The following is a 71,490-nucleotide window of genomic DNA, read 5'->3' as shown; positions in this document are numbered from 1 at the left end:
CTGGACTACTGCCTGTGCCACGCTCTAGTCAGTTTAAGAGAAGGAAGATTTAGCAGACGAATGGATGTTTGAGGTGGAAGGCGAGGGTGGGGAGGCATCAGATATATGGATCTTTGGGATCTCTTCCGGGGAAAGTACGATCTATACAGGGATTTGACTAACTTGACAGGGTGATTGGACCAGGAAAAAACGTCTGAGAAGGAACCTGCTGGTATACGAGCAGAGGCAATATGTTGTGAGACTAATCGGGAAGGACAATGCAGATGATTCGGCAAAACTGCAGTCAGTGAGATGAGTTGTAGCAGTTTAGGGGGACACGATCGTAAAGGATGACGAATCCAGGACTGAATGAGTTATATGTGAATGCATGCACTATACGGAATAAGGTAAATGATCTTGTAGCGCAGTTAGAGTTTGGCAGGTATGACGTTCTGGGCATCATTGAGCCGTAGCTGAAACAAGGTTAAACTTGGGAGCTCAAAATCCAAGCGTATAAATTGTATCTAAAGGACAAGCAGGGAGGCAGAGGGGATGGCATTGTTCTGTCGGGGAAAAAAAGTGAAATCAATCTTCAGAAGGACGTTAATTGTTAGAGTTAAGGAACTGCAAGGGTAAAAAAACTTCTGATGGGAATCACGTAGAGGCCTCTGAACAACAGCCCGGATGTGGGCTACAAATTACAACGGGAGATAGAAAAGGCACGTCCGAAGTGTGGGAATATTGGAAAAATCAGACTGGTTTAGTTTTGCATTCTGAGAGAAAGAATTTGTCGAATGCCTGCGAGATGGCTTTTTAGAATAGCTTCCGGTTGCACCAACTAGGATATCAGCCACTTTCGATTGAATATTGTGTACTGAACTGGATTTGAATAGGGAGCTTTAAGTAAGGGAACTGTTAGGAGTCAGTGGTTATAATGTAATAGAATTCACCCCGCAGTTTGAAAGGGAGAAGCAAAAGTCAAAGTTATCAGTACTACTGCGGACTAAATGAGATTTCAAAGGCATTAGAGCAGCTAGCCAAGGTTGATTGGAAGGGAACGCTAACAGGGATGAACGGAAAGCAGCAATGGCTGGACTTTCTGGGAACAATTCCTGAGGCTCGGGAGTGATAATCGCGAGGAAGAAGTAGTTTTCTAAAGACAGGATGATGCAATCGTAGCTGACAAGACAAGTCAAAGGCAACGTAAAAGGAAAAGAGAAAACATAAAACTGCAAAGGTTCATGGGAAGATTGAGAATCGGGAAGTTTTTTCAAAGCAACATAAGTCAATCAAAAAAGCCATAAGGAGGGGAAATGTGAAATATGAAGTAAGCCGTCCAAGAATATCAACGAGGATACAACATGTTTCTTTTTTCAGATATATAAGGAGTAAGGAAGATGCAAGTGTAGACATCGGACCGCTGTAAAATGATGCAGTGGTATAGTACTGTGGAACAAGGAAATGGCGGACGTGTGGATAAATGTTTTGCATCACACTGAATTCTGCAAAAAACTAGCAGTATTCTGGATGTTCGAGGGTGTTGGGGGCAGAAGGTGGTGCAATTGCTATTACTAGTGAGAAGGTTCTTGCGTAGCTGAAAGGTCTGACGGTAGATATGTAACCTTGCCCAGATAGATCACACCCCAGGGTTCTGTAAGAAGTGGCTGAAGATGTTGTGGAGGCATTAATAATGATCTTTCTGGAATCACTGGATCTGGGATAGTTCGGGAGGAATGAAAAATTGAAAATGTCACTCCACTCTTTAAGGGGGAGGCAGAAGAAAGGAGATTAAAAGGTAATTAGTCTGATTTCTGTGGTTGGTAATATATTGGAGACGAATGTTAAGGATGAGATTTTTGCGTGGTTGGAAACATATGATAAAAATAGGTCAAAGTCAGAATGGTTTCCTTAAGGGAAAATGTTGCCTAAAATGTCGGTTGTCAATATTTGAGGAAATAACAAGCAGGATATACAAAGCATAATCGATGGATTTTGTGCAGTTGGTTTTTCAGAAGGCCTTTACCACATATGAGGATACTTAGCAAGGAAGATAACAGCCCATTGTATCACAGGAATAACATTAGTATGGATAGAGCATTGGTTGCTCGGCAGGAAACACAGTGGGATTAAACGGAGCTTTTTCTGGTTGGCTGAAGGTGACTACTGGTGTTCAGCAGAGGTCGGTGTTGTGACCAATTATATTAATGTGTCACAATGGGGTGCCGGAAACGGACCAAAATGCAAGAGACAGACAGTGAAGTACAAGGAACAGGACTTGACTAGAGTAAGGACGTGACAGGATTCAGGCAAGGAGCAGGGACAAGAGTGCAAACTTGGGCGAGGGAAAGCGGGACCAGGACTAGGAACCATGGACTAGGAGAGAAGGCTTGGACTCCGAGCCCGAGTCTGGACAAGGACCCAGAATCTGGGTCTTTCCTCGGGATCGGACCCCAGAACCAGGCAAGGACATGACTTGGCTGCCGGCTGGGGTCTTGGATCTTGAGCTTGGCTGCCGGCTGGGGTCTTGGGTCTTGAGCTTGGCTGCCGGCTGGGGTCTTGTTTCTTGAGGCTTGGCTTGAGGCTGGGGTATTGGGACTTGAGGCTTGGCTTGAGGCTGGGGTATTGGGACTTGAGGCTTGGCTTGAGGCTGGGGTATTGGGACTTGAGGCTGCGGGACCCTCGAAGCTAGGGTTCTTGGAGCTTGGCTGCGGAATCGTCGAGGCTAGGGTTCTTGGAGCTTGGCAGGGGGATAGTTGAGGCTATGGTTCTTGGAGCTTGGCTGCGGGATCCTCGAGGCTAGGGTTCTTGGAGCTTGGCAGGGGGATCCTCGAGGCTTGGGTTCTTGGAGCTTGGCTGCAGAATCCTCGAGGCTTGGGGTCTTCGTCCTGAAATGCAGAGGCTGATAACTCGGAGACTGGAGCTGAGAGACAGACTGGGAACTGAACATCAACATAGGAGCCGGGACTTTGACAAGCCAGGACTCATCTTTAACACAACACAAACATGAGACAGGACAGAACATAGACAGTGAGCTGGGACTTCTCCTACAATAAGCCGGGACTCACCTTCATCTCCACACCAAGGTAGACAGGTCTCTCCGTCAAGTAACGGCAGAACGGCCAGACTTACCCAACAAAGGCAAGGACAAGACAAGACAGGTCCCCCCGTAAGGCAACGGCAAAACAGCCTGGCTTACCCCACGGAAGCGAGGACAAGACAAGACAGATCCCCCTGCAGGGTAACGGCAAACGGCCTGGCTTACCCCAGAGGCAAGGACAAGAAAAGACAAACACCAAAGAACGACAGACACTTCTATCTCTGCTCCGGGGAAGACCCGGAATCCTGAGTCCACGGACCGGACCGTGAACCGGAATTCATACTTCACCGACCGGACCATGACATAATGTCACATATCAAAGCTCCTGGTGAACGCAGCAGGTCAGGCAGCATCTCTAGGAAGAGGTACAGTCGACTCTTCCTTCAGTTAGTCCTGACGAAGAGTCTCGGCCTGAAACGTCGACTGTACCTCTTCCCAGAGATGCTGCCTGGCCTGCTGCGTTCACCAGAAACTTTGATGTGTGTTCCTTGAATTTCCAACATCTGCAGAATTCCTGTAGTTTCCATGACATAATTTGTATGCCAATGATTTAGATGGCAGAATTGATGGTTTTGCGGCCACGTTTCCGGACATTACCAGGATAGGTGGAGGGGCAGGTAGTGTTGAGGAAGCAGGTAGTCTGCAAAAAGATGTGGACAGGCTGGAGAATGGACAAAGAGCTGGCAGGTGGAGTACCGTGTCAGGAAGTGTATGGCTATTAATTTTGGTAAAGAGATTAAAAGCATCGACTATTTTATAAAGGGGAAGAAATTTCAAAATTTCAGCGGTGCAGAGATACTTGGGGCTCCTCGTGCAGGCCTCACTAAAGTTAAATTGCAGGTTGAGTCGGTGGTGAGGAAAGTAAATGAAATGTTAGCAGTTGTTTCGAGAGAGAGCGAGAATAGAAGTACAAAGGAGGTAATGCTGAGGCATTCGAAACCACTGGCATGGCCTCATTTGGAGTATTGTCAGCAGTTCTGGTCCCTTATCTAAGAAATTATTGCTGATAATGGAGGGGATTCAAAGGAGGTTCACAAAAATTATTCCGGGAATGAAAGATTAATGATATAAGGAGCCATTGATGCCTTGGGCCTCTGCTCACTGGAATTTAGCAGAATGAGGCGGGGGGGGGGGGGGTCTCATAGAAACCTATCGAATTGTGAAAGACCAAGCTAGAGAGGATATGGAGAGGATGTTTCCTATAGTGGAGGAGTCTGGGATAAGAACTGGGGGACGTTATCTACTACGGACATGAGGATTTTCTTCACCCGGAGGGTGGTAAATCTGTGGAATTCATTGCCGGCTATGGATGTCAGGTTTACTCGTCCAGTAGATGGCGACTGAGATTTCCTTTTCTTCATCTCTGCCCAACAATTAGGTGCTCTCATACGTGGATTTAGAAGGCAGCGAATGGATGTCTGTAAACCCCGATTCACATCCTCGGTCTGGCCATCAGATTGGGGGTGAAAATCAGATGAGAGGCCGGCTGTAGATCACGCAAGGTAACAGAAGGGCTTCCAAGAACTTCGATTAGACGCTATGTTCTGAGGGAACCCGTGCAGACTGAACACATGATGAAGCATGACGGCTGCAGTCTCTCGAGGTTAGGAAGAGCAATGAAGTGGGCAGTGCTGAAGAATTACACCACGACCACCATGCTGATAGTGTTTCCCTCAAAGGAGAGCTGGCCAGTGATGATATCCAACGAAAAGTGAAACCGTAGGCGGCGAGGCACAAGCGGCGGACTTGACACATTCGTTTGTCGCTGCCATAATATCTTGTCTGGGCACAAAAGGGAAGAGAGAAACGAAGTCCTGGATGCTCTGGGACATTCTGGCTGGCCACCAAACTCGTCCCTTGATAACTTGCAGGGTGCATTGAATTCCTGAATGGCCAATCAGACGGGTGGAATTACCCCATTTCAACACTCTTGGGCGCACCGGAGCAAGAACGATCAGCCAATTGGGAAGTCCCTCACCTGGGCCTGGATTCGACTGTTGGGCAGCCCTCACTTCCGACTCTATGCCTCAAATTACTGGAGCAGCAATGCGCAAAACGTTGCTTTGACGTTGTTCTCAGGTACGTCAAACTGCCGGGAGAAAGGATCAGCCTTGGAATTATAGGTAAAGTTAAACCGCATGAAGAAGCCAGCCAGACGGGCTCGACAGAAGTTTCGTCTCTTAGCGACCAGCATGTAGGTGCGGTTGGTGTGATCTGCCCCATACCACAAATGGGTTTTCCATCCCCTTCAGCCAGTGTTGTCATGCTTGCAGGGACTTCTTGACAGGCAGGTTTCTCGGCTCCTAACATCGCAATTACTCTCGGCAGGAGTCAAGCTGCAAGGGTGCAGCAGGTTATCTGCAGAACAACACCGGGAGTGGACAGCTCCAAAGCCGAAATCTGATGCATCCACTTCGATGATGGAAGGACACGGTGGGTCGAGGTGTTGTAGCACCAGGGCAGTGGCGAAGTATTGTTTTATGTATACGAATGATTGGTCTGCTTTGCTGGTCCAATGGAACCTTGCAGAGATCACCTTGGTGAGTGTATTCATGGGAGCCGTGATTGAACTGAAGTATGTGATGAAGCAGCGATAAAAGTTCGCAAACTCAACGAAGCAAGGCACCTGTTTCACTGTAGATGGAATGCGCCGCGCTATGACCACCTGAAATTTAAATGCGTCAATTTCAACACTCGAAATGTTGTATGTAGTCCAAGAATGACAGCTGTTGCTTTTGAAACTCACACTTCTCAGGATTGGCCTAAATTATATTCTCGAGGAGCCGTGTGATCACCCGCTGGACATATTTAATGTGTCCGTAGCAAGAGAAGGAATAGATCAGAATGACGTCAAATTAATTCCACATGCTCCTGAGCATATCATTGACCAATTCCAAAGAAACATTTCCTATTTGGATGGCCAGACCAAATGGCCAGTGGAAGTGATGAAGACTGTCACCCACTTGTCCCCTCTCTCATACGATCCAGGTTATAAGCATCCTACAGATCTATCTTGGAGAATACGGTTGCTCCTTGAATATGTTTAAACGCACAGGCAACGAGGGGAAGAGGGTAGCAGTTCTTCACCGGGATGTTCTTGAAAGACCAATAATCAATGCAGGAACGGAGCTTGCGACATTCTGGTTCAAAAAAAAAAGAAACCCGCTCCAGCTGGCGAGGTTGATGGACTGATAAATCTAAAGGCCAATTCATCCATCATGTGTTCTTCCATAGCCAGTGCTTCCAGACAAGATAGGGAAAAGAGCCAGCCCGGGGAAGGAATAGTACCGGGTAAGAAGTTAATGGCACAGTCATATGGCCGGTGTGGAGACAGGAAGGTGGCCGTCTTCTCAGTGAAGACCTCAAGAAAGTCAGGCTGTTTAGCCGGTACACCAGACATGTCCGACATCGCAGTTGAAACAGGTAAGGATACGCTGACAGGGGCCTGGTCTGGACCCGGACGGGTAGACAGACACGAGAAAATCTGCGGATGCCGGAAATCCAAAATACTGGAGGAACTCTGCAGGCCATGCAGCATCTATGGAAAAGAGTAAACAGACGATGTTTTGGGCCGAGGTAGACAGACATGCCGGTCCCCGCTTTAGGGATCAATCGATCCGCATGCTATGCCGAAATAACCATGGAGGGACAAGCACCGGCGGAATTCAAGCGCATCAATAAGGTAGAAGGAGAGGTGTTCCCTCGGGCTGCCTTCTAGCACGTTAAAGCGATTCTCTGAAAAGATGCTTGCAGGAAGAATCGACCCGTAAGAAGTCACCTTCCTGCTGACAGCTTTCCTTATTTACAAGGTGCTTTGGACATTATGCTCGGACGGGTAGGGAAAGGGACAGAATTGGAGGTGAAACAGAGTAGCGAAGATGCAGAAAATCAAGAAGAGGGGTTGGGCCTCCTCCCGCAGCTCCCATTTCATCTCCTGCTCCTCCATCCCTCTCTCTCTCTGTCTTTCCCCCACTCCAAATCCCTCCATGCTTCTCTCTCTTAGAGATCCTGGTGATCCATTGACCTGTGGGTCATCCTGTTTGGGTTGAAATCGGAGGTGGGGGTGGCGATGGTGAGGTAACTCTCTCCCCGGTCCCGAGACTGATGCTTTAACCCCAATGAAGGCTGGTGGAAGGACAGGGCTCGGGAACCAAGTCTGCTGTCCTCCGTTGGAGGCGGTTGGGTGGAGAGAGGGGAACAGTTCTCCCACTGCGGTGGGAAGGCTGACGCAGAGACCAGACGTGGTCATAGTAACTGAAAACCACAAATCAGCACATGAGGGCTCCTGTTGCCTCCCGCGGTTTAAGCAGGTACCGATTAGTTGGTCAATTCCTCACTGTAAATTATCCTGTAATTAGACTCGGACTAAATAGGTGAATTGCTGGGCGGTTTGGCTCGTTGTGCGGGAAGGGCCTGTTCCCCACTCTATCTCTAAATAAAATAAAAAGTGGAAAAAAAAACAAAATAAACTGGGTGATGAACGAAGTAGCTGATGGGCAAGAAGGACATTATAAACCAGGGGTTCCCAACCTGGCGCTGACCAACCCTTCGATTAATGGTAAAGGTCTATGGCATAAAAACAAAGGTTGGGAGGCTCTGTTTTAAAACCTCTGCCTCTCTCCATCTTCCAGAGAATTATCAATGTGTGGGTGGGAGCTGGAGCCTTCATCCTGGCCATCTGACTTCACTCATCCCTACCCCACTCGCCCATTACTGGCCTCTTTCTTTTCTGTCTCCTCTCTCCACTCCTCTCACACTGCAGTCATCCCACTCTCTCCCTTTACCCCTCTCTTCCCTTCACTCCCCTCTCATCAACCTTCTCTCAACGCACTCTTTCCTCCCCTTCTCTCCTCCCACATCTCTACACGCCCCGTAAACACTTGTTCCTTCGCTCTACACCCACCTTTATACCCACCCCTCCCCTTCCCCCATTTCTCCTCTCTACCTCAACTCACCCCCTCCCCTCCTTTTCTCCCATTCTCCTTCTCACGCATCTCTCCAGCCACCCCCATATGTCATCCCACACTTTCTTGCCCCATCTCCCCCTCTACAGCACAATTCACTTTATTCTGCCCCTCTCTCCCTCAATCTCGTTCTCCCCTTCTCTACCTTTCTCTCACCATCTATCTTCCTTCTTTCTTCCTCTTTCCTCATCCACGCTCTTCCCGTTCTCTTCTCCCCTTCTTTCCCTCACCACTGTCTTCTCCATCTCACTTCCGCACATTCTTCCGACCTCTCATTGACCCATCTCCTCTCCATCTCTTCACTCCCTCTGTCCCCATTTCCCACTCTCTGCCTGCTCTTTACCCTCGTCACCCTCTCTTTATCATCTCTTCCCTCTTATCTTCGTTTCTCTCTTCCTCACCCAATCCCTTGTGTTCCTCTTTACTCCCCCTCTTCCTCCTCACTTCCCTGTCTCTTCCCCCATCTCGTTCCGCCAACACACACACACACACACATTCAGTTCTTGGTGAGCGACATCAAGGGCTGGGCATAGATCATGTCGCTCAGGAAGCTGGTCAGACCCGAGTTCTACAAATAACCATAGGACAAGCAACCCCAATTATATCCCGGTGTGTAATCCACTCCCGGGGATTTGCTATTTTATATATAAACCCCCTCCTGAATCCCTCGTTTAGATTCCAGTCTGCAACCTGCGGATCAGATACTCCATATACATTCAGTGCTGACTTTGTCAGGTACATCTGTACACCTGTTTGTTGATACGGATATTTAATCAACCAGTCGTGGCCAGCAGCTTAATGCATAAAAATAATGCAGACATGGCCAAGAGGTTCAGTTGTTGTTCAAACTAAACGGCATAATGAAGAAGAAATATAATCTTGGTATCCAGTACATCTTCAAGGTGACTCAGAAAGGCAGCGTCCATTATTAAAGACCCCACCACCTCCATTACAAAAGACTTCTGATCAAGATGGCCCCCGCACACAATGCTCCTTCGGTCGACATCTCTGGCTATATCATGAATCTATATATTTCACTTTTTTTATGAATGTTACGTCTGTTTTTTTTTTGTCTTGACTGTGATGCTGTAACTTCGAGCCTTTGCTTTGCAGATTGGAGATCGCTCGGGTTGTTCCGCACTATGCAGCCACCGAGATGTTTCTGGGAGGCAGACACAACGTGCGCAAACCTCGTGGCAAAATGATTGGAGGACCAGGTGCTAGCCGATGAGAAGGGGTGCCTCTGCTCTGTCTCACAGGCATCCTCAAACTCTTCCCCCGCCCCGCACGCCCTCTCCTCACCATCAAAGTAGTGTCACCACGATCGAAGCTCACCCATGCATCTGCCTTCACCCCTCCCCATCCAACCACGCACACGCTCCTGCTCCTCGCCCACACACTGTGGCAGTGAAAAGGGTCATTCAAACGTTTGGGTGGAGCACAAGGTGCAGAGAAAGAGGGAGACAGGGAGGACTGGGGGTGCTGAATGTCGCAGGTGAGTGCTGGTGCCTCAAAAGAAAGGTTGCAGAAGGCCTGCATCCCCATCCTGACCGGATTTTGCTGTGGGATTTCAGCGGCTGTGGTGTTTTCAGAACACAGGCACCCCCACCCTCATTTTTCCTCCCCCCACAACCGCATCCCTGCCACTGTCATTCGCTGTCACCTGCCTACACCACCTTCAGACAGGTCAGATGTGGCACAGCTTCACTTATTTATACATATACACACACACGGGACACATTCATGCTCATACACACACACTCGCACGTTTACTCAGTGACACGACACTGACAGAGAAGCAAACCATACACAAAAATACACACACACACACACTCACAAGGACATGCACTCAGGGATATACACACATGCATTCATCCATTTTCTCCAATCTCACTTTAATTGACTTCTCAAGAACCATTCAACCCCTTTTACCCCTGGATTGTTCTGAGGGCTCCCTTCCCGTGCCTACACAGACGATGCTCCACCTACACAACTGTTCCTTAACCTCTATTTTACCCTCCTTTGCTTCCCACTACTTTATAACATCACCCATATGAGCACCATTTGCTGTTCTCCAAGTCTGCTGGGAATACGCAGCAGGCCTTAGGGATTCACTTTTCCTGGCCCCTACCTAACCCCTCCCAGCCGCTCATGTCTATAGGATCCCTAGCCCCGCAGCACACACACCAACCCTCAAGTTGGTACATAAGCCAGGTTGTAGAATGGACAAGTCGGCCTCTCCCCGAACCATTTACACATCAGCTTGTGATGGAGCAGAAAGATCCCGTAGGTTCCAGCCCGCTGTATCCTCTCTGGATAGGCTGTGCCAGGCTGAGCAGGAGGCCACAGCTCCAGTTGCCCGACAGAGGAATGGCCAACTAGTAGTCGAAGACCATTCCCACATCCACCCCATCTCTTCCTTTGATGAAAACCGGCACAACACTAAGTGCCGGCAAGAAACGGGACAGCCGATGGCCACCTTCCCCAACCCAGTAGAAACAGGACAGCCGATGGCCACCTTCTCCAACCCAGTAGAAACAGGACAGCCGATGGCCACCTTCCCCAACCCAGTAGAAACAGGACAGCCGATGGCCACCTTCCCCAACCCAGTAGAAACAGGACAGCCGGCTGTCACCTTCCTCAACCCACGAGATGGCAGAGGCATTGGGTAGTAGTAAAACGAGCGCCCCCAACTGAAAGGCAACGCCCTTCTACAATGCAACGGCCTCCCACGTTTCATCAGCATGAAGACATCTGTGCGTTAATAATATAGCAATGTTGTAGAGCATTGGGGCAGCCAGATCACACACCCCCATCATCTAGCCACATTGCCGTTTTGATGAATTGGCAGCTTCATAGGGCATGGACAACATCACTGCCTGCGTTCCCCTTTGAGACACACACTCTGCTCTCCCGAATTGTGCTTTGACAAATTGGGTATTGGGGCAGAATATTCGTCCGTGCCCACATCAGAGTAGCTGGTGAGGTCGCTATCACATTGACCGCCCATGACACTCGAGTTGGCATGTCACTGTGCTTTGACAAAATGCTAACATTGTTGGGCGCTGTGAATGAAACATCTGTCCCCACTCTTAACTGAAATGTCCACATGTCCATTGGATTGGCCGTGTCAGCGTGTATCAACAGCGAATGCTGACATCCCATCAAAATTGTGCCATCCGTGAATGCTGATCAAAATGGTGATGCTGCTGGGAGCTAGCAAAGTGGACATGTTACTAGGCCATGAGGAATTGGCAATGTCAATGCGCAGTGACAAAATGTACGCTCACAGTGTTCCTAACCCTTCAAATTGACTGGCCAGACCACCCACCCCCAATTTGACCATATGATTGTACGATGACATATTGGCAACGTATTAGGCATTGACAAAATGGCTACCTGCATTCCCATCAAAATGGCCACCTATGCCTTCATCAAAGTGTCCCATCACCGCATCATCAGATTGGCTGTCTTTCACCATCATTAAGGCTGCAAGTGCCCTTACTAAAATAGCCATCTATGCCTTCATCAAAACGGCTCCACCCTTCGCTGGCACTGAATTATTAAAGACTCCTGCCAAGCCATTCGCTCGAGACCCAGATTCCTGGGCTGGAGAAGGACAGAGGGAGGGAGGGGCCAAGGTGGGGTGGCTGCAGAGGGTGGATGGAGCGATTGGAGAGGGGACTCATGAAAAAGGAGCGATTGGGGAATTGAGAACGCAGCACCGGCGGCTGGAGCACAAATGAGATAACCCTTACACTTACCTGGAGAAGGAAACCAACCACCCCACCACTCTCCCAACACAGGAAAATAAACCAGTTATGTGTTAATCCGTTCACATTCTGTACCCTGACCCCTAGAGAGAAAATCAGATTCGATGACAGACATCTGCCAGTGGCTCAGTGGAGAGCCTAGCCTCTTCCCCAGACTAATTTCCCTCTCCCCACACCATCTCATCCCATCCTCTGGCCCCTCCGAATAGCCTCGCAGGCCTTCAGCAGGAGATTTCCATGGTCTGGAAGGGGCTGGAGGGAAGTTAACTCTACCCACATCGCTACCCTATGACAGTACGACAGCAGCTGCAGGACTGGTCCAAGGGCGCCAGGAGTTATGCGGGAGCGAGGAAAGTGTGTCGTCTCTACCTTGGGCACTGTGCAATGGAGGAGAGGGAGGAATGAGGGAAGGGCAGGAGGTCAGGGGCAGAAGGGAGTGAGAGGTGGTTGTGAGAGTGAGGAGGAGAAAAGGGGTAGGGAGAATGGAGGGGAAATGGAAATAGAAGCAGTGCAAACGAGGATAGGGAAGGGTAGAGGAAGAGATTGGGAAAGCAAAGGCGTAGGGGTGAGGAAGGAGGAGAGGAAAGGGAGGGGAGGGGAACAGGAAGGGTGAGAGGGGAAAGCACAGGGGAGAGGGAAGTGTGTGGGAGAGGACAAGCAGGGCATGTGAGAGTGAGACGAACAGGAGTGGGTGAGAGATAGATTATCACCCTGGAGGTCTTTCCAATAACTTAGCATCCAACTCCTGGAACTCACTATACAGAACCTCATCTCTCTTCCTACCCATGTTATCGTACTTATATGAACCAGGGCACCTGACTGTTAACCTTCTCAGTTAAGAATTCTGAGGACTCGATACAATATGTCCCAGACCCAGGCAGGTAATCATTCGGGATTCTCGTTCTCGTCCACTGAACCTCATTTCTATTCCCCTAAATAACAAATCCTTATCAACAAAGCTCACCTCTTCTCCCCATTCCTTTCTTATCCAAAAGTAGAGACTCTTCACCGTTGTGAGGTTCCTCTGCACTCTGCAATGTCATCTCACACACACACACACACACACATATCCAAAGTGCTACACCTATTGTTGAGGGGGTTAGCCACAGGGGTACTCTGCACCAGCAGTTTAACCCCTTTCACCCTCCTGTCACCTAGTTGCGTGTCCCCTGCACCTTGGGTGTAGCTATCTGTCTGTAAGTCCTGCCTACCAGCCGCCACCCCCAGGCCTTCTGAATGATTTGGAGTTCATCCAGCTCCAGCTCCAACTACTCAACGCGGTGCGTTGGAAGTTGCAGCTGGATGCACTTCTTGCAGGTGAAGCCGACAGAGGCACAGGAGATCTCCCTGCCTTCTCATATCCTGCAAGAGCAGCATTTAAGTATCCCTTCTGGCATCCCTACTGCTCTGATCATAAAGAAGGAAGCATAAATAAAGGGGAAAAAAAAATCGACCTGCAGCTTTTCACTGTGTGGAATAAATTCTTCCCCTCCCTGCGGTAGTTGGATGACCTTTTACATGATCTGTGTTTCTAGATTCTCCCAAAGATGGAAACACCTTCCCCATGCCTACTCTTTCAAGATACCTGCCCTCCTCCCTAACCGCATTCCCAAGAATGAGACATGTCTCAGTCAGGTCCCTCTCCTTTTCCAAAATGGACAGAGTCGCAACCTGTTCAACCTCTCCTCGTGAGATAACCTACTCGCCCCAGGGAACGGTCAGGTAAACCTTCTCTGAACTGCTCCTGACATGTTAACACTACACCCCTCAGTAAGCCGTCCGCCATTGCCGCTGCCTTCTCGATGGGGTGTCTCATCACCCCGAGGCACAAGCTACCACCCCTCAAATACACATAGAAGATGGAACCACACAACAGGAACAGACCCCTCAGCCCCTCGATGTTGTGCCGAACTAGTGACGCCTAATTAAACCAATCGCTCCTGACTGCGTATGGCCAATATCCTTCCATGTTTACGAGTCTAGGCATCTCTTAAGCCATTAATTGTTCTATGCGTTCCACAGCTGCTTCGGATCAAAACGATCTGACCCCCAGATGGTGTGGAGAATTCTGCAACTTCTTACTAGATAGTGAATATACTTGGGTGAACCGCATTATGAAGCATCTCGACGCAAAGCGTAGACTGTTTATGCCCCTCCATAGTTGGTGCCTGATCTGCTGAGTTCCTGCAGCAGTTTGTGTGTGTGTGTGTTACTGGTGCCAAGACTGCACGGTGTGAGGGCCCTGGTGTAGAACACAGATCCTGGGGGGCACAGGAGCCAAGGCCCCTGGAAAAGGTGACAAAGGAAGTCTGTGGATGCCACGCTCACCTTTATTGCAAAGGAGTGCGGATGCTGTAAAGCTGTATGAGATATTGGTGAGACTGCACTGAGAGTACTGTGTGCAATGACCTGGGCCACATATTGATAAATAGGAATGGTGCAGATGGACACCTTAGTCGGTGATGGATGAGCAGGGCCGAAAGGTTTGTTTCCCTGCTGTATAACCCCATCTATAAACTCGATGGCAATATTGGGCTGTGCTGTCATGCAATATCCCCTGTAGCTGCTCTGGTGCAATGCCAGGAATGATCTCCACTGGACGAGGTTATCAATTCCAGTTGTCTCTCTCCCAGGACTTCTTCCTCAACTTTGAGGAAGAAGATTCCAAACACTCACCAAGAATTCAATGTTAAATCACAGAAAGTCTTTTATCTAAACAAATAGTGTCTTCCAACCTGCCATGTAAACCAGGATCTGGGTCCCTGCACCCCCCGGGCTCCCAGAAGACGGCCACACGTACAGACTGGGACGTTCCCTTGTTGTGGAGGAGTTCCGGAGTCGCTGCAGTTGGAGGGCCAGCACCCCCTCTCCCATCAAGTCTCCGACAGGGCTGTGTCCAACATGGCTTTGAGCCCCCACTCCATCGGAGGAAGGTGAAGTTCTGAAGGTGAGCAATGGCAGTGCCTCAGGGTTCTGTCCCGGAGACACCGCTAGCGATCTGGCTCCCATCTGCTGCGGTGACCTCACTGGAGGGCGTGGGCAGGCGATCTCCCCATGAGCAGTTGCGGGCCCATCGGTAGCGATCCCTGTAGAGAAAAGGGTCAGGATGGGAGAGATTCCTACCCCCCACCACACCTCAACTGCCTGGTCCTGAAACATCTGCCCTGAGTCCCGTTGACGGTTGGAGGTTAGTTCTAATTCGGGCCTGTGTGTGTGGTGTGAAGGTGCAGGGGATAGGGAATCCGTGCCAGGGTGGGACTTTCTGTGAGAGGGAGAAGGAGAGGTGGAATGAGAGTGAAGCAGGGTGTGGGAGAGAAGGAGCAGGCAGTGTGGGAGAGAAGAGGGATTGAGATTTCTATAGCCTGCACACAGAAAGCTCCCACGAACCCATGTTTTTTTCTTGTGACGGGTGGGGTGTGGATGTGGATGCTTGAATCTTTTCCCATGTTAGTGGTGTTTATCCATCTGGGCAGAGGAGTTGCAATGTCCTGGATTTAGTGTCATCGCACCGTCTTCACCTCTGACTCCTCCCCTATTTCCTCCATCCAACCTTCCCTCTTCCATTTCACACTCATTGACCTCCCTACCCATCTTCAATCCTCCTGCCACTTCCCAGCTGTTTAATCCTCCCTCCCTCTCCTCCCCCTCCCTATTCCCCGCACATTCCCCTTCACCCTCCCGCTCACCACCCTCTTCTCCCCCATTACCTGCCACTTTTGCAGGACGTGAGCACCAAGTGCTGCAGTGTTCCATCGGGACAGCAGAGGTGGGTGTGGACGTGCCGCGGACGGCACAGGACGGGGCGGATTACCCGGGGCCAGTCTTCCCCCTCCACGCGTGCACCTCGTCTCAGCACCAGGTAAGAGAAGAGTTCCTGTTTCACACCAGGGTTCTGCGGGGCGGGGGCGGGGATGGTAGGAAGATGGGGAAGTGAAGGGGGTGAGAGAGGAAGGGAGAGTGAGAGTATGAGGGATCAGAGGGAGAGTGAGGAATGCGAGAGAGACAATGGTAAGGACACAGCTGAAGCAGAGTATTGAGATGTACAATGCTGCAGCTCATTCTCCACCCTGCCGGCATAACTAGTTTGGTTGATATCGCCCGTCACAACCACGGACTTGGCTGCACAGCAAATTTTGCAATTGTATCAGCTAATTATTACTTCATTATGGCAGTATCTCATTCCCTTCTCTTCATTGTAGCACTTGTTGAGACCAGAGCAAAGCAGAACAACGTTAGGTTGCCTGCTTACATTCGGCCTTGCCTGAGAAAGTGGAGTATCGAATCAACTGACGCTGAAGACAGGTGGCATCCGTATTATATTTAGAGTATTTAGGTATTCTTTTCAACTGCAGCGTTGGCATCTAGTTTTCCGTTTGGAAGTTTCAGTTAACGGCCCTGTTTGGCCTAACTTTGAGTGTTTTCTTTTCCCTGAAAATCCTGTTCACATTAAAGTCTGAACTATCGACCCACTTCAGTGTCTCTCTCTCTCTCCCCCTAAACTTGTGACATATTTGAACGTACTGACAGGAAGCTGACAAGCGCTACAATGAAAAGAAGGGAGTTAAATACTGCCATAATGAAATAAGAATTAGCTGACACTTGCATATTCACAAGCACAACAGCCAAGTCCATGGTTGTGACAGCCCCGGCCCACAAGCAGTAAAGGTTTGGGGAGGAGAAGCAGAGTTCCAGTCTTTAAGAACAGCTTCCCTGCCTCAGAGGAAATTTACAGGGTTAGCTAAATTCTCCTGCATACACCAGGTGTGGACTCCCCTGTGGCCTGTCTAACTGAGGAAAAGCAGCTGTTGAATTCTGCAGCAAAAGCCTTTGGGCAGCTCATGAGGAAGGGAGATGGACAGTCAGCATTTTGGATCAAGTCTGGCTGGCCCACTGTCCACTCACTGCATCCCCCTACGTCACCCACTGGCGAGTGAGCTGCACTACAAGTCACATGGCAGCACAGTGTGGTGAGAAGTCTGTACTGCAGTGGGAACGGAGACACTACTTGCTGGGAGATCCACACTCTGGAGAGAGTAACAGTGACACCAAGTGCTAGGAGGTCCACAAATTGAGGTCCAGTGATGGGAGGGCCATGTCATAAGCTCAGCAACAGCGCCTAGTGGTGGGATGCCAATACCACAGGTGACACCCATTCTTGGTTTTCTAAAGGACCTTTTGATGTGCAAATATATACTGTATATTAGTTATATATTCCTAATTACACAAAGGCAGGTGTAGCTTTACAGTGGAGCAAGGACTGAGTTCATCCCTGTGCCCCTGCAAATCCACTCAGAATTTACACCTCACACAGATATTGAACTGGGATGCATGTGCACACACTCAAAGTACCAGATGTCAGGATTGAGTCCAGATTGCTGGGTCGGCAAGGCAGCGAAACGAACCCTGCAGAGCCAGACAAATGGGTATTGCTGTGGCTCTTGGGCTTCTAGGTCCAGGTCCGAGTCGTGAGTACTCACCCAGGAGAATGGCAGTGGATGGTAAGCTTGACTGAAGTTACATGGCTGTGGGACACTGCCTGCCAGTTTGGGACATGCCAGGTCGTGGGAACACTGTGTGAGAGAGAAGAATGTGGGGAATAGGGTGGAGGGGAGAGAGAAGGTGCAAGGGATAGAGATGTAGAAGACCAAAGGGTGGGGTCAAGGAGCGGTTGGAAGTGTGGAGAGCAGGTGGTGAAATGGGAAAAGGGAGGGGGTATGAGGTGAAGGAGGGAGGAGAGCAGGAGTGGGATGAGAGGGGTATGAACAAGGGGGTCAGTGAGGGTTGTGAGAGCAAAGGGGGAGGGAGAGGGGGTAATGAGGGTGCACAGGGGTTGAGTGAGTGAGAAAGGAGGGAAGGTAGAATGAGAGTGGAGGGGGGGTTAGAGAGTCACAGAGGCAGCAGGAGATACAAGTTACAATCATTGATCCACCATGCAAAAGAAATTTATTTTTACAAACAACAGTGATGAATGTCCAAGAATTGCACCAGATACCGATCCCTACTCACCGGGGCGAAGACATGACCGAAAGGCTCTACATCTGCCTGTGGAAAGAGTATGAAAAGCGATGAATGCAGGAGTAGACAGATGTGATGCTTGTTGCTCGGGATGGTGGGGCGGGGCGGGAGAGATCATGGGGATGGGAGGTAGGAACCATGCTAGGTTGAGGCAGATTAGGGACCTGACAGAGGAGAAGGGGTGAAACGTTAGATGGGACGTTACTGAGAGGAGGATCACGATCAGCTGAGACTCACCGTCAGGACCAGGTTGCGAGCCTCCATCAGAATCTGGTGGCCATCTCGGGTCCCGTTCTCGATCAGCACCTTGAGGGTGGGGGAGGAAGGGAGGGGTGGGAAAATAAGTTCAGAGATGATATCAAGGGCCCTAGAGACCCTCCCCCCGCTGCCTTCACTAAAAAAACCCACCAACACCAAGTCCTGGTCCAGAGGTTCAGGCACCACCCACCCCAACCCACACCAGTTCTGGGCTCACCAGAAAGCCCTGCGTCTTCCTCCACAGGGTCTCGAGCACACGGCAGCGATCCGCACAGGTAGGCAGCTCAGACAGGGAGTAGGCAGACACAACCAGATCAAACTTCACCTGGGAGAGAGTTGGCCGGGTGGGGATGGAAGAGGAGGTGGGGCAGGAGAGGGACAGAAAGAGAGTGGGAGGAATTTGGAAAGAGAGATAGAGGGTAGGGATTAAGAAGAGGTGGGCAGACAGTTGGGGAGGGGGTTGAGTTAGGTAGGTTTTTGGAGAAGGAGGTTGGGAAATGGAGAAGGACAGGAAGAGAAAATGTTAGCTCTCTATTCTCTGGGAGTACAACTGCTCGTGAACAGGCTCCATACTGCCACCCCCCCCCCCCCGCCACCCAGACCATGCACAGCTCATGTGTGCCCTCATCACCCTGCCGACTCTACACCCCCACCACCCATTTGGCCGACACAGTTTGGGTGTCTCACACTGTCGCCCCCTCCCAATGGCCTTGATAGCCACCCATGATTGTCAGAACATTCCAATGACCCAGACACCATCCAGAGCGAAGCCTTTTCTGATCCTAAACTGCAATCTTCCCTTCAACCTGCCCGGAGCTTCATATCCACAGTTACCATCCCAAACAAGAAAACTTCCCTCTTCCTGCATCTCTCCTTGGAGTTATAGAGTCATACAGTACAGAAATAGGTCCTTTGGCACATCAGGTCAGTGCCGAAACACTGAAGCTGCCTTCGCTCATTGTCCTGCACCAGGACAATAGCTCTTCATATGCCTACCATCCTTGTACCTATGTGTATACTTCTCTTAAAGTCAAGCTCACATCCACCACTTGTGCTGGCAGCTCATTCCACACTTTCATGACCCACTCAGAAAAGAAGTTTCCTCTCATGTTCACCATAAACTTTTCATTTTTCACCCTTAACCCATGACCTCTAGTTGTAGTCCCACCCAACCTCAATGAAAAAAGCCTGCTTGCATTTACACTAACTATACCCTCAATTTTGTATACCTCTAACAAATTTCTCCTCAATCTTCAGCATTCCAAACAATAAAGTCCTCAACTATTCAATCTTACCTTTTAATTCAGGTCCTCCAGTCGCAGCAACATCCTTGTAAATTTTTTCTGTACTCTTTCAATCTTATTTACATCTTTCCTGTACATAGGTGACCAAAATACTGCACTAGACCTCACTAATTTCTTACGCAAATTCAAAATGAAAATGCCTCTTCTGTATTCAGTACTTTGGTTTATGAAGGCCGACGTACCAAAAGCTTTCTTTACCACCCTACCGACCTGTTACGCCACTTGCAATGAATTATGGACCTGTGTACCCAGATCCCCTCACTCCTTAGTGCCCTACGTTCACTGTGTAAGACCCAACATTGTTGGTCTCCAGTCAGAGAAACAACCATCACCCACCACTCTCTGGCTTCTCCCACAAAGCCAATTTAGGACCTGATCTAGAACGCTGACCAACTGAACCTTCTTAACCAACCTCCCATGCGAGACCTTGGCAAATACCTTGCTAAGGTCCAAGAAGACAACATCCATTGCCTTGAATTCATCAGCTTTCCTGGCAACATCCTTTGAAAAAAAGTTTTGTTCAACACAATCTACCATGCAGGAAGCCATGCTGTCTATCCCTAATCAGTCCATGTTTATCCAAATACTCATTTATCCAGTCCTTTAGAATACCTTCCAGTAAATTTTCCAGTACTGATGTCAAGCTCGCCAGCCTATAGTTTCTTGGTGTATTTTTAGAGCCTTTCTTCAATAGCGGGTCAGCATAAGCTATCCTTCAAATTTTCTGTACCTCACCTGTCGCTAAGGATGATTTAAATATCTCAGGTAGGACCCCTGCTATTTCCACACTTGCTACCCTTGTGGTCTGAGGGAACACCTTGTCGGACACATGGGATGTATCCACTCTAATATTCCTCAGGACTGCAAACACCTCCTCCTCTGTAATCATTGTAGGGTCCTTGATCAATGATGCTTTGTATCATTTCTGTAAAATCTCTGGCCATCTCCTGAGTAAATACAAATGCAAAAAGTCCATTTACGATTTCCCACATCTCTTTTGGCTCCACACATGGATTACCATTCCGATCTTTCAGAGGACCAATTTTCTCCTTTGAAATCTTTTTGCCCTTAACAGATCTGTAGAAGTGCTCGGGATTCTCCTTCACCTTGTCTGCGAGGGTTCTTTCCTGATTTCTTAAGTGTTCCCTTACATTTCTTATATTCCATAAGTACCTCCTTTCGTCCTACCTTGCTATATCTGCTATGCACCTCCTTTTTTTTAATTAGGGCCTCAATATCTCTTGAAGGCCAAGGTTCCTTCAAACTGTTATCTTTACCTTTTATTCTGACAGGCACATACAAGTGTTGTACTCTCAAAATTTCAATTTTGAAGACCACTCACTTAACAATTACACCTTTCCAAGGAAAGGGCCTGTCCCAATCCACACCCACCGGATGCTTTCTGATACCTTCAAAATTAGCCTTTCTCCAATTTAGAATCTCAATCCACAGACCAGGCCTATCCTTTAGCATATTTATTTTAAAACTAATAGCATTGTAATCACTAGATGCAAAGTGTTTCTCTCCAGAAACTTCTGTCTTCTTCCCTGTCTCATTCCCAAATACCAGAGCCAGTACTGCACACTCTCTCGCTGGGACTTCTATCCACTAATTAAGGAAACTTTCCTGAACACATTTGACAAAGTCTATCCCATTGGGTCCTTTTACAGTATGAGAGTACTGGTCAATATGCAGAAAAGTTAAAATCACCTACAATAACAACTTTATGCTTTTCGTAGCAGCATGCGATCTCTCTACAAATTTTGTCCTCTAAATCCTGTAGACTGTTGGGTGGATTATAATATAGCCCCTTTAATGTGGTCATACCTTTTGTTATTACTCAGTTCCACCTATAACACCTCACAAGACAGGTTCTCCATTCTGAACTTACTGAACAGTGAGGTGACATTTCCCTGATTCATAACCCCACCCCTCCTCCTGTAATCCCTGGCACTATATTGCATCTAAAACAATGGAACCCGACGGTGTTGAGCTGCCAGTCCTCCCCCTTCTGCAACCAAGTCTCACCAATCGCTACAATATCACAATTCCATGTGTTGATCCATGCCCTGAGCTCATCTGCCTTTCCTATTACTTACAGTGAAGCATCTTGCATTACAGCTCAGGGCATTAGTCGCACCAGGCTCTACCTTTTGATTGCTGACATTGACTGAGGTCTAATGAACATCTGTCTCTACAGCCTCTCTACTATCAGTTCTGGCATTCTGGTTTCAAATCCCCTGCAACTCGCATTTAACCCCCTCCCACCCCCGCCACCACCATGCAGCATTATCAAATCCTCCCATCAGGATATCAGTCCTCCTCTAGTTCAGGTGCAAACCATCTCTTCTGTACAGGTCCCACTTTACCTGGAAGAGAGCCCGATGATCCAAAAATCTGATCCCCTCTATCCTATACCAGCTCTTTAGCCATGTGCTGATCTGTAAAATGCTCCTAATTCTGGCCACACTGCCACGTGGCAAAGGTAGTAATCCCGAGATCACAACCCTGAAGGTCCTGCCCTTTAAATGAGCAACTAACTCCCTGAATGCAGAACCTCGGTACTTTTCCTACTTATGTCATTAGTACCTACATGGACCAGGACCTCCGGCTTAAGGATGCTGCTGATTTGATCCATGATGTCCCAGATCCTGGCATCCAAGTGGCAACATACCATGCAGTAATCTCGTTCTTGTCCACAGGATCCCTGTTCTGGTCCACCAAACTAATGAATCCCCTCAAATCACATCTCGCACCTTCTTCCCCTTCCTTTCAGAGTCACGGAGCCAGACTGCCAGAGACATCCCTCTGCTAAGTCATCCCCTGCAAGGGTATCCAAAGTTGTATATCTGTTGTTGCGGAGGATGGCCAAATGGGTACGATGTACTGGTTGTTTAATCACTTTCCCACTCCTGATTGTCACCCAGTTTCCTGTGACCTGCACCTTGAGTATAACTACCTCTCTAATGTCCTGTCTATTACCCCCTCGACCTCAGTAATGACATTCAGTTCCAGCTCAAATTCAGACTCCTTAATGTGGCATCTTAGAAACTACAGCTGGATGCACTTCTCACAGGAGTGGTCAACAGGGACACTGAAGGTCTCCTTGCCCTCAAACATCCTGGAAGAGGAGCATTCAACCATACTGCCTGGTGTCTCTACTGTTCTAACTGAGCAAACATAAAAAAAGAGAAACATTAAATAAACTTCAGGGGAAAAAAATCTACCTACAGCTTTTCGCTAAATGAAGCACTGAAGTCTCTCCTCAATGAAGCACTGAAGAGCTAAAGTCTCAAAATCCTCACTCTAACACTGTCCACTCCAATGTTGACTGCTCTGCTTGCCCCTGCCTTATTTTAATTTGTTCTGGCCAATCAATCTCAATCGCTGATTGGTTACTACTCAAAACACCGAACTGCCGGGAGTCGATGCCTTGGTGAACCGAAGTGAGTAATGTCTTCTAACTCTTCCAATCTCCCATTGGTCGCTGGTCCCTGTAACTTCTTTCTCCCTCATTCCCTTTTTAGTCCTAATGCCCCACTGCGCTCAACCCTCCACCCTCAGCACCCTGATTCCTCAAACGTCCATCAACACCTAAAGAGATCCGGCCTCCAACACTCTCGGAGGCAGAGAATTCCCCAGAATCACCAACACTCAGGGAAGAACTTCCTAAGCTTTTCCAATGTAAATAAAACCCGTCTCTGTCAACCCTCTCATCAAGACACCACGGAAAGAATCCTATCCAGACGCAACACGGCTTGGTACGGCAGGTGCTCTGCCCGTGAATGCAAGAGCCTGCAGAGTTGTGGACACAGCTCAGCACATCACGGAAATCAGCTTGCCCTCAGTGGAGTCTGTCTACACCTCGTTCCCTCAGTCAAGTGGCCAGTACAATCAAAGACCCTCTCCATCTTGAACATTCACTCTCCTTCACCCCTTCCATTTGGCAGAAGACACAAAAGCCTGGAAGCATGTACCATCCAAGACAGCTTTAATTGCACTGTTATCAGACCATGAAATGGCCCTCATGTACAATAATGGACTCTTGACCCGAAAATCTACCTCGCTGATTGCCTGCACTGCACGTTCTCTGTAACTGTAATAGTTCATTCTGCAGTTTGTAATTGCTTCTGCCTCGTACAACCTCGATGTACTGATCTGGTCGAATGGACTGCAACAAAGGCATGCAAAGATTTTTCACTGCACCTCGGAACGTGTGCCAATAATAAACCAATCTACACGGAAGGATAATGACAGGTCACTCACAGGGACTGAGGGATCACCTATCCCTACGAGCTAGGGACAGGGGGACGGGTTGTCACAGTTTACCAGGACAACAGTAAGGGAGGGGGTGTGGCAGGCCCCTTGCCATTTGTAACCCACCTTGGGCGAGACAGGGAGGAAGTGCCGGAAGTAGACGCCCCTGCTGTGCTCTGTCTCCACATCGCTGCCCCCTAAAGTGAGGAGAGAATCGAGTGTCAGTGGAGTTGCCAAGTGGGGCAAGGGTGCCGGCTGAGGAGGGGCGCCTGATGCAGGGAATCGGCAGAACAGCACGTGGAGTGGGGAAGAAAAGCAGGTAGGCTGAGTGCAGGAGGCTGAAACCTGGAGGACTGTGCTCAGTGTTGGTTCCCTGCCATCAGAAGGATGTTGTGGATGAGCTTCTGAGGCTTTACAGACCACACTTAGATCACCATGAAAAACACGCACACACAAACCGGCTGAACTCAGCAGGCCAGGCCGCATCTGTGTAAGGAAATAAACGGCTGATGTTTTATGCCAAATCCCTTCATCAGGACCCATGAAGTCATATCCTGGGAGAGGAAGGGGGAAGAAAAGGGGAGGGGGGAGAGGGGAGTGAAATGTAAAGTGTTAGTTAACTTGCTTGTCAAAAGCCACTTCCACTGTGCCAATTTGTTGACTACTGCAACTCTTTCCCACTGGCTGCCTTACATGCCTTAGTGCCAATGTCTGGTTCTGGGCACATCAGGGGTATAAGAATAGCACATGCGAGAGACTCCCCAGCTTTCCATTGTCTCCAGAGGCTCATCTTCACACTGAGGTCATGATCAGTGATGAAGAACAATTGGGAAGTTGGTGGTGGGAAAGATGCTGGAGTCAATTATAAAAGATGAAATTACGACACATCTGGATAGCAGTAACAGGATCGGTCCGAGTCAGCATGGATTTACGAAGGGGAAATCGTGCTTGGCTAATTTTCTGGAATTTTTTGAGGATGTAACTATGAAAATGGACAAGGGAGAGCCAGTGGATGTAGTGTACCTGGACTTTCAGAAAGCCTTTGATAAAGTCCCACATAGGAGATTAGTGGGCAAAATTAGGGCACCTGGTATTGGGGGCAGAGTACTGACATGGATTGAAAATTGGCTGGCTGACAAAAAACAAAGAGTAGCGATTAACGGGTCCCTTTCGGAATGGCAGGCGGTGACCAGTGGGGTACCGCAGGGTTCAGTGCTGGGACCGCAGCTGTTTACAATATATATTAATGATTTAGATGAGGAAATTAAAAGTAACATTAGCAAATTTGCCGATGACACAAAGCTGGGTTGCAGTGTGAAATGTGAGGAGGTTATGAGAATACAGGGTGACTTGGACAGGCTGGGTGAATGGGCAGATGCATGGTTGATGCAGTTTAATGTGGATAAATGTGAGGTTATCCACTTTGGTGGTAAGAACGGGAAGGCAGATTATTATCTAAATGGAGTCAAGTTAGGAAAAGGGGAAGTACAACGAGATCTAGGTGTTCTTGTACATCAATCACTGAAAGCAAGCATGCAAGTACAGCAGGCTGTGAAGAAAGCTAATGGCATGCTGGTCTTCATAACAAGGGGAATTGAGTATAAGAGCAAAGAGGTCCTTCTGCAGCTGTACAGGGCCCTGCTGAGACCACACCTGGAGTACTGTGTGCAGTTTTGGTCTCCAAATTTGAGGAAGGACATTCTTGCTATTGAGGGAGTGCAGCGTAGGTTCACAAGGTTAATTCCCGGGATGGCAGGACTGTCATGTCAAAAGATTGGAGCGACTCAGCTTGTATACTCTGGAATTTAGAAGGCTGAGAGGGGATCTTATTGAAACATATAAGATTATTAAGGGATTGGACACGCTGCAGGCAGGAAGCATGTTCCCGCTGATGGGTGAGTCCAGAACCAGAGGCCACAGTTTAAGAATTAGGGGTAGGCCATTTAGAACGGAGTTCAGGAAAAACTTTTTCACCCAGAGAGTGGTGGATATATGGAATGCTCTGCCCCAGAAGGCTGTGGAGGCCAAGTCGCTGGATGCTTTCAAAAAAGAGATGGATAGAACTCTTAAAAGATAGTGGAATCAAAGGTTATGGGGATAAGGCAGGAACTGGATACTGATTGTGGATGATCAGCCATGATCACAGTGAATGGCGGTGCTGGCTCGAAGGGCCGAATGGCCCACTCCTGCACCTATTGTCTATTGAAACTGTGCTGTAAGTTTTGGAGGGCCCAGGTGTTGAATGTTTAATTTTGTAGTTGTGTAACTTAAGAAGATATACTGAAATACCTCTGTTACTGAATGTAAAGTTTGATAGTTTTTGAAATTTAGGGTAGTTTAGATGAGTACTTGCTTGACTTAGATGTTTGGTCAAAATTTTACTGTTTATCTGTAAATAAATGGTTAACGTGCTTATTCGTAATCAGTGTGCTGTGCCTCACATATCAAACTAGTCAACCTGCTTCCCCACACCATTTGGCACTGTGAGCAGGATTTGGTGATTGAACGGAATATCTTTATTAGCTTTTATAAGAGAATGAAGTACCAAGTCCCAGGGTGGATTGACAACAGTGCGGGATTCAGGAGTATCACAAACCCACTGGCAGACTACGGGACACAAGTAGACTGGTCAGGCAAGTTGGACTCCCGCAGAGTGAAAACTGGACACCACATAATGTCCATACTGAAGAAGGCAAGGTTCCCCAGGAGGAAGGAGAGCCAGAGGGATGCATTCTGACTGACAGCCATCGTAAGGCACCAGCATGACACAATCGCACAAAGAGAAGAGGAGACAGTAGGGCTTAAGAACAAAGTGGAGGTGCTGCATCAGCACTGCGTCAGCATGGGGGAAGTCATCAGGTCGGCACAGTCCCACGCCACAGAGCTGGATGACAAGTGTACGGAGATAGCCTTTCGGCTAATGGAGATGCAAAATCTAAAGGCTAATCGGCAATCTGGTCCCGTTAAGGTCCAAGCCTTGATGCATCAGGATAATGATCCCAACGCAAGGATGGGGGATGGGGATGTCTGGCTGGATGGTGAAGATGAAGAGAGGATAGAGTGGAATCCTATAATTCTCCCTCAACATGGCTGTCCCCTCCCCTAAGCACCAGGGACAGTGTAGGCCAGGCCGGTTATCACGAAGTCCCATACCCGTCAGGTGGGACAGGAGGAAGATGATGTACAAGAATTAGTACAATTGGCCCCTTCATGACAACAGAGATCAGGGAATTCTCTGCTAAGGAATTGGCGAGTTTAGATGATATGTCCAGACAGAAGCCAGGAGATCCTCTGGCCAAGTGGTTATTGATGATGTGGGATGGTGGGATGGGGGGATGGGGAGAGGGGGGTCCTGAACTGAGTACCTGATAGAAAGTGGCATTTTAGAGGGCTTATGATCCCAGCACACGGTCAATAATGCCCTGACGATGCTGCTCCTTACCCAGGACATCATGCATCATTTCATGTTGCGGTTGGCAAGTAGCATACAGAGCTTTCATCACCAATTGAGGGGACATCCTCAGTGCACAGTTATTGGTGGTTCTCTCTGGGAACGCTCATGCTTATATAGGCCCCTGTTTGCTTGCATCGGTCCTGATTGGCTACCCTTTCAGTTTACCTTTGAATTCGACCGGCTCACATTTAGGGGAACCCAAACTGGCAATACAGAGACCATCCGCTGTCACTGATCTCAGTACAGGAACACCGTACTGAAGGACACCGCAGAGTTTCTGACGCAGGCAAACACAAAGCAAGCACAAGAATTTTTAGAAGCATCGTTCTCTTCTGATAACTCCATAAACAGACATATCAAAATAGACACTATCTACAAAACCCTAAGGAACAAAGAAACACCAGCCAATAGAATTCATGATGAATCATCTGCAAGTTCAGTTAACACTGAAAATCAAACGCCTCAGACCGAGCTACCAATATTTACCATAATGCACCATTCAGGGACAGGTACCCTTCCCTCCCTGAATGGGATTTAAAACCCAGGGCGAAGTGCAGCACAGTAGAGGAAAGGACTACAGCCCTTCACCAGTAGGCTCTAATTACAGGTAATACAGTTAGATTGATAGTCAGCCTGAGGATTCTGAACTCTATCCTGCCATCACAGGGCATCGGCTCCCTACTTGAAAGGAGTGGTGCTTTCTTCAATGGGCTGGCAGTCCAGTGTCCTGCAAACGCAGCCATTCAGTTGTTGGAAGGTTTTGGAACTTGTAGAGGAAGGTGCGCCTTGCCGGGTACAGAAGTTGGGTAAACAGATGTTGAATGAGGGATCCTGTATGATCCATAAGGAAATGCGTTTGGCCCGTTGCTCAGAGCCTGAAGGAGCAGATAAATGGGGCTCCCACTCCTGCCCTCTGTGCAATGTGGAGGAAGCACTGAGGTCAGGAAAGCATTGTGGGGGAAGAGTCAATTTGGAAGCACTCTCCTGAAAAGGGCTCATTCTGTCCTCTGCTGAATTCCTTACATTCTGTTCAGGATTCCTCCTATCCTTTGGTGGAAGCCCAACAAAAAGCACCGGCAGACCATTAGTGGCAGGGGGCGTCATGGGAGTTGGGTGTCACCTACCCGTCCTACCCCCGTGAGGAGTGGCTCATTTCGCCTACAACCTCTCCCCCTATAATCAAGTGTGAGTGGTTTGAATTCAGGAAAAATGTCATGTGAGGAGTGGCCACGCATGAGTTTTCTTAAGTGTATGCATGTGTGAGAGTGCAAAGTCTGCCTTCTGTTTGTTAAATCTATATCAGAAGGGTGTTTAAATTAATCCTATGCTTCAGTGAAAAATGAGACCCACTGATATAAGTTTTTATCTTTTAAGAGAGCTGTGTATTTAAGTGGCTCGGTGACTGTTTTTTCTCAAACAAGACAAAATCTGCAGATGCTAGAACTAAAATGGATGGCCACTGGGAGATCCCACTTGTTCTGGTGAACGGAGTGCAGATGCTGGGTGAAGCAATCTCCCAATCCACACTGGGTCTCGCCAATGTACAGGAGGCCACACCAGGAGCACTGAACACAGTAAATGACCCCAATAGACGCACAGATGATGTGTCACCTCACCTGGAGGGACTGCTTAGGGCTCCGGATGGTAGTGAGGGAGGTGGTGTAGGAGCAGGTATAGCACTTGTTTCACTTGCGAGGATAACTGCCGGGAGGGAAATCAGTGAGGAAGGACAAAAGGAAATGGGAGTCGCGTAGGGAGCCATCCCTGCAGAAAGCAGAAGGTGGGTGGGAGGGAAAGGTGACTGGGAGACAGCTTCGCCGAACATCTACGCTCCGTCTGCCAGAACAAGCGGAATCTCCTAGTGGCCACCCATTTTAATACCACTTCCCATTCCCATATGCCCACTGTCATGATGGGGCTACACGTACGTTGCAGGAACACCTTATATTCTATTCGGGTAGCCTCCAACCTGATCGCATGAACATTGATTTCTCAAACTTCTTGTAATGCCTCCAACCCCCGCCCCCACCCCACTCCTCCATTTCCCATCCCCTTTTCCCTCTCTCACTTCATCACACCAATCAACTTCCCAGCACTTTACTTCATTCCTCCCCCTCCAGGTTTCACCTATCTCCTGGTGGTTCTCTCTCTGCTCCCCCCACCTTTTAAATCTACTCTTCAGCTTTTTTCCCTCCAGTCCTGCCGAGGGGTTTCGGCCCAAAACTTCCACCATCTTTTTTTCCATTGATGCTCCCTGACCTGTTGAGTTCCTCCAGCATTTTGTGTGTCGCTCAGTAGTCTTTTCCTCTGATTTCTGGAAAATATGATAGTTCTTCACCGTGGGATTTAACTGTTTATTCTAAGTTTTGAAGGTTCTGAAAAAAGAGAAGTACAAACCTATAGTTTTGTTTGTCCTGTCTGTATATTTAGTTTGTAACTTTTATCTCTTTCCCATGGAATTAGTTTTAGGGAGTGACCCAGATTTCACTTTGCCTATGTGAAAATCAGTTTAAAGTGATGGAAACCTGTGCATCTTTATTCCAGATACGAGATGCCCACATTTCATTGGGAAATGGGCATTTAGTTCATATTTTGGAAGATTGGGAGATTTAGGGAGCAATACTAAAAGTTGTTGTTTTTAATAACGATTGTTTTCTGTCTAAATACCCAGTGACGAATCAGGAGCGAGTGAGACTGTGTCTCCCTACATACAGAATGGGAAGCTGATGGCAATGGTGATGACGCTGCCTTGTGGTGGAAGTTCCTATAACACATTCCTGTGGATAGCATACGAATATGCAAACACAACTAATGTGTCATATTGCTGGATTTGTACAAGGACTCCTAATCACACCACAGAAGGGAGGCCATTAATATTGATCCTTTTTGATACAAGGAAAAAGACCACTGGGGGGAATTGTCCAGCTTCTCAGGATTTAGAATTCTGATTTGGGGCAAGGAGGGAGTAGTCTATTTCAGCCAACTTCACCCCACACTATGGTAGCAGCCTTAAGGAACATGAGCCTTGCTACCACCTACCCCCCCCCCCCCAATGTGGTAAATGCTTTATGAATCCCTTTATACGATTTGTTTAACTCAATGTTCCCACTCTGAAAGTAATTTCCCACCCAACAGGGAAGGTAAAGGAGTGTTGGCATAGGCGTAATGATGAGCACAGGTCCAACCAGTCAGTGTGATACAGTGAGTGTGAGCAGGAATAGTATCCCGCTGAATGGTGCTGTAAAGGTGGACAGTAACTGGATATGTAGCTCCCCCCGAGTTGGTACAGCTGTTGCTACTGTAGATATGTGGTGTCCTACACACACCACCTCAGTGCATTGGATGAACACCCTGCCCACGCTGGTCGACGTAGTAAGAAAGCTGCAACGGCGGCTGAAACAATTTGGATGGCCTTATGTTACCTACGTGTGGAGAAAGGTGGGACTTGTGATATTACCGGCCAAGAAGGCTGCACCTACATTCCTGACGAGTGGGGACATCACTCACCTGATCACATCCAACAGTTCATGGATAAGGTGCTAGTGGACTGCTGTAGTACACCGGGGGCGGGGGGTGGGGGGAAGGTGACTATTGCATTTATTGTACTGGGGATTGTACTTGTGTTTATGTAGTTTAGTGGGGTGTTTACCAGGGTCATACCAGTCTGAGAATTGTCATGGTGTTGTGCCTTTCAAGGGGTAGCATATAATGCGACCCATTCGAGGGATGCAACAGCTCTTTCCCAGTGGTTGCCTTGTGCGCTACAACACCGGTTCTGGATGCCTCAGGGATATATGAATAGGATGTGCAAGAGACTGACTGGATTTCCTTCGTCTCCAGAGGCTCCTCCTCACACTAAGGTCGCGACCAGTGCTGAAGAACCATTGGGAAAGAATAGTGCAGGTATAGGAGGGTCGACACATACACTGAGCTAAGTATCTGTTGAATATTTAGTTTTGTAGTTGTGTAACTTGGAGACACCTAATGAAGTACCTGTTGAGATTGAAGTGTTACTAATTATTTATAGTGCTGTAGATCTTGGAATTTAGAATGGCTTAGATGAGTACTTGCTTCACTTAGATGTCTGGTCGAATGTTTTACTGTTAGTAATTTAATGGTTAATGTGCTTATTTGCAATCAATGAATCCGCTTCCCCATAACAGGTAGGGATGGGGGAAATGGGAGAGGTGGGTAGGGTGGAGAGAGGAGGATGGGTTTCAGTGGAGAGGAAAGAGAGGGAACAGGGACAGAGAAGGAAGGGGGAGAAATCAGCGTAAAGAGGAGAGGGGCCACTGCGTAAAATTAAGTGGGTTGTACATTTATGACAGAAATGGGGGAGATATTTTCTCTCAGAGGGGTGAGTCATTGAAACCCTCTTTCCCAGGAGGCAGTGAGAGAAGAGACTGGGGATGTCCGTAATGCCAAAGACAGATCCACCATAGATGAGGTGGGGTGAGAGTAATGCCTTAGGTCCATGGCAACAGAGCAAGCTGGTGGGTGGGAGAGGCTGAGGAACTCAAGAGAAATTTGGAGAGGCGGGATACCATGGTTGACGTTGGTGCATAAGGATTGTGGAGGTGGGTTTGATGGGTACCAGTATGGATCAGATGGGAATTAATGGTGGGGAGCGGGGGTGTGTCAGTGCAACGATCCCACCCACCTACCTCTCATCAGGAAGTCGGCCAGCTGATGCATGGGTGGGGAGGTGTCCACACAGACAATCTCGCGGAGGGATGCGCCCCAGGCTCTGCGCCCTGCCCTGTGTGGGGAGGACACTGGCATCAGAGGGAGACAAAACACAACATCTCAGATGCAGAAAAAGTGGGGGTGGGGAGGTAGAACAGAGACAAAAATTTAAGGAGGGAAGCAACAGTGGGGAGAAGAAAAATCATGGCCCAAATACAATTACAACATCAACATCTGCATGAACTAGTCCTAGTTTATCCAACACGCCATTGCTTAGTGGGAGATCTACACCCCTTCTCTCCCATTGCTTCTCTCTACTCATCCTCTTTTCCTCCTCCCTCTCCCTTTTATTCCCAACCCCTCTCTACTCCCCTCGTTCCTCCCCCTCTACACTACCCTCTTCTCCTCCCTCCATTCTTCTTCCTTCCCTTTCTCCACTCTCTGGTTCCCTCTCTGCCCCCCTTCCATCTTGCTGCCATCGCCACCGCTCCCATTATAGAGGCTCACCAGGCAACTGTTCCAGTGCCCGATCCAAAGTCCAGGAGCGTACTGGGCTCAAACTCAGGGACTCGCTTCTTAATCTGAGAAACAAAGAGATGTCACAGGTCAGACACAGGGTGAAGCTCGCTCCTCATCATCCCATCACACTCTCTCACAGACAGGGTCAGACACAGGCTGGGGCTCCCTCCACACCATCCTATCGCACACTCCCAGAGTCAGACACAATGTCAATCTGTTCTGATTGACTTGAGAGAAATCAAGAAAAACTACTGTTTAAAGTTTAAAAGATACTTTGGAGAAGGTACCGAAGGTCCCCTAAACATCTGAGTGACTGGTTGTTTCAGTGTGGAGGATCCTTATGGAGTTTTTCCGCTTGTTTGGGCCGAGTCTGCTCCCAGCCACTAACTGTACCTTCACGCTGCGGCCACTGGCAACTCATCAGGAAGTATTTTTGCTCCGCAAGTGGAACAGAACCCCTCTAACACCCCTTTCCTCCTGCCTCATCATGCTTCTTAGTCAGTGTGGGTGTCGGGAGCATTTCAGACGTTCGACCTCCCACAGCCTGGGAGTTCTTTGAGACCAAATGGGACTGTCGAGTCCTGAGTGCCTTCGTACTGCCTCAGCAACAGAAGAGTCCTTTACCACCCTGCTGTTTAAAGGGAATTTGGACCGTCTGCAGCGTGCTCCAGTTCTTTTCGGGACCCGGAAGGTTCAGGTGGCCAGACCGATGGCTTCTGCTGACACTGCAGGAGAGGGCAAAATCTTCCATCCAGAAACACTACTCACTACAGGACTTTATCAGCAAACACTGCTACCTATATTTCTTGCTTCAGGCTGTTGTGCCACCATACTCCTGGGAGTTGCAGACGTCTGGGGAACTATACAAGGGCGGCTGCTTCTCTACCGTTGCAACACCCTGTTTCAGGCGGCGGAGGATGAACGCAAGGGGCAATTCAGTTTGTGCCCTGAAATAACTCTAGAACAGTGCTCAGGGGTCGTGGAAGACTTGGTTGGGGTAGGCGGTAATTTGGACTCTGAGAAAGAGTTCAGGAAGGCAGTCTCCGACCTGAGGAGTGACAATTTGGTGCACCAGACTCCCAACAGGGGGATCAGTCAGAGATATATTTTTGCAGATGGAGCTGGTGACGGGTCCCACGTGAGGGATCATCCTTGGGTACGTCATGCCCTTCATTCCTAATAAAGGCCTCCTTCCCCATCTAGTCCTCTTGGGACAAGTAAGATCACAGATCAGTACCATCAGGCACAAGTTTAAGAGACACACTCACTGTAGTGTAATCTGTTTCCAGCACTACCTGTTCATGCAGCTGTCACGGGAGGAGGAAGTTGAGGGCCAGTTTACTGTCCAGCTCAAAGGGGTAGACTACTGGGTGGACTGAAGCTCTGCGTGCCTGTGGTACCACGCGTGCAGGAAGGTGGAACACTTTCGAAGGCACTGCCCCAACACCTGGCCCAAGGAGGCCACTGCTGCCCCTGCCCATTCCTATCCTTGTGCCTGCTTCAGCCCCTATAGTTCCGGAGGGGGAAACGAAGGCTATGTGTAGCGAGGATGCGGCGCGAGACGGGGAGGAGACTGAGGGAGAGGAAGGCGATGCAGAAATCCAAACACATGAGGATGAAGGCCCCTGAGACTGTGGAGCTCCCTCCCATCCCTGTCCCTTGTACCAAGAAACCCACTTCCCGTGAAGGTCAGTGGGAGACTGAAGGAAGTGCGCGGATGGACGGAGTGATGGAAGCGGAGGATGCTGCTGGATTGGTGGCCCCTGTAACTGCGTACTCCTGCAAGCAGATGAGAAGGAGTTCTTCTCCCAATAGAGGAGAAACATGGATGCAAGGGATTCATCGGAGGGTGTGGGAATCCCAATGGAGGTTGGCTCAAAGACTGAACTGCTCATTGTGACCTCGAGCCTTGTGGTGGACAGAGTGTGTGTAAGGGATGGTGTTGCCCCTGATATGGTAATGGAAACTGTGCTGGAGCACTCCACCAAGGACCTGTTTGTTTGTGGCTCCTTAGAGGCAGGTACACGGGTAAAGATGGCAAAGCAGCAAAGAGCTTCTCTCATTCTCAGTATCCATCTCCCAATGGACCCCTAGAACTATACACGTCAAGGTCCACCTTGGGCCTGGCTCCTGAGGTGAGGGACGTACTCACTATGCTGACACAATCAACCCTTGGTTCACAAGGAATTCCTGGAAGTGATCCCTCTGTAGTTGTTCCTGGAGGTAGGGCTGAGTTGAAGGTGGATTCAGCAGGTGTGAGCAAGGTAGCTGCTGCACAGTGTGGGCTAGAAATACTCCTATCTGGTGGTACTCTTGGGGAGGAATATAGGGTCTCTCTGTGTAGTGAGGAGATAGAGGGAGACTCATTTGATAGTGAGACAATGGACATCCTCACCCCTCCAGAAAAGTCCCTGTTGATATCCGTTGAGGAGATCAAAGAGTTTATTCTCACCTCTAAGGGTAAGGAGCATTGGCCGAAACTAGCCTCCCTACACTGGTCCAGCATGCAGAGTCTTTGCGTGTCATCCTCAGACGGAAAGGGAAGGAAAGAAGAATGCTGTCTGGGAACGACAGGCAACAGCTTAAATCCTTCCTGCATGATCTGGTAAGGGACATCAGTGTAGTAGGCAATCTCACTCCTCCGAGGGATAGCCGGTCACAAGGTGGCTTTGATACCACTCGAGCACAGAGGGCAAAGAGCATGCTTGCTTTTTTTGGGGAGTGTTGGGTGGAATGTGGCTCTGCTCTCACCGGGAAGGATGCTGATGCAGAGGCCCAGTGTACTCCTGATATAAAGCTCACCATAGCTAGTCTCAATATGAATAGCAGCAGGGGTTCTCTCCACAGTTTAACAATCTCTCAGTCCTTACGGACTGGAGATATGGAGTATGTTTCCTGCAGGAAACTCATACCACACGAGGAGCCGAGTCCACTTTGCTCCTGGAGTGGCAGAGAGGGGTCTACGTGAGAGTCCTCAGATCCAACTTTAGTGGGGGTGGCAATCTTGTTGGCCCCAACTTTCTAGCTGCAAATCGTGAAAGTCCAGGATATCATTCCCAGCCGTCTACTCCAGCTGGTTGTGCACCTGGGTGGTGTACCATCCGGAGTGTTGCAGAACTATTAGGCGTCCACTCTGCTGTACTCGATCAAGCCTGGGGATTGCATCATTCTCAGGGGAGATTTCATCCATACCCTCGAGTGAAGGAACGCTCTGGTCTCCAATGTGACCCAGCATCGACAAAGAAGTTAAAGAAAGTTAAACTAGAATTCTTAATTAATGTGGTTTAATGCTCACTATATTTTTCTGTAACTGTTGAGAATCCTTGCACTTTTAGAGAGTAGCCTACCCTCCGGGGATGTTTGGTCTCGGTGGCATCAATGGGTGGGTCTCATACGGGTATATGGTATGGTTCTGTTTCTTAATTACTCTTATTCTTACAGTTCTTGCACTATTTTTATGCTCTGAGGTATTTATTATTTTTTTCTTTAAGGCATGATTAGTCACCTTAAGATAATCTCTTTGAATGTCAGGGGGATTAATTCTCCAAATTAAGAGGAAAAAAATTCTTACATATTTAAAGAGACATTCCACTGATATAACATTTATACAAGAGACTCACCTTTCTGATACAGAACATACAAAGTTAAAAAGGGATTGGGTTGGACAAGTTTACGATTCTTCATTTACCACAAAAGCAAGGGGAGTAGCTATGCTCGTCAATAAAAACGTGAGGTTTAAATTAATATCAACAGAAAAAGACAAGAACGGTAGACTTCTTTTAGTTAACTGTGAACTAAATATGAACAGGGTCACATTGATTAATGTATAGGGCCTCAACCATGATGATCCCGTTTTTTTTTAATAATTTGGTATTAAAACTTACAAGAGCTTAAGACCACAGTCTGGTTGGTGGGGACTTTAATTTGGTCTCAGACCCAGCTATGGATTGATCTACACCAAGATCTCTTAATTGTTCAAGGGCGGAGTCAGTCCTGGATCAAGGCATGACAGATCTGGGGTTTTGCGATGTTTGGCGTCAACTTAATCCAAATGTAAAAGCCTGTTCCTTCTTTTCAAATGTCCATGACTCCTATTAAGACATAGAAACATAGAAAATAGGTGCAGGAGTAGGCCATTCGGCCCTTCGAGCCTGCACCGCCATTCAGTATGATCATGGCTGATCATCCAACTCAGAACCCTGCACCTGCCTTCTCTCCATACCCCCTGATCCCTTTAGCCACAAGGGCCATATCTCACTCCTTCTTAAATATAGCCAATGAACTGGCCTCAACTGTTTCCTGTGGCAGAGAATTCCTCAGATTCACCACTCTCTGTGTGAAGAAGTTTTTCCTCATCTCGGTCCTAAAAGGCTTCCCCTTTATCCTTAAACTATGACCCCTCGTTCTGGACTTCCCCAACATCAGGAACAATCTTCCTGCATCTAGTGAACGCAGCAGGCCAGGCAGCATCTCTAGGAAGAGGTGCAGTCGACGTTTCAGGCCAAGACCCTTCATCAGGACTGCAGAATTCCTGTTGTTTGCGTTTAAATTCACTACTGCGAAGCCTCTTCCGGTGATGCCTACACCGAAGAAGTTTAGATCCTCTCTTCGACGGGAGTTCAGTGAAACCATCTCTCACTGCTCCCCATCTGTAATTTCTTTCGCTCTTCAACTTTTCGACCACACTTTGACTCAGACTCGCTATCACAGCCATATATCCTTTCTTGGAACGTGCCTCCGTCGCCAACTTACTCCAGTTGGCTTTAAGATTTGTTTCCAAGCCTCTCAATTTGGACCTTCTGAGGATCCCAGGTACTCACATTTTATTGACTCTGCCTCTCGCCGCTTCTCCCGTCAAGCTCTGAAGGCGACTCTCTCCGCCATGAGGAGGTACTTGGTGTCCCTATCCCAGACCCTTCCACACCTTCGGGACACTTCCTTCGCCGTCTGTAATGGTCCTACCCGTTATTTCATCCTCCGTCGGATTCACGCCTGCAAGCGCCGTTTTTTTGACTTTGTCATGTTAGACAAAGATCGCAAGATCCTACATCTACGGACTCCAGAGCCTGCCGGCCCCGACGCTAGCAGGCATGAACTTCAGATTGCGGCCCCTGCCACTGATCTCGGCGGCTCCAACACCTCAGGGCATATTCAAAACCCGGACTCCAGCAACGACCATGGACACCTTCACAGCGATTGCGCAACCACCAACTGCGACGCCAGCCTTGAACTCCAGGCCGGGTCTTTATGTGCTGCTGTTGTGACTCCCGTCTCCCCTTCCCCCACCACCACTCCGCAGCCCCATCTTCCTCAGATCCCACCGTCAACTCCTGGGCCCTCGGAGGCTCCATCTTCCTCTCACCCCAAGCCTTCCCTCTCCATTGACACCCCCAGCCTCCCCCCTCCCCCCTCTGATCTCAGCTCTCATCCGTGCCGGGTCTTTACCATCCCCTCCGACCTTCAACTGTCGGAGGCAGAACGCTTGGTCCTGAGTAAGGGCCTCACCTTTGTCCCCCTTCGCCCACACCTCAGCGAGTTCCGTGTTCGCCATGATGCGGAACTTTTCTTCCGCCGTCTCCGAGCCTACTTCTTCGGCAAAGACTCTTCCACCCCCACCGATGACCCCTTCTCCCGTCTTCAACCCTCCTCTTCTTCATGGACACCCCGCTCTGGTCTTCTGCCTGCTCTGGATCTCTTTATCGCTAATTGCCGACGGGACATCAACCGTCTCGACTTCACCGCACCTTGTCCCCATTCCAACCTCATTCCTTCCGAACGCTCTGCTCTCCACTCCCTCCGCACTAATCCTAACCTTATTATTAAACCCGCCGATAAGGGGGGTGCTGTTGTAGTCTGGCGTACTGACCTCTACCTTGCCGAGGCACAGCGACAACTCGCGGATACCTCATCTTATTTACCCCTCGATCGTGACCCCACTAAGGAGCACCAGGCCATTGTCTCCCACACCATCACCGACTTTATCCGCTCAGGGGATCTCCCATCCACTGCTACCAACCTTATAGTTCCCACACCCCGCACTTCCCATTTCTACCTCCTACCCAAGATCCATAAACCTGCCTGTCCTGGACAACCTATTGTCTCAGCTTGCTCCTGCCCCACCGAGCTCATTTCTGCATACCTCGACACTGTTTTATCACCCCTTGTTCAATCCCTTCCGACCTATGTTCGTGACACTTCTCACGCTCTTAAACTTTTCGATGATTTTAAGTTCCCTGGCCCTCACCGCTTTATTTTCACCATGGATGTCCAGTCCTTATATACTTCCATCCCCCATCAGGAAGGTCTCAAAGCTCTATGTTTCTTTTTGGATTCCAGACCTAATCAGTTCCCCTCTACCACCACTCTGCTCCGTCTAGCGGAATTAGTCCTTACTCTTAATAATTTCTCCTTTGGCTCCTCCCACTTCCTCCAAACTAAAGGTGTAGCTATGGGCACCCGTATGGGTCCTAGCTATGCCTGCCTTTTTGTTGGGTTTGTGGAACAATCTATGTTCCGTACCTATTCTGGTATCTGTCCCCCACTTTTCCTTCGCTACATCGACGACTGCATTGGCGCTGCTTCCTGCATGCATGCAGAACTCATTGACTTTATTAACTTTGCCTCCAACTTTCACCCTGCCCTCAAGTTCACCTGGTCCATTTCCGACACCTCCCTCCCCTTTCTAGATCTTTCTGTCTCTGTCTCTGGAGACAGCTTATCCACTGATGTCTACTATGAGCCTACTGACTCTCACAGCTATCTGGATTATTCCTCTTCTCACCCTGTCTCTTGCAAAAACGCCATCCCCTTCTCGCAATTCCTCCGTCTCTGCCACATCTGCTCTCAGGATGAAGCTTTTCATTCTAGGACGAGGGAGATGTCTTCATTTTTTAAAGAAAGGGGCTTCCCTTCCTCCACTATCAACTCTGCTCTTAAACGCATCTCCCCTATTTCACGTACATCTGCTCTCACTCCATCCTCCCGCCACCCCACTAGGAATAGGGTTCCCCTGGTCCTCACCTACCACCCCACCAGCCTCCGGGTCCAACATATTATTCTCCGTAACTTCCGCCACCTCCAACGGGATCCCACCACTAAGCACATCTTTCCCTTCCCCCTCCCCTCTGCATTCCGCAGGGATCGCTCCCTACACAACTCCCTTGTCCATTCGTCCCCCCCATCCCTCCCCACTGATCTCCCTCCTGGCACTTATCCTTGTAAGCGGAACAAGTGCTACACATGCCCTTACACGTTCAGGGCCCCAAACAGTCCTTCCAGGTGAGGCAACACTTCACCTGTGAGTCGACTGGGGTGATATACTGCGTCCGGTGCTCCCGATGTGGCCTTTTATATATTGGCGAGACCCGACGCAGACTGGGAGACCACTTTGCTGAACATCTACGCTCTGTCTGCCAGAGAAAGCAGGATCTCCCAGTGGCCACACATTTTAATTCCACATCCCATTCCCATTCTGACATGTCTATCCACGGCCTCCTCTACTGTAAAGATGAAGCCACACTCAGGTTGGAGGAACAACACCTTATATTCCGTCTGGGTAGCCTCCAACCTGATGGCATGAACATCGACTTCTCTAACTTCCGCTAGGGCCCACCTCCCCCTCGTACCCCATCTGTTACTTATTTTTATGCACATATTCTTTCTCTCACTCTCCTTTTTCTCCCTCTGTCCCTCTGAATATTCCTCTTGCCCATCCTCTGGGTCCCCCCACCCCCTTGTCTTTCTTCCCGGACCTCCTGTCCCACGATCCTCTCATATCCCCTTTTGCCAATCACCTGTCCAGCTCTTGGCTCCATCCCTCCCCCTCCTGTCTTCTCCTATCATTTTGGATCTCCCCCTCCCCCTCCAACTTTCAAATCCCTTACTCACTCTTCCTTCAGTTAGTCCTGACGAAGGGTCTCGGCCTGAAACGTCGACTGCACCTCTTCCTAGAGATGCTGTCTGGCCTGCTGCGTTCACCAGCAACTTTGATGTGTGTTCCTGCATCTAGCCTGTCCAATCCCTTTAGAATGTTATAGGTTTCAATAAGATCCCCCCTCAATCTTCTAAATTCCAGAGAGTATAAGCCTAGTCGATCCAGTCTTTCATCATATGAAAGTCCTGCCATCTCAGGAATCAATCTAGTGAACCTTCTTTGTACTCCCTCTATGGCAAGAATGTCTTTCCTCAGATTAGGGGACCAAAACTGCACACAATACTCCAAGTGTGGTCTCACCAAGGCCTTGTACAACTGCAGTAGTACCTCCCTGCCCCTGTACTCGAATCCTTTTGCTATGAATGCCAGGATATCATTCACCTTTTTCACCGTTTGCTGTACCTGCATGCCAACTTCCAATGACTGGTGTACAATGACACCCAGGACTCGTTGCACCTCCCCTTTTCCTAATTGGCCACCATTCAGATAATAATCTGTTTTCCTGTTCTTACCACCAAAGTGGATAACCTCACACTTATCCACATTAAGTTGCATCTGCCATGGATTTGCCCACTCACCTAACTTATCCAAGTCACCCTGCATCCTGTTAGCATCCCCCTTACAGCTAACACGGCCCCCCAGCTTCGTGTCATCCGCAAACTTGGAGATGCTGCATTTAATTCCCTCGTCTAAGTCATTAATATATATTGTAAATAACTAGGGTCCCAGCACTGAGCCTTGCAGTACCCCGCTAGTCAATGCCTGACATTCTGAAAAGGTCCCGTTTATTCCCACTCTTTGCTTCCTGACTGCCAACCAATTCTCTATCCACATCAATACCATACCCCTAATACTGTGTGCTTTAAGTTTGCACACTAATCTCCTGTGTGGGATCTTGTCAAAAGCCTTTTGAAAATCCAAATATACCACATCCACTGGTTCTCCCCTATCCACTCTACTAGTTACATCCTTAAAAAATTCTATGAGATTCGTCAGACATGATTTTCCTTTCGCAAATCCATGCTGACTTTGTCCGATCATTTCACTTCTTTCCAAATGTGCTATTATCACATCTTTGATAACTGACTCTAGCATTTTCCCCACCACCGATGTCAGGCTTAACCGGTCTATAATTCCCCGGTTTCTCTCTCGCTCCTTTTTTAAAAAGCGGGGTTACATTAGCCACCCTCCAATCCTCAGGAACTAATCCAGAATCTAAAGAGTTTTGAAAAATTATCACTAATGCGTCCACTATTTCTTGGGCTGCTTCCATAAGCACTCTGGGATGCAGACCATCTGGCCCTGGGGATTTATCTGCCTTTAACCCCTTCAACTTACCTAACACCACTTCCCTACTAACATGTATTTCCCTAAGTTCCCCCATCTCACTAGGCCCTCGGTCCCCTACTATTTCCAGAAGATTATTTATATCCTCCTTAGTGAAGACAGAACCAAAGTAGTTATTCAATTGGTCTGCCATGTCCTTGTTCCCCATGATCAATTCACCTGTTTCTGATTGTACGGGACCGACATTTGTCTTAACCAATCTTTTCCTTTTCACATATCTATAAAAGCTTTTACAGTCAGTTTTTATGCTCCCTGCCAGCTTTCTCTCAATCTTTTTTCCCTTTCCTAATTAAGCCCTTTGTCCTCCTCTGCTGGACTCTGAATTTCTCCCAGTCCTCAGGTGTGCCGCTTTTTCTGGCTAATTTGTATGTTTCTTCTTTGGAACTGACACTATCCCTAATTTCCCTTGTCAGCCACAGGTGCACTACCTTCCCTGGTTTATTCTTTTGCCAAACTGGGATGAACAATTGTTGTAGTTCATTCATGCGATCTTTAAATGCTTGCCATTGCATATCCACCGTCAACCCTTTTAGTATCATATGCCAGTCTATCTTAGTTAATTCATCTCTCATACCTTCAAAGTTACCCTTCTTTAAGTTCAGAACCTTTGATTCTGAATTAACTATATCACTCTCCATCTTAATGAAGTATTCCACCATATTATGGTCACTCTTACCCAAGGAGCCTCGCACGACAAGGTTGCTAACTATCCCTTCCTCATTGCTCAATACCCAGTCTAGAATGGCCTGCTCTCTAGTTGGTTCCTCGACATGTTGGTTCAGAAAACCATCCCGCATACATTCCAAGAAATCCTCTTCCTCAGCACCCTTACCAATTTGGTTCACCCAATCTATATGTAGATTGAAGTCACCCATTGTAACTGCTGTTCCTTTATTGCACGCATTTCTAATTTCCTGTTTAATGCCATCCCCAACCTCACTACTACTGTTAGGTGGCCTGTACACAACTCCCACCAGCATTTTCTGCCCCTTAGTGTTTGCAGCTCTACCCATATCGATTCCACATCTTCCCAGCTTATGTCCTTCCTTTCTATTGCATTAATCTCCTCTCTAACCAGCAATGCCACCCCACCTCCTTTTCTTTCATGTCTATCCCTCCTGAATATTGAATATCCCTGAATGTTGAGCTTCCATCCCCGGTCACCCTGGAGCCATGTTTCCATGATTCCAACTATATCATATTCATTAATAACTATCTGCACATTCAATTCATCCACCTTGTTACAAATGTTCCTTGCATTGACACACAAAGCCTTCAGGCTTGCTTTTACAATACTCTTAGCCCTTATATAATTATGTTGAAAAGTGGCCCTTTTTGATTTTTGCCCTGGATTTGCCGGCCTGCCACTTTTACTTTTCACCTTACTACTTTTTGCTTCTACCCTCATTTTACTCCCCTCTGTCTCTCTGCACTTGTTCCCATCCCCCTGCCACATTAGTTTAAATCCTCCTGAACAACAGTAGCAAACGCTCCCCCTCGGACATTGGTTCCAGTCCAGCACAGGTGCAGACCGTTCTGTTTGTACGGGTCCCACCTCCTCCAGAACTGGTTCCAATGCCCCAGAGATTTGAATCCCTCCCCCTTGCACCATTTTTCAAGCCACATATTCATCTGAAATATCCTCCTATTTCTACTCTGACTAGCACGTGGCACTGGTAGTAATCCAGAGATTATTACCATTGTAGTCCTACTGTTTAGTTCATCTCCTAACTCCTTAAGTTCACCTTGTCGGGCCTCATCCCGTTTTTTTACTGATATCGTTAGTACCTATGTGCACCACGACCACTGACTGTTCACTCTCCCGCTCCAGAATGTCCTGCAGCAGCTCAGAGACATCCTTGACCTTTGCACCAGGGAGGCAACATACCGTCCTGGAGTCTCGTTTGCGGCCGCAGAAACGCCTATCTGTTCCCCTTACAATCGAATCCCCTATCACTACAGCTCTCCCACTCCTTTTCCTTCCATCCTGCGCCACAGAGCCACCCATGGTGCCATGAACTCGGCTGCTGCTGCCTTCCCCTGATGAGACATCTCCCCCAACAGTATCCAAAACATTATATCCGGAATTGATATGTTTTTAATATCCCAAAGTATGGTATCCAGGGTTATTGAATGCTCTTACCTACCAGCTCTACTCTCCGACCATAATCCAATAAAGATGACTTGGAAGTTGGATATTACTCAGCCATCTTATAGTTGGAAATTTAAAACATATATGCTTAATAATCCTGAATTTCTCAGATTTATGAACAGCCACATTGATTTATTTATGGAAACTAATTCAAATCCTTCTTCCTACGCTAACACATGGGAGGCTTTAAACGCACATATGAGAGGACAAATCCTTTCATATCGCACACATAAGAGAGAAAAAGAAAACTCTTGTATCCCTAGAGGAAGAGATTAGAAATCATGAACGTGAACATGCTTTTACTAGAAGTGAAGAAATACTTTAACAGATTCAATACAATAATTTATGTACAAGTAGAGTTGAGGCAGACATGGCCAGAACTAACTACCATTATTATGAATTTGGAAACAAAACTAGTAAGTTACTTGCCTGGCAAATAAAAAAGGAAGAGACGGATAGATTTATCCAATCTGTTGTTACGGATAATGGCAGATCCCTCATTAACCCACAGGACATAAATCAAGAGTTCAGAAAGTTTTATGAAACGCTATATGAGACAGATCATGATATAGAAAATACTAAAGCAACACGTTTCTTGAACTTATTAAATTCTCCTAAGTTAGATCCTAAGGATAAAGATCATCTTGATTCTGATATAACTGAAGAAGAGGTTCTTGGCGCTATGAAGTCTCTACAGAACAAAAAAGCTCTGGGGCCAGATGGCTTTCCAATTGAATACTTTAAAGCCTTTTCAGAGAAGCTTTTAACCCCTTTAACAAATATGTTCAAGGAGGCACTGATTAATAAAAGTTTGCCTAGTTCTCTGGAAATGGCTACAATAATATTACTGCCAAAACCTGAGAAGGACCATCAAAAATGTACTTCTTATCAGCCCCTTAGCCTTTTGAATTCAGATTACAAGATTTTATCAAAATTAATTACATTAAGAATAGATGGCATTATCCCTAAAATCATTAATGCTGATCAGACAGGTTTTGACAGAAATCGATATGGATCTGATAATGTACGGAGACTTTTCCACATAATGGAAGAGGCTTATATGCAAAATGATCCCATGTTGATAATGTCAATGGATGCAGAGAAGGCGTTCGACAGGATAGAACCTACTTTCCTTTTGCAAACTTTTAAAGCAATGAATTTTGGAGAGAGATTTATTCAATACATTGAAACATTTTTTGCCATTCCTAAAGCTCAAATTCTAACTAATGGAGTCCTGTCGGGTACTTTCCCGCTATCCAGAGGAGTCCGCCAAGGTTGTCCAAGTGCTCCGCTGCTGTTTTTAATAGCTATTGAGCCACTGCCTATTGCTATTCGTACTAACCCCAATAGCCCTTTACACCGACGATCTCTTAGTTTTCCTGTCTGATCCAGAAAAGTCATTACCCTCCCTTCTACAATGCTTCTGGATATAAATTAAACCTTTCAAAAAGTGAAGTCATGTCTTTTAACAAACAGAATAATAACATTAAGAACTTAGTCAAACCCTTGCAATGGTGCTCGAATGGATTTAAATATTTAGGCATAGAAATTAGGAGATCTGCAGACAAAATCCTTAAAGATTACACTAAACTATTGAATTGGTTTAAATTAGATCTACAGAAATGGAGGGAGCTGCCATTATCTTTAATTGGAAGAGTGAACTTAATTAAAATGAATATACTCCCCAAATTTCTATATTTATTCCAATGTGTCCCAATTAAAATTCCCGAAAGTCTATTTAATGATTTAAACAAATCAATGTCCAGCTTTTTATGGAAAGGTAAAGTCCCTAGAGTCAAACTCTCAACCCTTCAGGCCCCTTACGCCAAGGGAGGATTAAATCTTCCTAATTTTAGATGTTATTACCTTGCAGCTCAATTCCATCCAATAAGGTGTTGGTTGCACTCTGAGAACAATGAGACTAGGTAGCTTCCTATTGAACAACATCAATTAAAAAATATTCCCTTAAAAGTTCTTCCTTTTTTAACATCTAAGAAAGCACTTTTAAATATTACTAAGAACCCTATGATTTTAAATTTTTTTGCAGTATGGCAAAAAGCTCATGCAGTTATTGGTATAAATACCTCATTATTTCAGAAAACTTCTCTGTGGAATAACCCGAATATCCCCCACCTGATTGCAGATGGAATTCTAAAAAATTGGGTTAATAGCGGTTAAAAACAGTTGAAGATTTATATAGCCAAGATAACTTTGCTAGTTTTCAACAACTGTCTGGTAAATTTAATCTACCAAATCATAATTTATTTAAGTATTTTCAGATTAGACACTGGGTCCATAACAGTTATACAGGCTATCCACAAATTCCAATAGAATCCCCATTTGAAAAGCACTTGCTTAGTAAAGCCTTGTACACTACAAAGGGTCTTACGTCATCTATTTACATTATTTTAAACAGTAACTTGCCAATCTATACTAAGAGTGATATTAAAAATAAGTGGGAATCAGATCTTAAATGCAATTACAATGATGCTGATTGGTGTAATATCCTTCAAATGTCTCAAACTGTATTAATTACAACTAAATGGACAAATACACTTTAATATTTTTAACAGGACTTATTACACACCACACAGACTGCACAAAATATACCATAACGCCTCTCCTAATTGTCAGAGATGTAAATCTTGTGACGGAGACTTACTTCATATGCTTTGGAATTGCTCTTATCGGGATGGCTTTTAGAAATACATTGTTAGTATAACCTCAGATATTATAAAAACCAAAATTTCATTTGATCCTAGGGTCTGGATTTTGGGAGATCTACAAGGTCTTAATGTGAATTACAATAAAAAATACTTTATATTGCTCGCGGCTACAGCCGGGAAAAAGTGTATCCTACAAAACTGGAAATCTGAATTTCCTCCCTTACTCAGGCAGTGGTTAAATCAGTTAACATCCTGTAGTAAACCTGAAAAGATCTTGTATAGTGTAAGGAGGAAACCAGCAACATATGAAAAAATATGGGGCTCCTTTTTGGCCTTATTACCATCATTACAACTCCTTGGTTACTGAATTAGTATGGATATCCATCTTCCCGTGCTTCTACTATCTGCTTAGTGTAGTAATATATACTTCGTTAATACACATTAGGACCTCATACCTTACTTGATCGAATTTTATTTTTGCTATTTTTCCAATTGTAAACGAGGAAGAAACTTTTACCATAGCAGGGTTGTGGGTGGGGGAGGGAGTATTTTGTCTGTTTTTTGTTTGTTTTTTTTTCTTATGTGTATCTGTTTATAAAATATGATCAATAAAATAATCTATAAAAAAATAACTGGCTGCTGGAGGACAGCTGATTCTGGGATTCATTCTGAGTTCTCTGGGTCACCTGAGGGTGAGACAGGAGGATTTCTGCTCCCTACAGCTGTGGTGGGATGTATGCAAAGCACTCACCCTGTTTCTATGTCAGGGGTACCCTCGGGGGTCAACAAAGAAGCAGGGCTCTGAGATTGAGAAGCTTGAGAGAGAGTTGTTTGATTTAATTATCCCTTCTTGGTCTGACTGCTGGAGGCCAAGTTATGGCAGGAAGACCGGGAGAAGAAGAACGCGCTGAGGATCCTGCAGCTTGAGCAACCCCAAGACGTTTACAACTCCAGCAAACAGAGCCTAGATGCAGGACTTCTACTATGGCTCACCATTCTTCTACATGTTGGAGAAGTTGCAGGGAGTCCAGAAATAGTTGGTAGAGTTACTGGCTGCCAATGGCTTCTCCGGTACAGATCCTGAGGGGATCAAAAAAAGAAAGCTGCTCCTACTATGGGGACTTGGTCTCACCAGATCCGTCCAGTGCGGACAGTGCAGCTTAGGGGGGTTTGCCAATCGTCAAGCTGAAGGACGCAGAGAATCTAGACGCTCTCTTATACTGTGTGTATGTATGTATGTATGTATGTGTGTGTGTATATATCAAAGAGACTTTTGGTATCCTCTTCAATATTATTGACTAGCTTACTTACTTATCCCATCTTTACTTTCTTAATGAAGATAGAACATAGAAAACCTACAGCACAATACAGGCCCTTCGACCCATAAAGTTGTGCCGAACATGTCCCTACCTTAGAAATTACTAGGCTTACCTATAGTCCTCTATGACTTTTTAGTTACCTTCTGTTGGTTTTTAAAAGCTTCCCAACCCTCTTAACTTCCCACGAATTTTTTCCTCTATGAAATGCCCTTGCTTTGGCTTGTACTCTGACTTTGATTTCTCCTGTTAGGCAGGATTGTCATCTTTCCTTTAGAATACTTCTTCTTTGGGTTGTATGTATCCAGTGCCTTCTGAATTGCTCCCAGAAATCCCAGCTATTGCTACTACTTTGTCATCCCTGCCAATGTTCTTTTCCAATCAATTTTGGCCAATTTTTCTCTCATGCCTCTACTCTAATTCCCTTTACTCTACTGTAATAAAGATACATGTGACTTTAAAATTCTTCTTCCCAAATTTCAGAATGAATTCGATCATATCATGATCACTTGCCCATAACGGTTCTTTCACATGATTGCGTGAGGCCATGAACCTCCTCCACTGGCAGAGCGTGGAGTCATTGGCTAACCTAATGACTCACCCTTGCCCTACTCTCCAATGGATGTCGCTGCAGCTCGAGTTTGTGGAGTGACTCCGAATGAGATCACCTTCGTTCCGCCAGAGCTGCTCTTCAAACCCAAGCCCAGAATCTTATTGGGAGCCTGGCCCACACAATTTCAGCCATCTCTCATCAACGCCCACAGTCTCACTCAGGGATATAGGTAGGAGGTACCTGTATAGGCTACCCTCCACTTCCTAGCTCCTGTCACTGTCCCGACACGCCATGCACTCTGTCTTCGCACCTGGTAGTGAGGGGATACCCAAAAATGGAAGTCCATTTATGAGCGAGTTCTTCCCTTGCAACTTGGGGACCTAGGGTGGAGGCTGCAACATAGAGTGGTGCCCTGTAGTAATTTCCTTAGTTTGTGCATGGATCTCCCAACCGCATGTCACTTCCGTTGGCTAGAGGAGACAGTGTACCACAGATACAAGGAATGTGTGAGGCGGCAGCCCCTTTTTGCACATCTGTGAGGGCTGCTCCTCACCCTGTGCTTACGTTTTCACCCCACTCTAGTTGTATGTGATCATCCAGTAAGGAGGGGGAGGGGGTCGTCATCAACTTGCTCCTGGGGTTGGCTAAGACAGATAGCCGTGGGTCCAGGAAGTGGGTAGAGGAAGGTTCTGCCAGTGTAGACTGCCTGGCAATGTTTCGGGGGTATGTTCATGCCCGGGTTACCACTGAGAGGGAACATACACTGAGTATGGGTACCATGGAGGCGGCCCTGACTGCTCGGTGCTGCAGGGGATTAGTGCTAAACTTGATAGAGATGGAAGTATCTTAGTTTAATTTAGTTCTTCTATTAATTGTGTTAGTCACTATCTTACATAGTCACTATCTTACATATACATTTGTAATATTGTTGAATGTTTTGTATTTGGAATAAAAGCATTTTACAAACAAAAGGGAAAGGGTCAGAAACAGGACAAGGCTCCCTTCACACCATCCCATCACCCACTCGCAGGGACAGGGTCAGACACAGGGTGAGGCTCCCTCCACACCGTCCCATCACCCACTCACAGGGACAGGGTCAGACACAGTGTGAGGCTCCCTCCACATCATCCCATCACACACTATCAAGGATAGAGTCACAGACACAGTGAGGCTTCCTCTGTACCACCCTGTCACACTCTCCCAGGGAAAGGGGCTGCTTGGGCAGGGACTGACCTCGTGCAGAACCCGTGTCACGGCCGCGTATCCGCCATCGAGACGAGCTGCCAGGTACACATGACTCAGGCGTGCATCGTAGCTGTGGAAAGACAGAGCAGATGCTAGTTCAGGGAGTTGGGGACAGAGCAATAGGAGTGGCTTCCGAATTCTGTCAGGAAACTAGGATAACCCCAACTCTCTCCCTACCTCCCCCTATCCCCTAACTCTCTCTCTCCCTGACTTTCACTTTCTCTCTCTCTTCCCCTCTTGCTTTCTATGTGTCCCTCTCACTGACTTTCTTTGTCCCTCTCTCACCCCTCCACACCTTTCTCCCTCTCAATCCCCATTACTTCCTTTTATTCCCTGTCTCCACCTCCCATGTACCCTCCTACCCGAGGGGGTGTGAAACGGTGGGGTGGGGTGGGGGGGGGGGGGGTGTTGAGTCTGGATTACCTGACTGCCTTCCATCGAGGAATAGTCCTACGGAGTTCAGCCAGCACCTGATGTCGGAGCCGCTCCTGACGCTCCTCTTCGCCTGCCTGGAGTTCCCGGGAATCCTGGTCTGGGAGGCGTTATGATGTATGGGGGGTGGGGGGAACGGGGGGAGAAGAGAGAGATGGGAGGAGAGTCAGTCCGATCCTACCACGTGGGTCATCTCAACCGAATCCACACACCACCAGTGCTCCCTCTAGTGCTCAACACCACTCACGATCTGTCACCAAAGACTCCTGAAAATGTCTACAGATGTACGGCGAAGAGCATTCTGACTGGTTGCATCACTGCATGGTATGTAGGTTCAATGCATAGCATCAAAAGCAAATTAGCCAGTTCCATCACAGACACAACCCTCCCCATCATCCAGGACATTTTCAAAAGGCAAAGCTCAAGAAGGTGGCATTCATCACAATAAGCTTCACCATCCAGGACATGCCTCCTTCTCACTACTACCATCAGGGAAGATGCAAAGGAGTCTGAGGACACACACCGAGCTCAGGAACAGCTTCTTCCCGTCCGTCATCAGCTTTCGAATAGTCTATGAACCCACTGACACCATCTGCTTTTCCGGTTTTGTACTATTCATTTAATCTTATTGTAACTTGGAGTAAATTTTTTATATCTTGCACTGTACATCTGCCAGAAAACAACAAATTTCACAACCTAGGTCAGTGATAATAAACCTGATGCTGGTTTGAAAGCCTGAGACCTCTCCCACCGACCTTCCCTCCGCTGTTTATGTGTCAGAGAGAGGGTCAGCAGGTTTAAATTCATTGGATGTTTACGTACTGAATGACCGGTCCGGGGCCCAGACACACATATTGTGGCAATAGTATTTTTTTCCTGACTGTACGTACTGCGTTTTGCACCTTGTCCAGGATGGACGTTGTTTCCTATAGCTCTACACATGTGTATGATTAAATGACATTAAACTTAAACTTGAAACTCAATGCAATCAGAAATAAGACTTTTCAGCATCAATATCAAGAGTGTAAGGAGTTTTGGCTTTTTACCAAACACTCTATCGAACTTCGATAGATGTAATCTTGTAAGTATCCTGACTGTTACGTCATGGTCTTGTACAGCAAATTGAATGCGCAGGAATAAGCTGCAGAAAGTCGTGGACACGGCCCAATACATCATAGGCACATCCCTTCCCACCATCAATTGTACCCACAGGAGGTGATCTTCATCATCAACAATCCCCACCAACTGGGTCATGCCACCTTCTCGCAACTTCCCTCAGGCAGAAGACGCAGAAGCCTGAAGTCCCACACCATCAAGTTAGGGAACAGCTACCAGCCTACACAACCCTAATCACTCCCTCAGCACTAAGAAAACTTTGCACTACAATTGGCTTCTTTTCAAACTATTATGTTCAAAGTAGATTTATTTTCAAAGTGAGTTGTAAAAAGTCCTTAAAAGTGAGCCAGTAGGTCAGCAAATCACTCTCAGTAGTGGTGACTGAAGTTATCAACTCTGGTTCAGGAGCCTGATGGTTGAAGAGCATTAACTATTCCTGAACCCAGTGGTGCAGGACCTAAGGTTCGTGTACTTCCTGTCTGATGGTAGTTTTGGGGCCCATTTTTAAGAAAAGAGCTAAGGCGCACTTTCAGTCTGCCCACTGTATGAGGCAAGATCTCCCAGTGCCACTCAACTCAATCCAAGTTCCCATTTCAGTCTGTATGCCCGTGGCCTCCTCTACTGCCACGATGTGATGTGATAAAACTCAGGCTGGCACAACAACAATCTCATACTCTGTCTGAGTTGCCTCTAGCCTATGGCACGAACCTCACTTTCTCTAACTTCTGGTAAACTATCCACCTCCACTCCCTTTTTCCATTCTCTAATCTGGCTCCTCTCACAACACTTCTCATCTAGTCACTTGCCCGACACCTCATACACTGCCCTCTCCAATTAGATGATTCTTTCTTCAGTCCTTTACTCCTTCCACCTATAAACCACTCAGCTTCCTACTTCGTCCACCTTCCCCTTAACCTGGTCTCACCTATCACCTACCAACTTGTACTCCTTCCCCTCTTCCCATTTTTTTTTTATTTTGGCTTCTGTCCTCTTCCTTTCCAGACCTGATGAAGGGCCTCGGCCCAAAAGGTCAACTGTTCATTCCCCTCCATAAATGCTGCCTGACTTGCTGAGTTTCTCCAGCATTTTACAGATGTGCTAGCATTGGCTAGGGTCCAGAGCAGGTTGACAAGAAATGATCCCAGGAATGAAAGGGTTAATATATGAGGCATATTTGATGGCTCTGGGCCTGTGCTTGGTAAAGTTTGGAAGAATGAGTGGGGGAATCTCATTGAAAACCCCAGATATTGAGTGGACACGGACAGTATGTTTCCAATATCGAGAGAGTCTCAGACCAAAGGATACAGCCTCCGAAATCAAGGACGACCATTTAGAATCGAGATGAGGAGGAGTTTTTTTTAGCTGGAGTGTGGTGAGTCTGTGAAATTCATTGCCACAGATGGCGGTGGGGGCCAAGTCACTGGATATATTTGAAGCAGAGGCTTATGGATCCTAGAATAGTAAGGGTGTTAATGGGGAGAAGGCAGGAGGATGTGATTATCAGGGATAATCAATCAGCCATCTTCAAATATCAGAGTAAGATTTCTGAATGGCCTAATTCTATTCCTATTTTAAGGTCATATGGCATGTATCTTGCACCGTAAATGGCATTAGTGTCTAGATGGGTACTTGATGGACAGCACAATCTTAGTGGGCTGAAGAGCTGCCTGCTCAGCGGCAGTAATTAGGTGAGTTGGGAGAAGTTCATTGTTTATGGCGAAGGGAACTGAGCTTAAAGGGGTTGGTGGTGCCTCAATTAACACAATCAACTCACAGCAAAATTACTTTCAAATTATGTAAATGTCACCATATGCTATCTTGAGGTTCATTTCCTTGCAGACAATTACAGGAAAATAAAGTTCATCAGAATTTGTAAAATAAAAACTATACATAGGGACTAACAAAAAGCCAATGTATAAAAGACAACTTGTGCAGATGATCTATAAAACATATGGAATTGGGTTAATTGGGACACATTGGAAACACCGCATTTGGCCCAATTAAGCAGCTGCCTCAGTTAGCTGGTTTCATGGAAATACTTGAAAAAGTGTAAAAAAGACAAACTATCATTTAACTCAGGGGTCCCCAACCTTCTTTGCACTGTGGACCAGCTGACCGGTGGGGGGGGGGGGGGGCGGGGGGGGCAGGGGTAGGGTTGCCAACAGACAAGAGTAGCAGTCAAATTCGTTGTATTTACCCTGAGAAAGACTATGATGACCATGAAGCCTTGCGCGGGTTTCTGTGTGTGCATGCGTGTACGCGCCGATTTTTTTCCACAAATCGTTTTTGGCGATTTTGTTCGGGGGGAGGTGTTAATCACGACCAGACTATAGGTGATAAGTGGCTAATACATTCAATTTTGTTTCTAAAAGGGTTTGTCTAACAAATTTAATATTAAACACACAGTGCATATTTTCCTCACATGAATATAGTGAGAAGTCAATTATCAGGGGAGGACAGGGGAGCTTGAAGTAAGTGTTGAACGACCTTCCAGTAGAAGTGGTAGAGGCAGGTTCGATATTATCATTTAAAGAAAAATTGGATAGATATATGGACAGGAAAGGAATGGAGGGTTATGGGCTGAGTGCAGGTCGGTGGGACTAGGTGACAGTAGCGTTCGGCACGGACTAGAAGGGCAGAGATGGCCTATTTCCGTGCTGTAATTGTTACATGGTTATACAAGTCACTTATCAGTCAATAGAATCATAACATTTTAAGTAACGATTGGATATTAAACACACAGCACATATTTTCCTCATATGAACATAGAAAATCATTGCAACACACCAATATCGCTGAATCAGTGGGAGCCCTGGGCTGAATACTTGTTTCCCTGCAACAAGACGGTCCTATCGAAGGGTGACGGGAGACAGCAATACTCGAAGGGGGTTCCTTATGTCTAGTCTATTCCATAATTTAGTTTTCTTTGCATTCATTGCAGAGATATGTTAGAAATGGAAGCAACATTTTCAGTGCTTTCGTGGCTATCTCAGGATATTTAGCCTCGACTTTGATCCAGAATGCCGGCAGAGATGTTATGTCAAACATACTTTTCAGCCCATCGTCATTTGCAAGCTCGAGGAGCTGATCTCCTTCCCACGCTGACATGGATGACGCGCACGTAATGACCTCGTGTGCGTTCAAGCTCAACAGTGGGCGTGACAGGGAATGAGGAAAGGTGCAGCTGACTCATATCACCAAATCATATCGTTTCCTCGTGGCCCGGTAGCACATGCTTTGCGGCCTGGTGGTTGGGGACCGCTGATTTAACTGAATAACAAGTTGTGCATTTAAATGAAATACAGAACAAGTTAAAACGCAACCAGAACTAATACAATACTATAAAACTGTATTAGTTTCTAATGGAAGAATTAATCCTGTGTTTGCAGCTATGGCCTTTGATTGACTGAAAATAACCAAAAGCAGCACTGATACAGAGATAATGGACTGTCTTCAAACATGCTTTTGATAAATTTTTCCTCCAAATTTTCATTTTCATTTCAACATTCAAGGTGAATGTCAATAACATCAAACTTCTCATAGTTCCTAATTTGGAGTAGTGAAATAGTTCCATTTCCACTCCTGGCCGTTCTGGCATCACCAAGCTCAAATGATGAAACCAGAGTGAGTCAAACAGTTATGAATTGTTTTACTGCTGATTTCTTATTCAAATAAATCACTGTTTTGTGAACACAAACACATGCAACTAATGTTGTTTAAAAACAGTTCTCTTTAAGCACCACTTAGTGTCAAACAGCCACACAACATGCATGCAACTGACTACATTTAGAAACTGTTTGGCAACAGTCTCCTATACCAATGTCCCACATAACAAAAGGAATGCCAGCTATTTTCTCAATTTTGTTCTTTAAGAGTTGTCCAAAATAAGTGGCTACCCTGATTAACCAATGGTCCAATTGACTGGAATCCGATGTATAAACAATATTGTTAACAGGAGTTGTACAGTCCTCGAAAATGAGTCCGTAGATGTGGAATCAGGTCAGCACTGAGGTGAGTGAAGTTATCCACACTGGTTCAGGGGCCTGATGGTTGTCGGGTGATAATGGTTCGTGAGTCTAGTGATGTGGGACACAAGACTCCTTTACCTTCTGCCCTTTGGTAGTAATGAGAAGAGAGAACAGCATGGACGAAGGTGATCCTTGATGATGAATTTTGCTTTGTTGTGGCAGTGCTCCTTGTAGATGTCTTCAATGATGGGAATGGCCTTGCCTGCAATGAACTGGTCTGCATCCACCACTCTCTACAGACTTCTCTGTTCCTGGGCATTGGTGTTTCTATATCAGGCCATTTTGCAGCCAGTCAGGACAATCTCCACTGGACTTTGAAAGAATTTTGTCGAAGTTTCACGTGACATGCTGAATCTACACAAACTTCGAAAAGTGGAGGTGCTGCTGTGCCTTCTTTGTGCTGGGATTTACGTGCTGTCCGAGGACAGGTCCTCTGATATGATATTGCCAAGGAGTTTAAAATTACTGACCCACTCCACCTCAGATTCCTTTGCACATGAGGAGTACTGTGGACAATGTCAGACTCCTTAGACAGGGTTTGGTGGGAGGGTGACCTGCTCTTCCACCCAACCGCTTCCTCTCTGCCTAGAAATCTACAGATTATGGAGAATCTGTCTCCTCCGGGGTTGCAATGTTCCCACTGCCCTTCAAGGGAGGGAGCTCCAAAGACTCGTTTCACTCTCTAAGAGGAAATAAATCTCCATTGCACACACACACACACACACACACACACACCGCCACTGCCTGCCTTGAGACAAGGACCTTGCATTCCCCAAATGGGAACTTCCCACCACTCCTTCTCTCAGATCTCTCTCCCTCCCCCCATCACCTTTCTCTCTTGTTCCCCTCCCTCACTGTTTTCTTCTTCCTTCCCTCTCCTCCTCCTCTGGGGTCCGAGATTCTCTAACTAGAAAGAACACTTTCCCCATACCCACTGCATCAATTGAGATGCTTCCCCTTCCTTCAGACTGGTAAGCACCTCAATCCCCCTCTGTCGCCCCCACACAACCTGACCCTCTCGCCAACACAAACTTACCCTCCCCGTTCCGGATTAAGTAACTGTTCTGGCCTTCCCCTGATGCCTCCCCCACCCCCAATGTAGCCTCACCGATTTCATCGCATTCAGTATCCTCCTGGAACTTCTTTGCCAGTCCCCGAGCTCTGGCACGTAGTTCAACGTCCTCAACTGCCCGCTGGCGGCTCCACAGGAAGTTGGTGAGGTCTCTGGCGTTCTCCTCAAGGCAGTTGATGGGGTTTGCTTGGGGGAGAATTTAGTATACAAAATGAGCACTCGTTTGTCATGGAGCACCACCCCCCCCCCAAGCTGACAGGAGGGCAGCACTGCAGTGTGACATTGACATTTACCAAAAGCCCCTCCAAAACACCCCCTCCTGGCAGGGAGGAATCCACACCCCAAAAATTGCGCACTACCCAGGAGGATCCCTACCAACCCACTACAGTACAATCTAGTACTAGGTGCTCCCTCCACCCACCTCGCAGCTGGAGGTTCCCCAGCACCCCACTGTCCAGGTGGTCGTCCCACCCCTCCGGTGCAGCGCCTCTCGGTGCCCAAGAGATCCCCCCACTCACTATCACTGGACTCGACCTACCGGCAGCGACGCCCAATGCCCCCCACTACCCAGAATGACAACCCCGCCCCAGCCCTTCTGAAGCATCACCCAGTGCCCAGGAGGTTTTCCCACTTTCCACCACAGTACCACCCAGTGCTCGACCTACTGGCAGCGACACCCAACGATTAGGGCATTCGCCCACCCACCACTACGATGTCTTGCACTACCCAGCGTGACAACCCCGTCACACCCCTACTGCAGCATCACTCAGTGCTGAGATTTTCCCCCATCCATGGACCCTGAGGTTCCACCACCCACCAAGCGGCCGGAAGAGCACTCACCGTGCAGCCGGAGCTGCGCGGCTTGACGCAGCGCCTCGGGCAGGCGGAGGGTGCCGAGGGCACTGATACCTGGATGGCGGCGGTGCGGTGTCGCCGAGGCGGAGGAGCTGGGCCGGTGTTGGTGGCCCAAGGCGATCAGCACCTCTCCGGGACACAGCCTCCGGCTCAGGACGGCGAGGCTCCGCAGCCCGACTGCAGGTCTGACACCAGCCGCCATGGCAACGAGGTTTCCCACCAAGAACCTTCCCCCTTCCCTCAGACCCACGCTGAAGGGTTCCGAGGCAAGTGTGTGTGTGTGTGTTTTATGTTTCAAATTTAGGATCCTTTTTCTCTCATAATTCTTACCAGTATCATAACTTTTACTTCACTGACGTTAATTATTTAATAAATTTGGGGAAAAAAATAAAAACCGCTTCCCAGGCCTGCTGTCGAAATAGACCAATCGGAATACCAGGTGGGCAAGATTGTCACGGGTCTGGCCAATGGGAGTGTGGATGTGGGCGGATCTATCTCTTACGCCGTTCAAGTTGAAAGGTTGGAGATAATCGTGGAGTTCCACCGGTCACAAGCGACGGAGGCTGAAAGATCTCCCGCCAAAGACTGCTGGGAACATAATAAGTCAAGTTATAATAGCTGTGGAGGGATCGGGGATGCAGCAGCACAAAAATATGATCTACACGAAATGAAATATCGCCCTACAGTTCCAATATCTGATGTTCCTCCATGGCTCTTTACAATGCATACCACAGATAAAAACCTGCAACAACTTGTTAAAAAGTCTAACTATGGAATCAAACAGATAGTGCAAGAATATATTTTAGAAATGAACTTGCAATATTTACGGATGGATCAAAAGACCCTAGATCTGGCCACGCAGGTACCGTATTGCAGTCTACATTCCTCAGTGCAAAACTAGTCTCAGGAAAAGAACATTAAACATTTATCAGTGTATACAACAGAATTAATGGTAATATTGAGTGCATTATCTTGGATAGAAGAAAATAATATCAAAAACGCTGTAACCTGTTCAGACAGCTTATCTGCATTAACCTCGATCAAATCAAGAAAATCAGGAAGTAGACATGATATTTTATTGGAGATTCTATGCAAGTTATATACACTGACTAAAAATGGGGTAGAAGTAAGCTTTCTTTGGGTTCCTGCTCATTGTGGAGTGGCGGGTAGTAAAAAGGTGGACATAATAGCTAAACAATCGTTCAAATCGTCTATAATGGAGGTCCAGATCCCTCTTAGCAAAGTGGAAGTCAAGAGTGTTATTAAAACACGTATTGAGGAGACATGGCAGAAGCATTGGGATGAGAGTGAAACAGGGAGACAACTACAAAATACAGAGGCAAGTCAGATAGAAAAGATTGTCAAGTGGATGCAGAAAGACAGAAGTGATCATCAGTCATTTGAGAATTGGACACACTAGTCTTAGTTACACATTACACAAAATAAGGAAACATTCAACTGAGCTGTGTGAATACTGTAATCAATCTGAAACAGTTGAACATGTAAGAAGTATCAAAAAGAGTGAAGGTGATAGGAGCGCTCAAGATAAACAAAAAAAACTGATGTGGGTATAGAAGACATTTTAAGTGGGAATTCAAAAGAAATACAGATCTGTATCGTGAAGTATCTGAAAGACTCAAGTTTATTATATAGAATACAGGGGATGCAATTCTTTTCCCTTCTCCTGTTTATCCTACGATCCACACTCCAGTCTAGCAGGTGGCGGTAATGCACCTTAAAGCTGGTTTGTCAACCGCCGTAAAACAACACAAGAAGAAGAAGAAATCTCCCGCCAGCTGGCAACCAATCACACACAGCGCTACGCGGCCGGAGGCGGGACATTGGCTGTGAGATGGACAGGGAACGTTAGCCGATGCGTATCAAGCATTGGCGCAACCTGGGCACAGTGGACCAATAAACGTGGTAACCATGCACTGGGAGGTGGGATCTCACATAGATACGAACTACTATGTCAAAATGCCGTCGGTCTGGAAAGGGCCCCGACTACCACCGAGAAGAATAGATTAGATCGCTTTTGGTTAATGATGGATTAGACCGGGAATAATCGGGGGCTGATGGGGTTTCTGCGATTGACAGTCTCTGCAGCCTATCACCGCAAGGAGGGCGGTGGCAAAGCGGGAGAACGCGCCCTCTCTGCTGATTGCTCCAATAGTCTGATTGACATGCGTTCCACCAATCAGCCCGCAAGTGCGGACGATTGCTGTGGTAACAGCAAATAGCGAGTGAGGGGTGAGGCGGACCAAGCCTGGCCGTCGGAGTGGCGCAGCGGGTTTGAAAGCTTGTCGTTTCTTCTATGGCGTCCGGTGAGGGTCACCCGGCACTTTACTCTGCGGTGCTCGGTTGGGACACGGGTCGCGGCTCAATTTATCGTTTCCTTTAACCTTTCACCATCTGGTGATCGGACTGTGTCACCTTTGCCGCGGAAGTGGAACTCGTTTTGTTCACGTGGAGCGGGCGGTGGGGAGGGTCGGACCCTATCATGGAGTGAGGGCGCGTATTTTGAGTGGAGTGGTCCTCACAGACTGTGGTCGGTGGAGTGGGCTGGGGAGGGTGGTTGACGTTCCCCGTGCCTGGCCAGGAGCCACTGGGTCAATGGGCGTGACCCTTCAGGGTGGAGAGATGCCACCTTCGTGTGATATTCTATGACCAGGATCGGGACTGCTTCAGCTGGGTCCTGTCACGGTGATGCCCCTCAGCTGGTCAGTGTGCTGACACTGCGACTCCTCCCCCCACCTGGCCGTGTGAGCCTCACCAGGGCAGACTTGACCCGGGGCTTATCCATGAAGTCCAGGGGGAGCCACCTCTGCTGGATACGTGTGGGGTCAGGGTGCAAATCGAGGTTTAAAAATCTGGTGGGTTGCAAGCGAAGATTTTCATCATGGAGAGTGGCAACAATCTGTGGGATGGAGACCTATCGATCTGAACTGTAGAGGGAATAATTCACGGAAGGTGCCAGTACAGAGTAGGAGGATGAGACAGGACGGGTGTATCCTCCCTAAGCAGGATACACCCAAAGTATGGGATGTCCTCCTCAACAGAGTGATGGAGAGCGGGTGGGTGGTTATGTAGTTGGAAGAGTCAGTGAGTGGAAGAAGAATTAAATATGGGTGTGGAGGGATAGGAGGTTCTGCAGATGCTGGAAATCTTGAGCAGCAAACAGAATGCTGGGGGAACTCATCGGTCCGGCAGCCTCCTTGGAGGGAAATAAGCAGTCGATGTTTCCGACAAGAAGGACAGGAAGCTGACAGGTTTTGGAAAATTAAGGTTAATGGAGAGGTTATTGTGAGAAGGTGATGCTGCAGGAATAACCAAGTTATTGAACAGGAGAGAGGCAGTGATCGGGAACCAGGGAAGGCCAGGAGCTGCTCTCCCCAGCGTCTAGGTCTTCACTTTGGTTCTAAAATCAATCAAACCACACCCCATCTCCAAAATTTCCAGATCGTACAAAGACTAAATGAGACTGCAGACGCCGGAATACAGAGCCAAACAAAATCAAACTGAACACGAGAAGAATTAATTGGAATTGGTTTATTAGTGTCACAAGTACCAAGACACAGTGAAAAGATTATCTCATATATGGTTCATTCACACCTACACAGCACATTGAGGAAAAACAAGGCAGAATAAGGTGTTAACAGCTACAGAGAACGTGCAGTGCAAGTAAACAATAAGGTCATTATTGTTGGGTCAAGCGACAGGAAGCATCAGTGGGGTTAAGCTAATGACCTGGGTCGAGTCACTTCATTGTCCAGACTCATGTTTTGCTTCCACAAGTGCAGCCTGACCCCTAAATTTTTACAGCATGCTCTGCTTTTTATCGATTTGTTTCAGTACATGCAAATCCATTTTGTGAGTCCACTGTGGTTGAGTAGAAACCCTGCAATATCGTGTTGTCATGGGAACAACCTTTCCCTCATTGTGAACAAAACAAACCGATTTTTACTTTGGGAAGGAGGGTGGTGCCCGCGCTCTTGCCTACATCAGCCATGCTGAGATTGAGAGCTGCAAGTTCCTTAGACAAAATATCGCCAATAACCTGCCCTGGTCCAACCATTTTAATGTCACAACCAACACCTCTACTTCGTGAAGAGGCTAAGGAAGTTCAGCATGTCTCCGACTGCCCTTACCAGTTTGTGCCAGTGCACCCTAGAAAGGCTGTCCGGGTGCATCGAAGCATGGTATGACAACTGGTCTGCAAGCTCTCACGTGAAACTGTCAGTGCAGCTCAGTACATCACAGAAACCAGCCTCACCTCTGTGGACTCTGTCTACACTTATCTTTGCCCCTGTAAAGCAGCCAGCACAATCAAAGACATTACTCATTGGGTTAGAAGATGCAAAAGTTTGAAAGCATGTACCACCAGGATCAAGGACAGCTTCTACCCTGCTGCTACCAGTTTCTTGAACGGGCCTCTTGTGTAATCAGATCGACTCTGGGCCTCACAGTCTACCTTGATATGATCTTACACTTTAATGTTTACCTGTAGTAGCTTTGACATTTTCTTCTGCATTGTTATTGCTTTAACTTATTCCAGCTCTGTGCACTTTGTAATGATTTGATGTGTGTAAACAGTATGCAAGACCATCTTTTCATTCTACCCTGGTACTTGTGGCAACGATTAACCAATAACTATTGACCACTAAGGAAACGAGATGAATCCAGAACAACGACCCCACCCCACCCGGAGGCAGCTGAGATGAGGTGGTGTAAAGCCACAGGGACTGGCGCCTTCCCTGGGCCACTGCTGTTAACCGCGCTGTTTCTTCTCCCCTGCAGCTCGAAAACGGAAGGTCCTGGGAGTGGAGGAGGACCTGGAGTTCCGCTGGGAATGGGAAGCAGATGGCGGAAAGTGGAGTGTTTACTTGGACGAGCACGGCCAGGAGATCTCGAAGGCTTTATGGTGAGCGGGAACAGGTGCTGGGGTGGGTCATTCAGCTCCGAGTTCATTGAGCCACACACATCCGTGCTGGCCCCTGCACTCGTCCTGCTAGTCCTGATTTCAGCCCTTATTCCTCTGATCCCGACTCTTATCTATCTGTGCTGTGTTATTGTGGACACCCTGGCCTTCCAAAACACCCCATTGACCTGAGATGAGTGAACATGCATGAATGCAGTAAACAGCCTATTGACCTGATATGCCTGCATGTACATGAATGCAGCTTGGAGAGAGCAGTGATTAACACAAATTTTGGGTGTATTGGTGTGAAGATTTAGGTATCTGAAAATTATATGTAACTCAACAGGAGTATTATGAATCCATTGCTACTATAGTAGTCCTATAGTTACCTTTGTTTGTTAGCATACAGAAATGTGATGAAATGTTGGATCAGGGAGCATTGACCAAAGTATCTCCATGAGAATAGAAACATAGAAACCCCACAACACAGTACAGGCCCTTCGGCCCACAAAGCTGTGCGGAACATGTCCTTACCTTAGAACTGTCTAGACTTACCCATAGCCCTCTATTTTTCTAAGCTCCATGTACCTATCCAGGAGTCTCTTAAAAGACCCTGTCGTATCTGCCTCCACCACCATCACTGGCAGCTCATTCCACGCACTTACCGCTCTCTGCGTGAAAAACCTACCACTGACCTCTCCTCTGCACCTACTTCCAAGCACCTTAAAACTGTGCCGTCTCGTGCTAGCCATCTCAGCCCTGGGGAAAAGCCTCTGACTACACCACACGATCAATGCCTCTCACCATCTTGTATACCTCTCTCAGGTCACCTCTCATCCTCTGTCGCACCGCACCAAGGAGAAAAGGCCGAGTTCACTCAACCTATTCTCATAAGGCGTGCTCCCCAATCCAGGCAACCTCCCTGCAAAACTCCCCAGCACCCCTTCTGTGGTTTCCATATCCTTCCTGTAGTGAAGTGACCAGAACTGAGCACAGTACTCCGAGTGGGGTCTGACCAGGGTCCTATATAGCTGCAACGTTACCTCCTGGCTCCTAAACTCAATCCCACGACTGATGAAGGCCAGTGCACCGTATGCCTTCTTAACCACAGAGTCAACCTGCGCAGCAGCTTTGAGTGTCCTATGAACTCAGACCCATGAATGTCTCCTTGTTCCATACGATCAGTTTCAGTGTTTCTCTGGTCACTTCGATCACAGTCACAACACTCACCGCTGACAAAAGACTCAGAAAGGTGGTGGGTTCGGATACAATTTCCACGTTTAAGACAATTTAGACAGGGCGTGGTCCCAATGTGGGCAAGTAGGATCGGTGTAGCTGAGCGAAGTGGGGTCAGCATTGAAGTGGTGGGCCAAAGGACCGGTTTCTGTGCAGGTTCTGTAACCTAGAGCTTCATTCTTCATGTTAAGAGGCTGTTTAGCCCACAATGTCAATGCTGGCCGTGCAGTCCCAATCCACGTTTCTCCCATTTATCAGTAGTCTCTAACTCTCCACACCACGGTGATTCCGGTGCACCGCCAGAGACTGCTTAAACGTGCCTGCCGTCAACGCTCCCTCAGAGTGAACTGATTCCACCCCGGCCTCCAGCTCCACAACCCCAGAACCAACCCAGGGTTGTACAAACCCCCGAACCCATCCAATGAGCTAGGCCCTAAACTACCTCCTTTTCCCTGGTGGTGGTGGAGGGACTGGGTTGAGGGCCATTAAGGGGTGAACGATAACTGCTGGCAAAGCCAGTGACATCCGTAAGGCAGGAAGAGTGAAGGGCGGGAAGTGAAGACGGCACTGACCCGCTCCCTCCCCACCCCTGTATCAGTCCCGCTGACCCGCTCCCTCCCCACCCCTGTATCGTTCCCGCTGACCCGCTCCCTCCCCACCCCTGTATCGGTCCCGCTGACCCGCTCCCTCCCCACCCCTGTATCGGTCCCACTGACCCGCTCCCTCCCCAACCCTGTATCAGTCCCAATGACCCACACTCTCCACAGTTCTTTATTAGTCTCCATACTAATCCCACTGATCCACTCTCCCCATAGCCCTGTGTCAGAGCTCACAATAACTCTAAAGCCCCACTGTCTCCACACAGTCCTGTACCAATCGCCATTCTAATCCTACTGCCCCACTCTCTCCCCAAAGTCCTGTACCAATCGCCATTCTAATCCCACTGCCTCACTCTCTCCCTGCAGTCCTGTGTCAATCCCACACTGATTTCTCAGTATACCACAATGGCATTCCTATAACTGGAACCTCTTCTCCCTGGAATGGAGAGGTTAGATCGCACTGTTCTCTAACACTGGTGTTTGTATAGGATCCCTGCAGCCGAGGGTTGGGGTGGGGTGTTGAGCATGAGGAAGTGAGGAGCTGCAGATTGAAGATCTCTGATGTTCTCTCCACAGCTCTGGGAGTCCATCAGTTCTCCTGTCTTTGACTCCAGCCACCACCCTCAATGTGGATTTGCAAAAAATGGTCCAGATGAACACACAGACGGGCTTTGAGAGGAGGGTCCGCTGTGCAGTGAAGGACAAGGAGGACTGTAAGTATCTGTCCTGGGAGTGTGTGAGGGAGCCTCACTCTGTGTCTGACCCTGTCCCTGGGAGTGTGTGACGGGACGGTGTGGAGGGAGCCTCACTCTGTGTCTGACCCTGTCCCTGGGAGTGTGTGACGGGACGGTGTGGAGGGAGCCTCACTCTGTGTCTGACCCTGTCCCTGGGAGTGTGTGAGTGGACGGTGTGGAGGGAGCCTCGCCCTGTGTCTGACCCTGTCCCTGGGAGTGTGTGAGGGGACGGTGTGGAGGGAGCCTCACCCTGTGTCTGACCCTGTTCCTGGGAGTGTGTGACGGGACGGTGTGGAGGGAGCCTCGCCCTGTGTCTGACCCTGTCCCTGGGAGTGTGTGACGGGACGGTGTGGAAGGAGCCTCGCCCTGTGTCTGACCCTGTCCCTGGGAGTATGTGACGGGACGGTGTGGAGGGAGCCTCACCCTGTGTCTGACCCTGTTCCTGGGAGTGTGTGATGGGACTGTGTGGAGGGAGCCTCGCCCTGTGTCTGACCCTGTCCCTGGGAGTGTGTGACGGGACGGTGTGGAGGGAGCCTCGCCCTGTGTCTGACCCTGTCCCTGGGAGTGTGTGACGGGACGGTGTGGAGGGAGCCTCGCCCTGTGTCTGACCCTGTCCCTGGGAGTATGTGACGGGACGGTGTGGAGGGAGCCTCGCCCTGTATCTGACCTTGTCCCTGGGAGTATGTGACGGGACAGTGTGGAGGGAGCCTCGCCCTGTGTCTGACCCTGTCCCTGGGAGTGTGTGACGGGATGGTGTGGAGGGAGCCTCGCCCTGTGTCTGACCTCGTCCCTGGGAGTGTGTGACGGGACGGTGTGGAGGGAGCCTCACCCCGTGTCTGACCCTGTCTCTGGCAGTGTGTGATGGGACGGTGTGGAGAGAGCCTCACCCTGTGTCTGACCCTGTCTCTGGCAGTGTGTGATGGGACGGTGTGGAGGGAGCTTCACCCTGTGTCTGACACTGTCCCTGGGAGTGTGTGACGGGACAGTGTGGGGGGAGCCTCACCCTGTGTCTGACCCTGTCCCTGGGCGTCTGTGATGGATGATGCTCTGACCCTGTACCTTGGAGTACGGGACTGGACGGCGCGGAGGGAGCCTCACCCTGTGATTTCCCCTGCAGACTACCTGTGGCAGTGGGAGGACGATGGAGGCAGCTGGCAGGGATACAGTGCCGACTCCTGTCGGGAGCTGGAGAGGGCGAGGAGGCAGCCAAAGCCCCAGCCAGTCAGCCTGACTGTTGGCCGCAACCGCTACTTGCTGGATACGTCCAGTATGAGGCAGGTCAACAGACGTAGCCAGGCTGAACGCAGGATGGGACGGGTTTTGTCTGGTGAGAGGGCGTTGGGGGAGGGGTGGGTATGTAAACAGGCAGGGAGGGAGAGGGTTGACGGAACGCTGATGGAGCTGGCAGTGGCGAAGGAGTGGAGAGGTAGCGGGTGAGTGGGAAGGGGTGAGCTGGGGGAATGGGACGGAGTGGGTGGGAGTGAGTGGGGTCTCCTGGGGGGGGGGGTTTATGGAGGGTGGGGGGATTTTCTCTGTCAGTTTATTCATGTTTCTGGCGGGTTTGTGCAGACAGTTGGGAGGCATTAAGATAATGATTTGATCTGCCTTCCCTTCCCCTGCCTGCATCTCTTCCCTGCTCCCTCCCTCCCTCTCCGTCACACAACACCCCTCCCTCCCTCTCCGTCACACAACACCCCTCCCTCTCCGCAGATGCAGTGCAGTCAACCAGCTCCAACGCTCCTCCAGTCTCTCCCGGAACCTGCCCCAAGACCAGTGCCCCTGCTGCAGCCAAGAGATCTCGGGGGGCCCCATCCAGAGACGTTTCCGCCTCCCCTGGCGGAGAGGGGGGCGATGGTGAGTCCCGCTTTGGGGGAGCGAAGATTGTTCATGATCCACGCAGGACGACTTGGGAGGGGAGTGTGTGCCTCAGGCTGAGATTTTGCCAGGGGTGAGGGAGAAGATGGGTGTGTGGTAGGGGAAAGATGTGGGATGGGTCCCAGTGTTGGAGGTGCATGTCCAGAGGGAGAGGGGAGATGGGGGAGGTTGCTTGGGGTGCTGGGAGGGGAGAAGCGGAGGAATAGGGGGTGCATCCCGGGGTGGGTGTGATCTGTGGGGAGAAAGAGTGGGTTGCACCAAAGGGGTGGGGAAGAGAGTGCTTTATCTCTCATGTTTTCACCTCCCTGCCCTCCTCTCCACATCCCAGGTACCATGCGGACGCTTGTAGTGAAGGGTAAGGCCGCTGTGGACGCTGAATGTCGGGAGAAGCAGGGGAAGGTAAGGCCAGTGGAGGGAAAAGGAGGGGAGTGAGATACAACCCTGCACCTAACCCACAGTCCCATTCTCTCAGAACAGAGTCAAGTTTATCTCAGCTGCAGCGACGCACGCACAGGTGCAGTGTAAAACTCTCCTGCAGTGGCATCACAGGGTCAGAGCATCAAATTCTTATCTGAATCAGGTTTATTCTCACTCTCATACAGTATGTTGTCAAATTCATTGTTTTGTGGCAGCAGGCCAGTGCAAGACTCAAATAAATTACCATAAATTGCGATAGAAATTAAATGAATCATATAAATAAGGAGCAGTGCTCATGGATTCATGGACTATTTAGAAATCTGATGGTGAAGGGAAAGAAGCTGTTCCTAAAATGTTGAGTGTTGTCGCTCCTCCTTGACAGTTGGAAGAGGGCATGTCTCCGTCAACACTCTCGCCGCTTCGGGAAAGCACCAGCATAATGAAAGATCCCACCCACCCTGAACATTCTCTCTTCTCTCCACACCCGTTGATTAGAAGATACAAAGGTCTGGAAGCGCGTACCACCAGGCTGAAGGATTGCTTCTTCCCCACTGATATGCAAAACAAAGTTTTTCACTGTGCCTCGTTACATGTGCCAATAACAAACGAAACTGTTGTTCAAGTGGAGAGCTAAATGTTGGGTCAGACTGAAAAGGTCAGGGGGTTGAGGCCTGAGATACACTTCCTTGTGGGCAGATTCACTGAATCCATAATAGAATCAATGAAAAACGTGCACCAACTTTGGCGGTCAGTCGATGTACAAAAGACAACAAACTGTGCAAATACAAAAATAAATAATTATAAATAAATAAGCAGTAAGTATCCAGAACATGAGATGAGGAGGCCTTGAAAGTGAGTCCAGACGCTGTGGGAGCATTTCTATGATGGGGCAATTGAGGTTGAGTGAATTTATCTCCTTTGGTTGAAAGGTAATAACTCTTCCTGAACTTGCTGGTGTGAGCCCTGAGGCTCTGTACCTTCTCCCTCCTAAATTCTGATTTGTTGGGAGTAGGGGTAGGAGACTGTGAAGTGTGACGGTCATGAAGGATTTGTAGGGTGGACCAGCCTGTTGGGTCATTGAAAAGCCTCATACACTCTTGACCCCCAATCCTGACTGTCTCCCTCTGCCTCTCTTCCAGGCACATGTGTACTGTGAGGCAGATGAAGTTTATGATGCACTCCTAAACCAGGTAGGTCTGACTGCTTCCTGGGACCCCCTGCCGATTTCCCCCCTCTCTAGCCATGTTCCCTCACTGTCTGGCCTCCTTCCTTCGGACGAGTCCGAGGGATGTCCTCCAGTCTGCGTATAAACCCCCCCCTCGACATTCCCTAGAACCAGGCTGCCTCCAAAGTCGCTGTATCCTGGACACGAGATGCTGGAAATCTGGGGCAACTGACACAACATGCTTGAAGAACTCAACAAGTCAAGCAGCATCTCTGGAGGGATATAAACAGTCAATGTTTTGGGCTGAGGCTCATCGTCAGTAAGGATAACCCTCTGATTTCCCACCTCTTTACCTGTCTCCCATGGTCCTTTCCTCTCCTATAGATTCCTTTTTCTTCAGTCCCTTCACCTCTTCCAACTATCTCCTCCCAGCTTCTTGATTCGTCCCACCTACCTTCTCCCTTACCCAGTCTCACCGATCACCTGCCAGTTTGTATTCCTCCTCCCTACCACCTTATACTGGCTTCTGCCCCCTTCCTTCCTGGTCCTGATGTAGGACCTCTCCATAGATGCTGCCTGACCTACTAAGTTTCTCCAGCATTTTATGTGTGTTGGTCAGGCACCAAAGAACATTTTATAAGAAGCTGCTCAGGGACCTGCAGGGAGGAAAGTCAGTGAGTTTAAGAGGGAGACAGGGATGGAAACAGACTGCAAGTGAAATAGTGGCACTCCCTAAAATTTATCACATTCTTGTTTCTTGTGCCAAATTTTCTGTGGAAACAAAAACACACACACACACACACACACACACACACCCTACTTACCTACCTGCAATTGGGGGGGGGGGGGGGGGGCGGGAGTGTGAGGAAAAGGGTGAACATCCAGCATCAAGAAACATGAACCTGACTGTGGAGGTGTGCAAGGGGCAAGTTTGAAGTCTGTGATCGGAGAGAGCTGGAGAAAATGCCTGCATCCATTTATGACACCTCGTCCACCTATCTCTCCCCCATGCAGACAAACCTGCAGTTCAATAACAACAAGTTCTACATCATTCAGCTGCTGCAGGACGACGACAGTAGGCGGTTCAATGTATGGATGCGCTGGGGAAGGGGTAAGTGTCCTGCTTTCAGACCCCAATACCGCTGGCTGGGAGAACCCGAGGAAGCTCTCACCCTGAGCGCAGGCCGTGATCTGCCTGACCACTGGACAACAGTGTTCAGGTCCACATCCAGAGCAGGACAGAGAGGGTTTATAAGGGTCCTGATCTGGAGAGGTGGAATATTAATAAGGAAGAGGGGGTTAACAAGAGTCCTGATTGGGGAGGGGTGGAATACTAGCGGTACAGAGGTGGTTCATGAGGGTCCTCGTAGGGGAGGGGTGGAATATTAATGGATGGGGTTAATGAATGTCCTGATTGGGGAGTGGTGGAATGTCAATGGGACACACAGGGTTAGCTAGTGTCTTGTTTGGGGAGATGTGGAATATTAATGGACAGAGGGGGTTAACAAGGGTTCTGATTGGGGAGGGGTGGCGTATTAACAGGATTAACTAGAGGAGGGCTGGGATGTTAACAGGACAGAGTGGGTTAGGGAGGGTTGTCATAGGAGAGGCATGGAATATTAGCTGGATAAAAGGGGTTAACAAGAGTCCTGTTTGGGGAGGAGTGGAATATTAATTGGTCAGAAGGGGTTAATGAGGGTTCTCATTAGAGAGGGGTGGCATATTAATGGGACAGGGCATCAATGCGGGTCCTCATTGCGGAGGGGTGGAATAATAACGGAAAAGAGGGGTTAACGAGTGTCCTGATTGGGGAAGGGTAGGATATTAATGGGAAAGAGGGGGTTTACGAGGGTCCTGGTTGTGGAGGGGTTGAATATTTTTGGGACAGGGGGATTTAATGAGAGTCCTGATCCAGATGGGGGAATTGCATGGGACCAGAATCATTATTGGGGGGGGGGGGGGGAGAGATAGTAAATGGGACGGAGGAGGTTGGTGAGTGTCCTGATGATGTGGAAGGCATATTATACAGGAGTGGGTGTGGCGATTAATGAGAATCCTAATGGGGGGGAATTTAAATTGGACACAGGTGGGCAATGAGGGTCCTGATTCGGAGGGGGTTGGGGTAGTAATTAATGAGACAGAGGAAGTTGACCATAATTCCAATTGTAGGGAAGGGGTGGGTGGGTGGATGGAGATAATAAACAACATTGAAAGGGTTATGAGGATCCTGATCTGAGGGGGAGGAGGTGCATGGATTGGATATTACTTGGGACAGAGACTGTTTAACCAGTATCCTGATCAGAGGGGTTAGGAATATTAAATGGGACAGAGGGGCTAATGGGAATCCTCATCCAGGAGAAGGTGAGATATTAAAAGGGTCAGAGGTTAACAGGGGTCCCGAATGAGGGAGTGAGATATTAATTTGGACAGAGGGGGTTAACGAGGTTCTGATCAAGAGGGAGAAATATTAACGGGACAGAGGGTGCCTGCGAGGGTCTGGATTGAGGATTGAGATTTTAATAGAACAAAGAGGACTAACAAGGGTGGAGGATGAAGGATGAGATGTTAAAAGGGACAGAATGAGAGTCGTTTCAAGCGGGGTGTGGGGGTGATCTGAACAGGGGTGCGGGTCCATACTAAATGAGACAGAGAGGGAAGATGAATAAAATATTACGAGTCAAAGGGGTCAACAAGGGTCCCGATTGAAGGGGTGAGATTAAACCAGATGCAAGGGGTCAGGGAAGTCTGTGGATTATAGACCCGATGTTGAGTTGGGAAACATTTTCCTTTTCCTTTTCAGTGGGCAAGGTGGGACAGAACAACTTGATCCCATGTGGAACTGATCTACAGAAAGCCAAAGAGATCTTTGAGAAAAGTGAGTAAACAAGGAGTTGCCACGGAATGTTTCTGAAGGCCAGGGGCAGGGGAAAGATCTCTCGATGCCCTGGGCGCGGCTGTTCAGGGTTATGCATTGTACTCCATTTGTTTGGTACCAGTGAACATTTTCCAACAAAATGAGGCTCCCTCTGTCTTGTCACACACTCGGTGGGACAAGCTCAGACACAGTGAGGCTCCCTCCACACCGTCCCGTCACACACTCCCAGGGACAGGGTCAGAAGCAGGATGAGGCTCCCTCCACACCGTCCTGTCACACATCCCCAGGGACAGGGTCAGACACAGGGTGAGATTCCCTCCACACCGTCCCGTCACACACTCCCAGGGACAGGGTCAGACACAGGGCGAAGGTCCCTCCACACCGTCCCGTCACACACCCCCAGGGACAGGGTCAGACACAGGGCAAGGGTCCCTCCACACCGTCCCGTCACACACTCCCAGGGACAGGGTCAGACACAGGATGAGGCTCCCCCCGCACCGTCCCGTCACACACTCCCAGGGACAGGGTCAGACACAGGGTGAGGCTCGCTCCACACCGTCCCGTCGCACACTCCCAGGGACAGGGTCAGACTCCCTCCACACCGTCCCGTCACACACTCCCAGGGACAGGGTGAGACTCCCTCCAGACCA

General features: G+C 48.2%; 2 protein-coding genes across 6 annotated transcripts; one reads left to right on the top strand and one right to left on the bottom strand.

The window, feature by feature from the left end:
• Positions 1-14,513: 14,513 nt before the first annotated feature.
• mettl17 (methyltransferase like 17) lies at positions 14,514-57,270 on the bottom strand. Of its 5 annotated transcripts, none has more exons than XM_072270098.1 (13): positions 57,076-57,270; positions 56,203-56,352; positions 49,942-50,050; positions 49,507-49,588; positions 32,295-32,368; positions 31,766-31,860; positions 23,774-23,844; positions 18,304-18,411; positions 18,066-18,134; positions 17,820-17,855; positions 17,291-17,383; positions 15,521-15,705; positions 14,514-14,899 (listed from the first exon to the last, which is right to left on the bottom strand). In XM_072270098.1, exons 1-13 carry the CDS (start codon positions 57,221-57,223, stop codon positions 14,779-14,781), a joined length of 1,341 nt encoding a protein of 446 aa, XP_072126199.1. In that variant the 5' UTR covers positions 57,224-57,270; the 3' UTR covers positions 14,514-14,778. The 5 variants fall into 5 exon arrangements, with proteins under 5 accessions (XP_072126199.1, XP_072126196.1, XP_072126197.1 ...); XM_072270095.1 differs by having other exon boundaries at positions 57,007-57,269; XM_072270096.1 differs by lacking the exon at positions 49,507-49,588 and having other exon boundaries at positions 31,766-31,906; positions 57,007-57,270.
• Positions 57,271-59,258: 1,988 nt separating this feature from the next.
• Positions 59,259-70,848, top strand: LOC140203559 (E3 ubiquitin-protein ligase DTX4-like). Its single transcript, XM_072269606.1, has 9 exons — positions 59,259-59,345; positions 61,819-61,942; positions 64,351-64,487; positions 65,626-65,835; positions 66,219-66,362; positions 66,712-66,782; positions 67,940-67,990; positions 68,980-69,076; positions 70,766-70,848. Exons 1-9 carry the CDS (start codon positions 59,336-59,338, stop codon positions 70,846-70,848), a joined length of 927 nt encoding a protein of 308 aa, XP_072125707.1. The 5' UTR covers positions 59,259-59,335.
• Positions 70,849-71,490: the final 642 nt, after the last annotated feature.

The sequence above is a fragment of the Mobula birostris genome, chromosome 10, assembly GCF_030028105.1.
Source record: "Mobula birostris isolate sMobBir1 chromosome 10, sMobBir1.hap1, whole genome shotgun sequence".
NCBI lineage: Eukaryota > Metazoa > Chordata > Chondrichthyes > Myliobatiformes > Myliobatidae > Mobula > Mobula birostris.
Note: the sequence above shows the minus strand (reverse complement) of the source record. Positions and strands in the feature narration are given on the sequence as shown.

Coding starts and splice junctions, on each gene's coding strand:
- LOC140203559 (XM_072269606.1), top strand. Junction 64,488..65,625: donor AGTGAAGGACAAGGAGGACT/GTAAGTATCTGT, acceptor TTTCCCCTGCAG/ACTACCTGTGGCAGTGGGAG. Junction 69,077..70,765: donor ATGGATGCGCTGGGGAAGGG/GTAAGTGTCCTG, acceptor TTTCCTTTTCAG/TGGGCAAGGTGGGACAGAAC.
- mettl17 (XM_072270095.1), bottom strand. CDS start 57,223: ATGGCGGCTGGTGTCAGACCTGCAGTCGGGCTGCGGAGCCTCGCCGTC. Junction 49,589..49,941: donor CCTCGATGGAAGGCAGTCAG/GTAATCCAGACT, acceptor GTCTTTCCACAG/CTACGATGCACGCCTGAGTC. Junction 14,900..15,520: donor ACGTCCTGCAAAAGTGGCAG/GTAATGGGGGAG, acceptor TTTTCTCTACAG/GGATCGCTACCGATGGGCCC.